Genomic DNA, 72,089 nt, shown 5'->3' with positions numbered 1-72,089 from the left:
ATCAGTTGCCCTAAACTGCTGGTGTTTAAACTTATTCTGAATGGGTATCAATGCCATGGTGGTTAAATCATTGGCAGCTGGTTTTACTAGCATCCCTCCCATCTGTGTTGGGAAAGGAGTTGAAATAGCCATGGTGACAGGCAGAGAGTTTTACAGGAATAGATCCAGCCTCAAGTGTTTGCATCATTTTTAGTATAATGAGAGTGCTGCTACTGCAATTGCTAACAGCAGTAAAAACCAACTGCAACATAAATTTTTGAAAGACATTAAGATAAACAGCAATCAGAAGTTAGGCAAAGCAAAGAAATTCAACTAATAATCATAGATGAATGGAAGAAATAAAGAAAATGGAAAAGTGCACATCCTAAGCCACAGTCTCCTGGAGCAGAGAATGGTTTTTGAGACACAGCTGTCAGTCATTTTTTGTCAAGTACTGTCATGTCATGTCCAGAGTAAGCTCATTGAGGAGACTGTCCTTGTATTTCCCGTGGAATAAAGTCCCCAGGGTATAGGTGCTACAGGGGTGCTACACTGCACTGAACTTCCTGCAGAGTTTAACCACAGAATTAACCTCTCTTAGTCCAGCTTGAAGGCAACAGTCTCAAGATCCAGGCTGGCCAATGTGGGAAGGCAGAGTATGAGTAGCCAGGTGTCTCTAACCATCACCATTGCTCTGGCATGGTGGCAAAGGACCAGGAAAGGTGGGATCAAAGTGCACTGTCGTATCTCAGTTGGTGGTACAGCAGGTCTGGATGCACTGGGGGTAGCAGGTCTGATGGAAGTGGGTTCCCTGTGGGGCCGGTGCTGGAGCTGCCTGAGAGCCTTCCTGGCCGCAGGGACATCAGTGGCCACAGATGACAAATCATGAGCAGGGGGAGACAATGTGCAGAGAAGTGAGTTGACCAGGGGACATGTGTGCACCAGATATCGATACCAATGGATGGAGAAGCTGATGTAAAAGTTGAGTGCCTGGTTGTGAGGAAGCACCCATGACTGATGGATTATTGTGCTCTCCTCCGACTGATGTTGAAGTCCTTTCCCTAAATAAAACTTTGTTATAAACAGAGAAGTACTGTTTAGCAAGAACACTGCAGTGAAAATGAACATCTTGATACCTCAGCACAGCCCCATCATGTCCATGAACACCTTGCAGGAGGATTTTGTGGGAAAAATTCAAGGAAAGGTGAGTAAAGACAAATGAGGTTACATAAGGTCAAGTCAAGAAGTTCAAGTTAAAAATAAAAATCCCCATGCTCAAACAGATATTGCCTTAAAGTAGCTTGTTTTGTTTCATGAAGATTTTCCACTCCTTTCCTGAACTTCTTAGGATTTAGTTTGCAAGCTGACCTTAGTTTCTCTAGGGCAAAATTTCACTATGATAGGGCAGCAGAAAGATGAAAGGAAAGCTTCACATTTGCAACACCCTTTTCATTCAGTGGCAGAGTTACACATAGGGTTTGATTTGGTCATCAAGATGTAGGTTTCTAAAGCTATTTAAGAAGCCCTGAGGTATTCTGCCTGACTGACATTTCAGAAGGGCTTGAGTTTCCACCAGGCCCTGTGTCATCCTTGTCAGGTTTGTATAAAGAGTGAGGCTCCAAGGGTACATTCCCTACCACAGACACAAATCCTGCAACTGAATCCTTCATTGTTTTTCCTGAAGAAAGCCACGAATTTCACCAAGGCAAAACTTCCAAAAAACTTTGTCCCAGCTGTTCCAGATCCAAAAACTGAGCCTGTTTCCATGCTCTGTTAAACACAGTTCCAGGTAGGTCTTCACACATCTCCAAGCAGGGTTATATTTTATTTACACATCACTGTCATAATTTGTATATGTTTTTCTTGGTAACACCAGGGAGCCTCAGCTTATGAATGCCTTTGTCATTTATTAAACTCCTGATGCTTCTGGGAGTAAGTCTATAAGAATTTAATACAGAAGCTTGCTTGAGTCTAAGTTGATGTACAGGTTTACTCTTTGAATAGGCTCACCATTCAAAATGTGTATTGGTAGGGGCATTATAGTGCTGGGGACACTGCTGCCAGCTCCTCCTCTGGCTCCTCCTGACACACATAATATTTACATCCCCACAATTTGCCAGTACTTGCTCATCATGGAGGACTTTTCAGTGAAGTATAGGCTCTGAAATCAAATGTGCATTACAGTGTTAGACAGAGTAAGGCCTATATTCCTCTAAAATCTGGGTTAAAATTCTGTTAGTGCTCTTTCTCACTCAGTAGCTACAGTACCATATGTGTATAAACACCTGCTCAAGCTGGTGCTTATGTTTGGACAAATTTTCTTGCTGGTGAAGCACCCTGTGATTTTCTCAGACCTGGAATATTTTGTGGGGTGTATTGATTTAATAAAAGCACAGGTTTTCCATGTCCCAAGTAAATGTGAGACCCTCACCAAATCTCTTTTTTCTTTCTGTCTCTGCTATTAAGCTGGTCATTGGTTCCCATGAGGGAATTGACTCAAAAGCTTGGCATCACACAGGCAGGGTCTGATGGCCCCAACTGTCACGTATTTTTTTATTATGGTGAGAGCATTTTCTCATGAGTAGAAGATGATTTGGAAACTATTTATTTTTTATGACCTCTGTGTGCTAGTACTTTGATGGAAAAGTCCTGGCCCTATGAGTAGGGATGTTTAATGGGCATATTTTTCTCTTTCTTACTCTCCGTTGGTATGTCAGTGTTTCTTCTTCTGTTCCATGTTATCTTCTGATAGAAACACACAACTCAATGTTCATAAAAAATGACTTTTTCTCCCTATCCAGGATCAGTGACTTTCCATGTATTCCAGTGCACTTGGATGAACTCACCAGTAAAGGCTTGGTGTTTGCGGGAAACTGCAGCAAGCATCCTTGGTAAAAAGGAGGACATTGCATGCTTGCAAACAAGGTCTATTCATGAATGTACAGCTTGTGATATGTGCATGAAATGAACCAGAGGAAAGTCTACAGAATGCTGTGAGGACAGGAGCCACAAGGCTTCACACAGCAGTAGCAGTAGATAGTGCAGGAGAAATTAAGTTGGTTAAGACTTGTTTTGTGTAATAACTCTGAAGATTCCGGTTCTGCTCTGTGGCACGTTTCACACAAAATTAATGCAGTAGGGCTGGAGAAGGTGTCAAAGATGCCTGAAGAACAACGGAAAAGGTGGGACCAGTAGCCAATCTAAAATGGTAATCAAATTGTCCTTTCTTGGTGTCCTCAAGGCACCTTTGCTCATCAGCAGGTCAATGTGTGTATATTCTTGAGAGGGGAAGACATTTCTTACTTCACCTTAGAGTTTTTTCAGCTTTGGTTTGGCAGCTTTCATCACCCTCTATTTTAACCTAAATGAATGCATTTAATCATCCCAAGGCAAATTGAAGAGACAGAAACTTTGGTGAGGTTTGCAGATGCAATATAAATGCTAGCAACATGTCAGTCTCTCTAATGCAATAAGAACACTTATAATGTCCAGGACATAGCCCTGCTTGCATCAAAATCCTGTCAGCTAAACAAATAAAGTGAAACTGTGGAAGGGAGGGTTGGAGAAATTAACTGCTGTGGGCTATAGTTAATGAGTGGTTTGACAAGAAGAAAATCATGATCACAAAAGTGTACAAATAGAATGGAAACAGAATTAACATGACAAAAAAGGGCTTGTTCACATACATTAGAGGCTTATTTAATCCAGAAGTTTACTGACTTTTTGTGGGATCTACCCACAACCAGCTACTGAAGATTTTCCAAACAGGATCAGTGAGATCAATCAAAACACTGAAACTTTGAAGTGTGGCTAGGCTGCTGGCTAAAAGTATGCAAAATATGTCTAAGACTTCATTAAAAAGTGTCTGCATGACATTTTCCATAAGATATGTAACAGGCAGCACTGCCTCATTAAGAAAAAAAAGCTGTAAACGGTCACTGTTTTGCCACATTAATGGCCAACCACAGGGACATTTTGCTCATGCCTGTTGTTGCACTCCTAAGCAAGAAAGTCTCTTGCATGGGAGCCAGGTTTGCTTAACGCAGTACTGTGGCTATGTCTAAGAGAAAGCCACTGATACTTTTGCTAATTCAGACCCTGCTATCCACCCAGGTGGCCATCATGGTATTTAATCATCTGGACTAAGCATTAGAAAACCATGCAACAGGCCAAGGGGATTGTCGCTGGGTGATGGGAGGAGGACTACATGGCTCAAGGGACCTTTTTTTATTTTCTGTCTCCTATGACAGTCTTTTCTGGAAGCAAAAGCTCAAAAATTAGATTATTCTAAAGGAATTGAAATCAGACATTTTGGAAAAAAATCCTTTGTTCTAATCTTTATCAGTAACATTCAAGTTAAATCTCCCCTACCTTTTATTTTAAAGCATCAGAGGAGTTGTCTTGTGATTTTCAATCACAGAGTATTCACAGACTGCACTTGCACTTACATCCAGGGCACATAAAACAGAATTGCTGGAGGTGATCACGACCAGCAAAAGCCATGATGTCAAGAAAATACAAATGATACACAACTTCATGGTGTCTCCCAGTGCACATAGTTAGAAAGTAAAAATATTTCTCTGTTTTCATGAGTGCTTGTTGAGCTCTGGCGGAAGAATCGGAGTTTTTTATCTATTTCCAGTTCTTTTAAATAAAACCAAAATATCCACAGATCAGTTTGTCAAAGCTGACTCACAATTTAGGTGACATGTTATACTGACCCCCTTCTTCCAGCTAATTACCATGAATCTCTTTAGGTTTTTTTTTATTTCTGTACAGGAAAAAACTCTCCCATTATCTGTTTCATAGTCACCTTACCTCTAGACTCCTGAAATACACTCATACAGATATATCAGGGAGATAAGATCCAACTAGTTCTTCAAACTGAAGGCAGAGTAACCACCTCATGCAGCAGGAGCTGCTAGATTTGTTTTATCTGAACATGAGTTTCAGTTATGATTTCATGTTATTAAATACAAATAAAAAATAGTATGGTATCTAGTGTATATAGGATATTCCCAAAGAAGTTAACTGTGCCTTGAATTTACTGACCTTAAAGTATTTTCTTGTTTCTCCTCTGTCATCTTCTCTGCCCTTTATCCCTCTCATTGTTCCACCTACCACTATCTCCCAAGGACATAAGCCTGATATCTTGCTGTAAGCAATCAACATGCAAAGTTGATTTTTGGTTAATGAACTGTGATTGGTGTTGTAAATTATGGGGTGATTTTCTTCTGTACCTTGGTCAGATTAACCTACATTGTTAGAAGGAAAGTCTGAAGAAGAATGGAAGTTTTAATTTTACTGGTGAGGAAATGAGAAAAGAATTAGATGAACAGAAATGAATTTCAAGAAATCTTGCTTCTCTAGGACTAAAACATCACAACCTGAAACATCATTCTTAAAAAATAGGCCCTTGGAAGACAAAGTGACTGAGTGCATGCAAAGCAAAATTTTCATTTAAATTCATTCATGCCATCTGAGCCTCCATGAGTAGATATGGATATCTGGATTGTTTAATTTCCTCTGTGGCAGGACTTCAGAGAAGAAGATGTGATTCTCTATGAACTTGATCTATCAAGTAAACTGATTTCTTTCAAGACAGAATCAGAGTCCTAATCCACTTGCTCTATCTCACAGAATACACACAAGGGTTAACACAAAGATGATTTTGAACAGACATTTTGTAACTGTTGATAGGGTTTCTTAAAATATTACATGAGAAAGAGAAAGACTGCAGCAAGTAGCCAGCACCAGAGTGGAGTTTAGTGGTACGAAGATGAAAGAAGCAGGTTTTGAGGGGTGTAAGGGAGCATGCTTTGGTTGTTTCAGAGGCAAAAGAAAGACTTAGTTCTTCTCTGGTTCATATATACATATATATAGTTGGAAAATAAGATAAAGCATAGATAAAGTATGGAATATATATATATGGCATATGCCTAACTCCACAGTTCATTATTTGCTTTTGGCTGATGTGGAAAATGAGGTCCACTGTTAAAAGAAAGACAAACTCTATCACCAGCATGTGCAAAAAAGCCTTGTTTTTGTTTTCAGTGATATTATCACCAAGGGTTCATACTGGATTATTAAAGGAACACTTCCAAAGAAGTAAGTCATGTTTGATATTTTTATTTATTTATTTTGCTGTAGTTTCTCTACCATACTTTACAGTATTGTATCACATTAAGTTCACAAGCAATATGCTCAGAGAAAGAGCATATCAAAGAAAGGAGGAGAAAAAAAATTGTCTTGAAGAAACCAAGGTTCAGCTTCTTGCAGAGCCTGATTTACTAGTTTACATAATGGTTTTAAAAGTCAGCCTATTATACTGTAAATTATAACATTCTGTACTTTCTTTATCTTTAGGAAAAATTAATCAGAGATAGGCACATTAGAAGAAGCCATAGTGTAGTTATGTGACCACATTTTAAAATAATTATGAATAGAGGTTTAGGAGCTGTGACATATAGCTGAAATTTAGTTTGAATCATGATGAACATCACTATGGTGAGCAGTCTATTATACTAAGTTCATCATACTATATATAGACTATACTAAGTCTATCATACTAAGTTGCACAGTTTGACTCATCATGGGTGACAGTGCAGAAACAGGAGTATACTGATATCTGTGACACTTTGAATATACCCAAAATATAAATTTCAAGTTAAACCTGGGATGAAATCTACAATGCTGGGTGCAGACAAACTTTTGTTTGGTTGTATATGCTGACTTTCCTTTCCTGTGGTCTGAAAGAAAGTTGGAAGCACAAACCTAGCAGTGAGAGGTTGCAACACAAGAGGTATTATACATGACATTTGCCTCAGCAAATCTCAGCCACATTGGAAAGATGGGACTTCCAGCATTGCAGTCCTCAATATGCTGCATTTTATCCCCTTGGAGCTCCATGTTCATTTTACTGGTAGTGGTGGTGGTGGCAACATGGTTCAGAGGCTATCATAAACATGACAAAGTATCTGAGACGGTTCAGCTGGCTGGATCATTTAAATGGCTGAACTTTCTGATGTCTCCTTTATCTTTCTTTAGGAAAGAGATATCAGGTGGGCCATTAAAAATCTCACATGTATATCTGTTTTCACCACTGAAGCAGGAAAATAGATGCATTTATATTTTTAATTTGGTTGTGAGGAAACTACAGTATAAGAAATCAGTAACACCAGTTTCAGAGGAGTGAAAACTTCTGTTGACATCTTTTTGAGAGGAGAGAGATGCAGTATTCTCTGTGGAGGTGAGACTAGATTTGTTTCACAGGCCCCTGAAACTCTTAATGAAAAGAAATGTCATTGTAAACAATTATTAATATATAATTAAATGTCAGATTACATCCATCTTGCTCATCATTTTCCCTTCATTTCAAGCTTTAATTTGGATGGCTCAGAAAACAAGGAGCAGAGCTGTTTTCTATGCAGAACATAGAGATATCACACAGCTCTTTTGATCTAGTACTGCCAATGCTAGTCAGAAAGCAAAACCCAATATATCTTTTTCCTGAAGTTTTATTTACAAAGCTGGGCACCTGTTCCACCCAGGAGAGGAAAGAAAAAAGAGAGAGGGAGAGAGCATGAAAGAAATCAGGACATTTAAATCAACCAGAAAATAACATCTTGAAGTAGCTGCCGATTTGCAGCAAACAGAGCTATCCCACTAGCAAAATGAGCATGCTGAAAATGTTGATTTCTGGCACTGCATTCTCATCTGAGCTATACCCAAGTAAATCACCAACACAGCTGGGACAAGAAGGTGACCCCAGCATTAAATTAATATCCTAGGAAGTCTTCAGTAGGGTTCATACTGGTTATCCAGACTGAGAATGAGCATTCAAGACTGTAGACAGGTCCCTGAGTGCAGTTCATGCAGGGGGTTGCTCACCCAGGACAAACAGGTGTTTGCAAAATTCCCCCACTGATCACTGAAGAGTTATACTCACAGCTCAAAAAACAGAGTGTTTTGTGCAATGCTGCAATAACATTTGTCTCCTATTCCCCTAGGAAAAAAGGTTTACAGACCAAAGACCAAAGGGATTTTTATTCAGAAAGATAATCTGCTTCTGTGCTCCAGTAAAAGCTCGGGGCATGCCCTGCTCCATGAGCTGGTGGAGGAAGGACAGCAGAGAAAAGCAAAAGGCAGAAATACCATCTTTCAGATGCCACCATGGGGCCATAGTGCCTGTCACAGCCACTGTAATCTCTTCCCACCTGCACTGCCAGGCACGTGAAAAGAGATCCATTCAGCAGGATATTTACTATTCACACTCTCATCTCTGTAATTAGATATCAAAGCACACACTTTCATGAGCAGGTAAAGCAATGAAGTATCATTTCCAAAGGATCTTCCCCATATAGTCTCTTGGGACATTAATAGGACCCTTCATCTTTATCTAACAGTCACAAACCTCATGGGAACTTAATATCATTGATACATCAGCCTAGCTAGCAAGCTTGGTTGAAATTAGCCAAGGAGTTAAAAAGTTATTTGGAGGGGAATAAAATGGAGAACTGAACAGGAGAGGACTAAAGAGAAATAGGCAAGTTCTTGCTGATAAGAATTAAATAAACCTTTGTTCTTGAGGCAAAGAGATTAAAATCATTAAGGTTTGAAAGCCATTAGCTACTGTTCCATCACCACTGGTACCTGGATCATGTTGTCCACATGAAGCTGAAGAGGGGATGAAATACTTGGACATAACTTCCTTCAGATCAGTTGAGGTGCATTAGTGCAGTGCTGGTCACTGTCTCCTCATTCAAACTGTAAGTAGAGGACATCATCACTGCTGCATGGGAGTTCAGTCTTCGTTTCCTCCTTCTCCCTGTTTTTTAAATCCTTCCTCTCAATCTCCTTGTCTCATTTATGCACTGGGGTTGGTACAAGGTAAAACTTACTGCCCCTGCCGCTCTAATGCAACAAGCCTGGGTAACAGCCACTGGGAAGACAAGCATCTCAGATTTCAAAGCAGAAGGTGGAGAAACTTATTGACATGCATACTTGCAACTGAGATGAACTACTTGATTGAACTGTGCAAACTAGGGAAAAGGTAATAGTAATATACATGACCGCTTTTAGATTTTCTTTTTTTTTTTTTATCCACAGGTCCCAAGGCACTTTGCACTTCATAATGATTCCTATTTGTAGTGAAGATACAGAAAGAGAAAGTCAAATTAATTCTTAAAGACAATCTACCCAGAAAGAAGTAGGACTAGGCAGAGACCTTAGCACCCATCTCTTTGCCCATAAATCAGTGTCCTAGGTTACAATAAAGAACTGACAACTTTTCTCCCTTTTCTGTAAGGTTATTGCATTGTATGGGGCAGTGATTGAAGCCTCAATATCACTTTCATACAGAAAAGGCTCATCAGAAATGTAAACTTTTATTTTGCCTTGTGCTTTCTTTTTATGTATATATTTTAATATGCAGTCACCCTATATTTTAATATGATTTTATTAAAAAAAAACCCACAACACCAAGGATGAAAAAGTCACATGTCAATTCTAAATGTCATCTGCTTCAAAAGAAGCACTATGCTAGTAGTTATACTGATACCCATAAGATCATGAATGGATTAACATTAATTTAAAATATATCTGGGTGTGGTTTTCTCTGCTTTAACTGAGTGGAACCAAGCCTCATTCATTAGAGTACTTCAGAGGAAAACTAAAATAAGCTTTTTTATTCCTGAGCTAGACTGTAGGAAGGCATGCGCTTGGTTCTTGCTACAGCACCTGAGATGCTCAGCACTCAAGTGGCAAATAAGCAAAGCACTAATGTTTAAGAGTCCACATTGTCCTGCGGACATCAGTAGGGCCTCTCACACGACTAAGTGAAGTGTATGTTTCAGTGTTGCTGTATTAAGATCAAAGCGCCTTGAACAACCATTTGGCAGAAGCTGTAAAATGACAGCAGAACTTGTGTTTTGCTTGGGATTGTTTTTTTTTTTTTAATTAGTGAGTAAAATTTTGAGTAGTTCATATATGAACTAGTGATCAGCTGGTCAAAAATCTACTGCAGACCATCAGTGAAAAATCACTTACATTTCTTTTTGCACAAATTCACATTTATACTGTGGTATGCAGTTCAGGTTTGAATGTGTATATAAAGGTTGATGGGTGTCTTGGATTATACGTTAAAGCAGGAAAAAAGAATATTATTATAAACACATACAGACATATATACCTTTTCCCCTAAATATTAGATATATATACCTTTCTATCTACTTCATATAATATATGCATATAAAATACACTTTATAAGTCTGTGGCTTTGCGTGCAGGGTATAAACACATATTATACTTAAATGATTTATTATAGAAATATCAATGTTTCTAGATTACACTGCATAGTAGATGAGCTGTCAGCAAAAAAACGATACACAGCTTTTCAACAAAAGAAGAGAATGAGTCTGCCAGAGTGTTGCATTAGGGGCTTTTGTGTGCATGCATGTGTGTGCATGCACGCCCGCGCATGTGTGTGTGTCTTTTTTTTTTTTTTAGCGTCCATCCCTGTCAATCTTTGCACTGCCAGTGTGGAAAATCATATCCATGGCAACCAACTGCAGCATTCCTACCCACATCAATGACGCCTCCAATCTAAACTGTCAAATATTCTATGCACATCATGTAAAATAGGTCTCTTTTCCTTATACCTCTGTACATCTAGTTTCTGTGGATACATGTTTATGCAAATGAGAATTGTCCTTTTTCTCTCAGGTTGATTGAACACTGAATTTGTTTTGCGCCTTGGCAATGCAAAGCCATGCTGTCTTGCCACCTGGTGTACCATGTAATTGCAAAAGCAATATTATAATGATAACTCTCCTTAAATTAGTCTGATAATACCAACTACCTGGCTTGTGAGGAAGACTTGGAGTGTGCTTTAAAAGAAGAACATTAATATGGGTCTGAGATATGTGAATAATGTTTAATTGGCTCTCTAAAATTTGCTAATTTTCAGGACTGGAAAGCTAGTATTTGATTTGTTCTTTACAGTTAGTGAAAAGGAGAAAACGTCTTTCATAAATCCTGAATGACAAATTAGTCACCATTTTTTGTAGAAAGACCTCAAATTCCAACGATTGCTCTTTTCCTACTCAGCAGGAAAAAAAAACTCAAACCAGCCCATCAAACACTCTAGGCTTCTGCCCCACATTTTAATGCACAGTCAAATCTTCTTTCCTTGGTCTTCTTTGAATGGTGATTCCCATAATGCCCTACAAATAACCTACAATAACCCTACAAATCCCACAGGTGTTGAGGTGCCTCAAACAAAACCTGCATGTGGTGATGCTGAGACCCTCTGTCATGTCCCTACCTGTGGTGCTTAGTTGGGAGCAGAAGATACTTCCAGTCTCAGCCATCAGAACCCACAGGAGGCTCCAGAGAGGTGCAAGGCTTTGACTTTTGCGTTTCATACAAAGAAAGGTCTGGATGTCAGGACCTTCACAGTGTTACCCGGTAAATAAAGTGCTGGACAAAAGATAAAGCATTAAAAAAGGATGTTCTTTTGAAGCAAAGCCCTTTTGGTGTCATTTTTGTTTGATTTGCAAGAATAATTTGGTGCCTAAGATTTTCTTGTAAGCTGTGGGGTGTGGGAATGGTGAAGTCGTTGCATAAGTCTGTGACTCAGCAGTGCAATCATCAAAAGCAAAATTGTTCTTGTTGGGAAAAACAACCTCAAAATGTAACTAACAGTGAATATCCAAAAGAAAGGGGATTCCTTTTGACACAAATGCTCTCATTTGAACCTTAGTGCATAAGTGCACTTACTTTTCACAAAGTTTTAACTAATCAAAGACAAAAAAGTTACTTGAAAAAAGTGTGCTCACAAAGTAAAATGTGTGTCTTCCTGTGAATATTGATCCTCTGTCAACTAATATCACTTTATCACACCTTAACTAGTAAAGTGTAATACACACAGTGCTGTACATACAGCATATTACACCTGTGAATCCAGTACAAATTGCACTGGTGAGACTGAGCACTGGTGCTGTATCTTCCTCTGTGGAATTAAGAAGTTAATGAAAATACCATTCCACTGACAGCATTGTGGTTGGGATGGTTGTCTCCAGAGGCATTTTCCAGGAAGGCAATTTTAGCATCAATTTCTAAAACACCAGCTTGCCTTTTCTGAAGGGAGTATGTGGAACCTGTGAAAGGTCACCGCAGACATTAAAAATCAGGATTTCCCCCTGGCCCAGGGGAAGTCCGAGATGTGAGATACGATGGCCTCACTGCAGCTGTCATCTTCTTTCTAAAGTTTCCAGCCCATCTGTGGCTGAATGCAGAGGTGATGGGAACCCATACTCTGTGGCTGCTCTAGGAAAACTCCTCAGCCAGACACTGAGAAAGACAGGAACTTGATGGGGAGAGAAACAACATTTGAATGATGAAAGACCTTCCTTCTCTACATCAAAGTATTGGGGATCATCTCCTACTATGATTATCCAGAGTTTCACACAGGAAGTCAGAATGAGTACATCCATGTAGCATTTTGAAAGCATGTAGTCCTAAGGCCACCTATTAGACCAAGCTCACTGTCTACACAGATAGCAAGCTTCTTTCATATTTAATTCTGTTTTTTTCCCCACAGCTACTGACTTTTTAAGATTTTAGACAACTATGTCCAAAACAAAGTTTTGAAAGAAAATTCAGACACTCTATGGTGGATATTCCAGACTAGGATCACTTTTAACGTGTGGATGCATTGCAATGCCATTTAACTCTATTAAACACAAACAAGGGGCTGAACCAATAACATGAATATTAGGTGCAGTTTTGCAACTCTAATATTTCCATAACTTTGTTTTTGGGAGGAAGAGGATTTATTAACAATTTGTTATGAAAACAATTTAGTCTAGTCTGACACTTTCAAATAGATTTAAAAATATGAAGTACAGAGCAGGATCCTTGTCCCAAGAAGAATAAAGACTAAAGGCATGTAAGTGTAAATACCCTACATGCAAACTCATGAAGTGGGTTGCAGCCATTGAAGTGGAATGCTTTATAAAGCAGATACATTTTTTGGGTCTTTTTAGAGAGTTAGTGGGAGGGGTATCAATCTGCCAATTTTTCCAGGTGTATGAAGGAAACAGATTGATTTTATCTCTGGTTACCAGCATTAACAAGCATTTTTGTCTTTTTTGCTATTAATGGTGCTACAGCATCTTTTTACAGAGTTATTCATTCTGACATGCAAGGCAGCAAGCAGTACAGATTCAAAGTGCAAATCAAAAGTATATACATAAGAATAAAACTGCAGCTGCTCTTGCTGTTATGCACCTGGCAATCCTCACAACCTTTCCCAAGCTATAGTTCTTGTCACCAGAGCCACACTTTCATACATTACTGTGCCTTACTACTTAAGTCTCTTTGATTACCACTTCTGTTCAAATGAGAAGTGTGTTTGGCTCAGTAAAAATAGCCTGCAGTAGCGTGAATGGAAAGGAAGTCTTTTTGCTTATAAATATATAAATGTTTCTGGATACAGATTTGAAAATGCAGGCCAAATTAACAGGGTCTTATAATCCTCTAGAAAAGTGGACACAAGTTTTAATCACTGCAACTTGGGAGAGGATACCAGACTAGTGTTCTTTGCTGAAATAGATTTTTAAAAATATGTCTAAGGATAAAAGCAAAAGAAGCTACATGGTATTTTTATTGCTGTGACAGTCAGGAGTGAGGAGGGTATATTAATGAGATATGATTACTGCTCATAATAGAATCTCTGGTCTCAGTCCCTTGTCACGAGCTGGAGTGTTCCTATGAAAACAAATGATGTTATACTGCTGTGAAAGTTATGAGACCAAATGTGTTCACACATTTAGTAAGGCAAATGTCATCATGCATACAGTGCAAAATAATATTTTGTACGTGAGTATTCACTATAAGACCCAGATGTTAATATTAAAAAGAAAATGCTCAGAACTACTTTTTTCACCTTCAGCACCAGTGCTCTCAGAAGACAACAGGAAGATGTTTTCCAACCACAACCATCCACAAAAACATCATTCAAATTATTATTTGTGCATGAGAAAACACTTTGCTTATTGCTTGGTCTGGGAGTCTGTGTATATTGAAGTGTGCAAAATGTGGTCAGAGCTCTGACAAACAATGTCCTCATTCATGGAACAGTCTATTTTCAGATGCTGTTGCAGCACTGAAGCTTTCCCAACAGCGTCTGTGACAGCAAAGAATGTTCTGGCATACAGCTAAAGATACTATCAGTCCGGATTTAAAGAAGAGAGAAGCAAAGTGTCACCACAGTGCAGAGGTTCACACTAATTTATTTCCCTTCAAATGAAATAAGAGAGTAATTATATTTTTTTAATGACAATATATAATTTGTCCCCAGGGAAGGGAAGACAAAAATGACATTTAAATATATCTAAATCCATGGTCTAGAACTACACCTGTTACAAATCAAGGTATCAGTAAGTGCCAAGTTTCTTGTTTTGAATGAACATACATATGCATTAATATCCCAACCTGTAGCTATGCTCTGCTAACATCATTACCACCACCACCATCATCATCATCATAGCTTTTGACTGATTTTTGTCCTACTGTAGATCTCAGCACATTCTTAATAAGAGTGTTTACTGAAAGTGTGTTCAAATTCAAATGATGCATCAGGCAGAGCCAAGGCAATTTTCTATAATGTCCTAAGGTCTTTGTGGTCTCAGGGAACTGCCTGTGATACATCCAGCGTATTTGAGCAAGGTGTCAAATGCATTTTCTTTTGTAGTTTGAATGGAGTGCGTGCATTGGCTGAGTCAATGTCAAAGAGATTATGTCTTCCAACTCATGAACACATAGATTCCTCACTAATACGATAGGTTGTACGCTGAGGATGCAAAAAGATAAATTCCCTGATTACCTCTTGCTGATCTTTACATTGTCTGTTCCAAATCTGAAATTGCAAAGTTGCTTACAACTGCAGTAAAATTATCCTCCTTTACATAAAGCACTGTTATATTGTCATAAATTCTAGATGATACCACTCATTTTCTTCATGTTAGTGGAAATTTATCAACACATAAACAAATTGTATTCATATTTGATCTATACAGTCACTTAGGCCTGGAAACATTTTTTTCTTTTAGGTTGTTATATGGTCTGGATTACAACAGACAGCCTGAGACTGAGGAACTAGGGACACCAAGTCAAGAGGCAAAACCCTAGCATAATCAATATGTAAACAAACACAAAATGAGATCAGCCTATGGCATATTATTAGTTTTAGTAAATTCATACCAGCCTGGCTTGATTATTGGTGAATTATCATTATTCCATCAACCTCACCCTTCAGCATTGTCAAAACCTTGGTTGACAATATTGTTTAAGCTCATATCCAGTAGAAATATTCATCAGTTAGCCACATGCTTTTATCCCAGGATGTACATGTCTAGGTACAATATCCACAGAATTGCAGCACAGGCAACAACAAGTCTTCAGCAGTCCATTTCTCATTTAAACAAATCAAACAAACACTTGAGAGTATTTCTTAATGACCAATGTCAGCAGTTTCTCTCTCATGATTGCAGAGATACTAGCTCTTTTCACCATAACGGTCATCCATCTGAAGCATCACTGATATCTTACTTAATTTTGTGTTCCCAGTCCTAAATACTTTCAATTTTTTATCCACTAACACGAAATCCTGAGCATGTTCACAAATCAAACCCGTATTTTCTTCTTTCTCATGTTTAGTAAACTAAATTCAGTTCACCCTTACTCTCATCAAACCTATTTTATAATTTCTTTTTTTCTTACACCTGCAATGTTCCTTCTAAAATTAAGAGTATAGATAGTCCAAAAGTTTATGATTTATTGGCTCAAAACTACATATTTTTCTAACTGTTCTTCCACGTGTTATTTAATAAGTTTAATTTGCAAAGTTTCCAGATCTTCATGACTTTCAAATTATTTATACCTGTTTTACCCATTTTTCTAAGTTAGGACATATTTATAAATGCAGTTCATCTACTCAGCCATTTTACAGTGCATCACCGATTTCCCTATTCTACCTCATTCATTGATAGATCTATTTATCTAGTGTTTGTATTGATATATTTGAAACCTCTTTGTAATTCTCCTAATGTTGCATTATTCTGACAACTGACATTATTAATGGAATATGGGCTTTATGTGCACACTCACTAACTCTATATTAAACCTTTAAACATAAAATCTGCCCAGCCTTATCAATGAAAATTGCCACTGCTCTGCCACAGGCTCCTGAGCTTTCAACACAAAATCAACATTTTTATTTGCCATCCAGGCAAATGAAACATCGAAGCTCAGCTCACACTGGTTTCCACATCCTCAGGCCGTATCGTTAATGCAAATTTGCCTCACGTTGAGTTGGAGATGGAAAACCTACTGACTGATGGATGTGAAGGTGTAGATCTAGTTTATAACATCTTAATTTTTGGAGACAGTGCAGGAGAAGAGGACAATCTGTTTTGACTTTCAGATCCTATGTTAGCTTATGAAGCTTAGAAAATGGTTGTTCCACTTGCATGAAAAACAAGTAAAGTAGGAGTTAGTGAAACACAATGAATAAATTTCTTCTTAAAGCACTTTTTCTACACTGTTTGCAGACAATTGTTTCTACATGCTGTAAGTTCATTTTGCTTGTCTTTTTCTGTTTTGTTGACCTTACGTTCACTTTTTGTACTTTATTAAGACTGGTTCTGATTCCCTACCATTTTGTTAATCTGCTTCAGCACGCTTAACCTAACTGACCCAAACACCAAAACCCATGACAGCTTTTCCAAAGAAATATATTCAGTGCACCAACATGTTCTGAAGATTTGCATGGTGTCACCTAATGACACATGTTAAAACCCAGATTTTGCAGTGAGTTGGGATCTTTGAGCCATTTCTGATCCCCCTTATACCATTATAATTCCAATGACATTAACTTTACCCCAGTATAAAAGAAAGAGTGAATCTTGTCCTAACCTTCTACAAACCCGGTCTAGCAATATAGCCAATTTCTGAAACACAGATTTTTTGGTCATACACAATACTGTTCTCCTGAATCAGGGCCCAAATATTATACACTCCATTTAAATCATAAAGAACAACTACATACACTCTTAAAAATGTATAATGGTAGTGGATTTTCTTAATGTTTGCATTGAAACCTTAAAATCCTAATATCCTACCTGATACTACATACCAGTCAGAAATAAAGTTTTAATTTGTTTTAAAGTCTGAGCTGCAAACCCAACAGCTTTGGTAATTGAAAATGTCATTAACAAGGCTCCTTTTCAGGCCAAAAATGGATCTGTGGAGCAGTCTTATGTTGTTCTAGTTCTCAGGAGGCTTTTTCCCCCATAACAGTTTAAAATTAATATAAATTCTAGGAGCATGAGAAGCACTGGAACAGGTCTATTACCCTCTTACTTGAAACCCAACCCAGCTGAATGTGAAATCTCACAGATTATCAAGTATTTTATGACATGCCACAAATCAGAATTCAAACACCAGAAAAAATGGGATGCTAATTAGTGATAGAGAAAATATACTTTCTCCTACTGGCTTAACAGCTCCCCACTTCAGCATGCACCAGAACTAGTCAATTTTGAAGATGACCTTGATAATAATTTAACACCTTAACAATATAGAAGGGTTCAGTAAGATGAGACCTAGGGATTCAGAAGAAGAGACAAGTTGGTGGCTCCAAGTACTGCTTCACTCCTGTTTGAGGGATACTTCAGCTGGTACTGAGCTGCTGTGAATGCTGCACTGCCAAGGGAATCGTGCCAGACTCATCCTTTTCATTCTGCAGAATTTTGCTGGAAAATGGTGAAAAGTGAACAAGATTGCACAATACAGCTGTGTCACCAAGTCTTTGCAATTGCTTATAAAAACAAACAAAAAATAAGGTTGGTTTTACATCACAACTGTTGCATGGTTTTGTCATCCAAATAATTTCTATTCAGGAACTGGTTTTGCCAGAAATGTATTGATAAAGATGTAACAGAAACTTTTATTCCTCAGGAAAAAAAAAACCAAAACAAAACCAAAAAAACAGATGCAGAATAATTTAGAATGCTCAAATATAGAAGCAACTCCACCCAACATCCCAGAAAAGATTGAAAAATATTTCTGGCCCCAATGTGGATTGAGATTAAAAAAAAAAAAAAAAAAAAAAAGAAAAGAAAAGAGAAAGCAACTTCAAACCAAAATAATTTCTTTTTCACACAACAAATATTTCCTTCATGGAGTACCATCAGGTGACAGAGGAACTTCTGAGAGAGAACGGACAAAGTGAAACCATATAGTGTTTAATATTTAAACAGGACAAACATTTCAAAGTATATCTGCCTTTCTACACACTCACAGAAACAGAATTCTGGGATTATTTGGCTGAGAAAGGAAGCTTCCAGTCCTGCTGGTATTAGATAGTTTATGTGTTTCAGGGTGCGATTTGACTGTGGGTACAAGTAATGGCAATGAATTTTTGACAGCAGGAAGCTAAGAATTAAAAATGAATATATAAATTAAAATGTGCATCTCTCTGTCTTTAGCTTTCAGGAGTGGGAACAGACAACCCACATCACTTTCATGAGAGGTGATCAGAGCTGCATTGTCTCCCAAGATTTCCTCTGTGGCTCATCACATGAGATGAAAAAGGACCCATAATCCAGAAGGGTTTACATAAGAAACACATATAATTCACAGTGTTTCTCTGCCAACATTCTAACAAGAAAAATAAGGAGGCAAAACAACTTTTTTAAAAGGGAGATTGTCCCATGATCATTGTAAAGCTTACTTGACTTGTATTGTGACTGACTGATGTGTTTTGCCTTTGTTTTCTTGTGAACAATATCCTTTACTTGCAAACTAACTGTCCATAGCAAAGGAATTAACATATTTTTCTCCCTTCTTTTTTCACACACTGATATGAATGTTTGCATTCCAACAACGACCTAAAAAAAGAGAGGCTCATATATACAGGCTAGTATTGATAATAGCAGTAAAGATGTTACATTGCAAAGAACAGAGTTCAGTCAATTTGTACAGATGCAAGAAAACTGAAAAAAATGTTCCAGGAGAGCAGCTGCACTAAGACAATAATTGCACTACTGATAAACATTTAAGAAGAGTTTGGATCTGAAAAACTTTAAAACCTGAGAAAGGTTGAAGAAGATTCTGGATATTATTTATGTAAATTGTTTGAAGAATTTACTGCAGCTGTCATGAACTTCTGCATGTATTTGTTTTTCAGAAACACTCATTCAATCACATTTTACTTGCATGAGTATCTGCAAAAAGTGAATTTCACACCCATGTGCACAAATATTTGAAGAAAAGGAATGGCAGATCCATAGCTGTGTATTCATGCAAGAAAAGCCTGTGTGCTAATCTAATCAGGCTACTTACACAATGCCATGAGACAAGCCTGCCCAATCACAAAGAACCTAAACATTAAACCATGAGTATAAAGAGAGATCCATTTTTGAGTAGTTCAAGGGGAGATGGCAATAAACTTTGCCAAAATAGTTTAGTGAGGATGTCACACCAGATCAAATTTTTTTTTAAAAAAAGAGGTTATTCTACAAGCAGAAAAAGGAGCTAATTTAATTAAATGAAATATTAATTGTGAATTATTCACATTATGTTTGGTTTATAATTGATACTAAATAATTCAGTTCTGCAACCATGGAGAAATCCATGAAATACTTACTTTATATTTTTAAGTATGTTAAGACATATCTTAGTTTTATAACTGTTTCAGGACCCTGAGAGGTGTAAATTATCTTTGTTTTCCAGAAAATTTATCACAGGATTGCATCAGGGAGATTCTTCTCCTGCAATTGGGAGGCTCCCTCCAGAGACTGGGATGAGTTAATTTCCCTTGGCCAGTCTGTCTCAGCAGATTCAGAAAGGAATGATACCCCGCCTTCTGATCCTCCTCTTGTTATCCTCTGCTTTTCCTTTTTTATATTACATTATGCAAATTCTGGATTTTTTTTTAATGTATTTTCTTTCAGCATTTGGGTCTTCCATATATTTTTGTGTCCTCCCACAAGTGATGCTGTATTTCTCATTACTTACCCTAGTCTTTGGTAGCAAGTGTTTGCATTGGGATAAATAATAAAAGCTGTACGGGAAAATGATTTTGCATAGAGTAAAAAAGAAAGCACAGGACATGTTCCGTAAAACACTCATGGCCACGATGAGATTCCCAAAAGGTGAATGGAAATGAGCTTTTGTGTCATACAGACACTACTCTTCTTTCATCCACATTCTTATCTCTGAGCAGAACTGCTAAGGATGGTTCGTGTCTTTCTGAGCTTCTCCGAATTTCTCTTGTCTTTAATGTCATTTCAAGACAATCATTTATGGAATGAAACCTGTGCAAACTCAGGGTGAGCGCAGCCCAGTGGATACAGTACAGATACGTTTGGACCTGTGATTCTGTACAAAAACTATGCAGTTTTGGGTTTAAATCCAAGCATTGGTATTTTCTACTTTTCCTCATACACTGGCAAAACCCACTGTGAACCTGAATAGGAGGCATCCAATTAATATCTGCAGGCAATTATTTTGATTTTCAGTGTTGGCCTCTTTTGGGCTCTCTCTTCAACAATAAAGCACAGCAAATATCCAAAGAGTGTCAAAGGGATAGCTGTACCTCTTTGCTGACTTCCTCATGCACTTCCTGTGTGCTTTTGAGATGAAAGAGTAGGGACCCATTTTATATGAAGATAACATAATATATTTGGGGCATAATGTGATGAGGGAGGAATTAGCAAAGGAAAATACACAGCAGTAAAACCTTTCCCTCTGAGATGCCACTTTAATGCTTTGGCAGCTGAAACTACCATCTCTTTTCCCTATATAAATACAACCTTTAAAATTGGCCAAGCTTATAACAGAGGAAAAAATCATTGGATTCTTAATGCAAATGATGGGGAACCAAATATTGTATTTCTCTGTCTGCTACAAAATAGTCCATTTTTTTTGAGAGATCATTTCAATAGTCTGTAGTTTTCCTTGAAGACAGGACAAGTAATACCTTCCTGATGTAAGTACTATCAGGTTCTTTTCTTCAGTGTTCATGACATGTTCAGATAAGACAGTGATAAACCACACACAAAGACTCTTTTTATCAGGTCAAGTTCTCATTGACTTCGATTGAAGTTTGCTGAGATAAAGATGGAAAATGAATAAAAAATATGACCTATTATACATAACAATTCATTTAAATCTTTTATTTAGTTTTTTTTAATGTAGATTGCTCACATCTCTGTGGTATGATCTCAGGAATGTGGGCTGGATCTCCCCTTCCCTTCCCTTCCCTTCCCTTCCCTTCCCTTCCCTTCCCTTCCCTTCCCTTCCCTTCCCTTCCCTTCCCTTCCCTTCCCTTCCCTTCCCTTCCCTTCCCTTCCCTTCCCTTCCCTTCCCTTCCCTTCCCTTCCCTTCCCTTCCCTTCCCTTCCCTTCCCTTCCCTTCCCTTCCCTTCCCTTCCCTTCCCTTCCCTTCCCTTCCCTTCCCTTCCCTTCCCTTCCCTTCCCTTCCCTTCCCTTCCCTTCCCTTCCCTTCCCTTCCCTTCCCTTCCCTTCCCTTCCCTTCCCTTCCCTTCCCTTCCCTTCCCTTCCCTTCCCTTCCCTTCCCTTCCCTTCCCTTCCCTTCCCTTCCCTTCCCTTCCCTTCCCTTCCCTTCCCTCCTCCTTTTCTCCTCCTCCTTTTCTCCTCCTCCTTTTTTCCATGCACAATGCCCAGATTAATGGAGCCCTGAGTTATCCAGGGGTTATTGTAAAGCACCGAAGTAATGAATAATCATTTAAGAGAGAAAAAAAAAAAAAAAAAGAAAAGGAAAAAAAAGACCAGGAATATCTGAAGGATGATGCTTGAAGTGGTCTGTCTAAATCATAGATTTGGTTTTTGAATTGAAGGACATTAATTTCCTACTGAAGCTCACAGCTAATTGCTGCTGTGCCACCGTTTTGTAAATCATAGAATCATAGAATCATAGAATTGTTTATCAGATCAGGATTTCAGGTAAAAATACAGTTTTGGGGAAAGACTGTGCGCAGCTAAAAGATGGTTTCCCCATAAAGGAATGGGGAATTCTTTTGTAAAATGGGTGCCTCTAAATATACTAGATCAAGAGTAAAACACCTGTCCCCTGAGCTTGACTAGGTTGAACAAGAGGTAAGTGCCTATTCCAGGGGCTCTCTCCCACCATCAGACTTGCTTATTCATAAGATAATTATCCTCCAAAGTGCATGAAAAGCTCTTTTGTCTTTGTCACAGAACTGAAAACACCATATTTCAAGGTCCTTATTCCAAGCAGAGCAACTATTTCTGATGATGGCATGTGCAAAGTGAATACATCCCCTTCCCTAGGTGCAAGCTTTAACCTCTCAGCAGTGTCCCATGAACAGCGTGGGTGAGATGCAGACATCTGGAGTAACACCACCATAGCTGCTGGTGGTTTGCTAGAGGGAGAACCCTTCAGTAGCAAGATATGGGCCCCTCACTATAAGAAAGACACTGAGGTGCTGGAGCGTGTCCAAAGATGAGCAATGAAGCTGGTGAAGGGTCTGGAGCACAAGTCATGTGAGGAGCAGCTGAGGGAACCGGGATTATTTAGCCTGGAGAAGAGGAGGCTGAGGGGAGACCTTATCGCTCTTTATAACTACCTGAAAGGAGGTTGCAGCAAGGTGGGGGTCTCAAGTTGCTTCAGGGGAGGCTTAGATTGGATATTAGGAAAAAATTCTTCACAGAAAGGGTTGTCAAGCACTGGAAGAGGCTGCCCAGGGAAGTGGTTGAGTCCCCATCCCTGGAGGTATTTAAAAGACATGTAGACATGGTGCTTAGGGACATGGTTTAGTGGTGGACTTGGCAGTGTTATGCTAATGGTTAGACTCAATGATCTTAAGGGTCTTTTCCAACCCAAATGATTCTAGGATTCTATGATTCTATGCCAACCAAAAGCTTTCTTTAATAGCAGATGTTGCTCTGCTTTAACATTTGCCTGAAGAACAATGAGGTGTTTCTATTTATCGGCAGTATGGTAAGTCATTGCTGTACTTACGTAACAGCATTCACTGCATGGTTTGAGACAATTTTAATAATTTTCATTAAAAAAACCCTTACAGACTGAAGATATTTAAGTCAGAACAGAGAAAAATTATGGGTACCAGAGGGCTACAGCTCAGGAGAAATTTCACTGTTGATTTCACTATTGCTCTGTCAAGATATTAATGATAATGACTGTGTAGTAATTATTGGATTTTTTATATAATCAGAAACTGTCTCAACAGTCATTTCACATATAAACACTTCCAGGAATGTATTGCTCTCAAGATAAGGTATATTCCTATGTATGTCACAAGAAAGGTCACATCGCAGGATCTCTCCCTACTCTTTTCATCAGACATTTTCTCCCTTTTGGTTTCTCCTCCTCTACATAGTTTCTCTTCTCCAAAATAAAATCACCTCTCATCCTTACCTCTCTTTTGGTTACCCCATCTCTCTGCTCCCCTTTATCATCACATTTCTCAGTCAGGCTATTTAATCTCCAAAGAATACAAAAGGGTAAGGCTGAGCCTTAAGAGTTCTCTCTTCAAAGACTCCTGGCACAAAACCTGTACTCATTTGAAAAAAAACAAATAAAAGGCTCCACAGAAACTCTGCCATTTTTTTAACTAAGTGGCACAAACCAATTAGAGAAATGCCTAAATCACATTTCAGAATGACAGAAATATTCAAAATGTTTTACGTTTTCAGGATTTTCTAACAGCATTTGCCAGTCCTTTGAAATGTAGATGGATATTAAGGGAAACATTTTGAAAAAGAGGTGCCCAACTTGAATGCAAAATTAGATACAATGCACAGTTGGTTTTAAAAAAGATGTTGTAGCCACTCATGCAAACAGGGCACATAGGTATGAACATGTAGGGACAGAGCCCCATCCCCAGCTTATGCAAAGGGGCAGCATCTCGCTGAAAACCAGTCCTGCTGCCAGGGAAGGTGATGGGAGAAATAAGCTTAAATTTGGCTGTCAGCAACAGTGGAAACATCAGTATAACACTACAGGATTCCCAGAGCTGCTGTACCTTACGCAAGTTGAACACTTCCGATACACCATAAACCTATAGAAATGTGATTAATAAGCAAAACTGAGTGCATTTTGCTCTTATCCTTCTGATTCTTTCACACTTGTTAGGAGACACCTTGAATGTGAGCACTGAACTTGCTCTGGGGACCCATATCAAGTGCTGCTGGCCTCACCTCCAGCTGCCAGGGACAGGACTTACCCCTCATTTCAGAACTCCCTTATGGATCTCAGGTCACTATATGTAGTGTCAAAGGCAGTCATTTGACCTCTAGTAACATGATCCTCCAGATTTTGAGGGACCCCAGAGGAACCCCTCTGAAGGCTGCTATTGCTGCAAAGTGGGGGGAGAAGGAGATATGTTGCCCAGTGGTCCACCCTTGATATGGCCCTGATTTGACAGATGCAAGCACCAAACCCCAAGGACAAACACCTCGTAGTATAAACATAACTTCCAAAATGTCAGCCAGCAATTTGTTGAGTATTCAGAGATCATTTAGATAATTTTGAGGTTGCTTTGTATTATCAGGTTTTTTTCTTTCTTTTTTTTAATCACAGAGTGTTTATAAATGGTTATTCCCATCCTGTTCTCTCTACTGCTGCTTCAATTTCCATGAGGTACACAAAACGGTATAATATCATGAACTAAAAATAGCACCAATAGGATATGAAAATGTTAGCAGACTATACTCACAACTCCCTATTGATTTTTCCCTCCAATAATATGAGATTAATATGATAAAGGACATTAATACAATACAATGGAGATCTCACAGTTAAAATACCAGACTATTACATTGTAATAATAGCTAACACTGCTGTATCTCATTAGTATGGCATCTGTATAATATGATGCAATAGTATGGCATAGTACATTAAGAATACAAGCTAAATAAAAGTTAGGTTTGGGGGTTTTTTATGTTAAAGAAAACAATATAGTCCTGCAATTACTGACCAGGAAAGGAAAATACTAAGGATTAAAATACAATAAAATACATTTACATTGAAGCACACTATGATGGAGAGGCATTAACTGAAGTAATTTTCTGCAGTTCAGTTTTATTATTTCTAAAGATGATTTGTAGCTGCTGAGACTATTATTATAATTTTTATGATTGGGGCCTATGCAATGTTTCATTGTAAACAGAGCATACTTTTCACATTGATGAACCAGAGTTCATTACAAGAAGGTTTCTCTCTATTATGAAAATCCATATTGACTTAGCTACAGAGCTGGCACCAAAGTGAAGCCAAACACAACCTAAGTGGGACTTCCCACCCACAAATACGACATGCAAGTCAGTATTTTATGATGCTGGAAGATAAGCATTGTAGTGCCTAGTTTCCAGCTATGTGGCTAATGTTATGTCAACAGTTTTCACAGATAGGCACAGAAAACTGAGAAACTTAACTTTCAAAACCTAAATATCAACATCTATTACTAGTTCTACCTTTTTTTTTAAATTTTTTTACTCAGTAGGCCTGTTTAGGAAATTACTCTCACTTATGTGTCACAAGGAGTACTGACAAGGTCAGTATTTTCACAGCAAGAGAAGAGAATTTAAAAGCTGGTCACCATGAACAAGTTTCACTGGTTTTTCATGTAAATATTTACAAGTCAAACTCAATGTGATTATATGCTTATGCTGAAAAGATGCAGTACAGATACTTCCTAATGCTAGACAATTGCCAAAGCCCAGGCACAAAAGATCAGTGGCAGTGTACTATCAATAATATCAACAATTACATTAAAAGAAAAAAAAATTCCCAGAAATTATATTACCAGACACTTTTTCACAGTACAATTATTTGTAGTCATCCAATACTTCCATTAGTCTCACTTTCTGATCAAATAAAAACACTATTGTCAACAAAACTGTCCACAGGCTGCGGCAGTCAAAGAAATATATCTCAATATTAGAGATTTGGCCTGGGATTGTATTTACTGCTCTGCTTCTGTATATGTTTGTAATGTGCTGATGCAAACATTGCTTGCTCTGGAGAAATAATCAATGTGGTGCTGGACTCTGTTCTGTAAAATGTTATCACAGAATTCTCAGCTAAAGAGTAAACATTTTAATACACAATAAGGAAAAGCTCTCAACTACTTTTAACTTGCAAGAACATCTTGTCAAAAGTTAACTGTTAGGTGCTTTTAAAGTGCCTACTGTGCAGGTGTTTGGGGTTTGCTTGTTTAATTTCAATAAATGTCTTAACTGACTGTAAAATAATAATATAAAACTATAAAGTTATTGACTGTAATAAGGGGGCTTGTGACAAGAATATCAGCATTTTAAAAAGTTCTGAGTTGCTACATCATACTACCCTTTGAAGAGGAAAAGACAGCCTCCTTGTAACTTTCATTCTCAGTTTGGTCATTAGTTTCATAAACAAGATGTGCAAATTAAGCACTTTTAGGTATAATTACAGGGTAAACATAACTTGGGCTGGGGAGGTGGAAATATTCCAACAACTGAGAGCAGCCGCTCGCTCACTCCCCCTACCCCGATGGGATGGGGGAGAGAATCGGAGGAGTAAGAGTGAGAAACACTCCTGGGTTGAGATAAGAACAGTTTAATAATTGAAATAAAATAAAGTAAAATAATAATAATAACAATATAATAATAATAGTAATAATAATATACAAAGCAAGTGATGCACAATGCAATTGCTCACCACCCGCCGACCAATACCCAGACAGTTCCCAAGAGCGATCGCTGCTCCACGGCTAACACACACGCCCCGCCCCCCCCCCCCCCCCCCCCCGTTTCTATACTGAGCATGACGTCACATGGTATGGAATAGCCCTTTGGGCAGTTTGCATCAACTATTCTGGCTGTGCCCCCTCCCAGTTTCTTGTGCGCCTGGCAGAGCATGGGAAGCTGAAAAGTCCTTGACTGGCATAAGCAGTACTTAGCAACAACTAAACCATCAGTGTGTTATCAACATTATTCTCATCCTAAATCCAAAACACAGCACTATGCCTGCTACTAGGAAGAAAATTAACTCTATCCCAGCCGAAACCAGGACAAACTGTATCTAAATTGTTTGGATTCAAAACAGCGTCTCGTTAATTCTGCTCAAGGAGAATGAAGCAGGATAGTGTATACAAAGTGCAGCTGTATGCATGTGAAATGATTCAAAACTCGCTATTCTGGATGTGATCATATGAGTTTAACATGTCATGAGCCAAAATTCATCCAGATGTTCAAGACCATGAGCGGTGATACACAAGTCTTCTAAAGAGGACCCAAAGGGAAAAGAATGACAGCTAATTGCACTGAATCAGTACTTTTTTCTGCATAGCTATTACTATATGTAACCCATATTTTTATGTATACGTTACAACAATTATAACAACACCACAACAACAATCAGAAGCTACAGCAATCAGTTTGGCTCTTTCCTGAAGAAAGCTAAGAAAAGATTAAGGAAGGCAAAATGCCCCCTGATTTACATTTGGGTTAAGGTATCTGTTATTCCCCTCCCATATAGGGGAAAAAGGGTTTTGCAGTTGCTGATGCTATTACCAGCCTGCCCCACAATGCCTGCTCTCCATCTTTAGCATCCAAAGATGGAGGTCACCTTTCTGATGGATTTCAGGAGATCTCAGCAGTGCACAGGCTTTGGGTCTTGCTTGGGTGCTACAACTATTTTCCCCAGAAAACACAATTATTTCTGATCATATGGAATATTGTGTCATTTCAGAAATCAAATTAGCTGTTACCAGTTTTAGCAAAAGTGCATCTATCCCACTCTCCTTCCACCCTCCTGTAATGTGGAATTAATGATACAAAATAATAAGAGGGGAAGTTAAATGCCAAAAAATTATCTTGGCTGTGCTATGGCTGGGCTAGCAGTGTGTCTGATCCTGTCCAACAGTTAGTGCACAGAGTAGAGCAACAGTAATTAGAGGGGCAGTGTTTCTTAGCACAGAGATGGCTTATTTAACACTGAAAGGAGAAGGGTCAAGACTGAGTGAAATCAAAAGGGCAGAGGGGAAAATTAATGAGTCACTCCTTTTTGCAACCCCTCCTAACTAAAGATCAATGAAAAAGAATGAAGGTAACACAAAATAAATTGAAAAGAAATCCTCCTCATGCAGGGCATTGGAAACTGCAAAATTCTCAATGTCTTATGGTTGGATTGGGAGCACTTAGCACAAGAAATAATTCAGCAGGACTTTTTCAAAGGACTGAATCATTTTATAGGCTTTTAACATTTGCTGTCATGCAGGTAAAGTGAGCAAGAGGAGGAAAATCAGACACAGTGTCTTAGGGCAGTAAGCTGATTGCCTGCAGGCATCAGTCCTGTACTCCCATGCTTTACCCCTGTAACATCACTAAGTTGAGCAGATGCATTGTGGTAGGTGAAGTACATCAGTTCGTTAAGACCTCAGGAATTACCATCCACCACCAGAGCAAGTCACCCTAATTAACTGATTAACGGACAGAGGAACAATGAGCTTTGCCTCTTCAGTGTTACTTAACCCAAGAAGTGGCTCTGTGATAGGAGCTCCTTCCAAAGATGCTTCACAAAAAGCCTCCAGTCCTGGTACCCAACATCTCCTATCCCCAGCCTCAAACTTATACATCAGATATTTAAATACAAAAGACAGAGTGCACCTCTTGAAGGCAGCTCTGACCAGCAAAATCAGAGGGTTGGAGCTGTCCGTGGAATAATTACAGAAACCACCTTAACAGATCATTTCATTGACTTCAGGATGATTGGGGTAAAATTAGTCAAACCTGATGAGGGAGTCACTAGAGATGTGTGTTTATCCTTCTGGCATTATAGTGTCCGTGTGTGAAATACCTCTGCTCTCAGAGCATGCCTACTGTCAGAGCCTATTGACAACACTCTTAATCACCAGGTTCTCTGTATTTCCATGCATATCTCTCTCTCTGGTATTTTAAATATATCTTGCTTCTGTTTTTAACTCATCCACAAAGCTGTCAATTTTCTGAAATTCTTCTCTCACTCTCTCCTTTTCCATGCATGTCTACATTTCTGATGATATCTAGATGACTCAAATGAAAGGCTTAGCATTCTGTTTTAAAAGTGAGAATATTCAGTATTGCCAGCCCTTTTGGGTACATTTGAAGCAGTTTAAAAAGTTGGTCTATTTGTGTGCAGTGCTGTAATGAGGTCTTATGGACAGCAAAAAACCCACCATGCATAACTGAGGAGCCACTGACAACCTTAGCTGAAACCTCATTTTAGTCTGGGGTCCTGGACTTTTTATTCCTTTATTAAATTCAGTTTAGTTTCTTTTCACTGTTTTTGACCTGATTTTTTAAAACATTGCTACTATCACTCTCCCAATCTTTGTCTTTTACGTGCTTCCAAAAAAACATCCATGGTATTTAGAGGAAGCTGATTTATAGTTAAATTATAGCAGATTAGATGTATAATAAATGAATTCTAGCAGATTGACACCTTTTGTTTGCCTTTGCTGAAAAGATGTTGCAGGTTTATCCCCAGCCTGCAGGAAACCTAAATATCTCTAAAATACAGAAGGACAACCAATACGGTAATATCTATATGGTTCAGTGAATCTTTTTCCCTCACTGGGTCTGATCACAGTGGGACTCTTCTGGGTTTTTATTTTTTTTCTTTTGCTTTCTTTTTATCCAAGAGGGGAAATCTATTGGTCAGCATCCCCTTCAGAGGGCATTAGCCAAACCTGCAGGTGTCAATTCACTCCCCATCCTTGCCAGTGTCCCTGCTGGTCTCTGTTTCTAGCCATCCGTCAAACCAATGCTGCTGTAAGCAGAGCCTCTGCAACCTGCAAGAAAATTCATTTTTTATCATTTACTTCCCAGGAAATCAGTTTGGGTGGTCCACATCATACGAAATCACCCCTCTTTTCAATCTCAGCACCCCAAAATTCAGGCCAATGTGTTTTTCCCTATTTATTTCTCTGCTCTCTGGAGACCTCCACGTGGGAAAAAAAATCACCTTAATTTTTAAAAATTTACATCTTATCCTGCCTCTTGGATTAGTCTGTTTGCTTGGGACATGTGGCTGGTGTAGGAATCACTGTAATATTTCAGAAGATATGTTATAATTTCATGTGGAGAACATAGGCTGACCATAGATTAAATGACGATGAATCAGAGATTGTCTTCCCAAGCAATTTAATTGAGTAATTTAGGGCTGGATTCTAAAGGTGCTGGCATTGGTTTCAAGTACTTGCCACTGTTTGGGATTTGGTTCATAAAGAGAGAATAAATGAACCATAGAAAGCAGAGTTATTTTTTAGAGCTATCTCCCAAGCATCATTTGTCCTTCACAGAATTGAACAACTAAATAACAGTGTCAAGAGAAGGATAGCTTTTTGTTCACTAAACTAGGAGAAACTTTCCAGATTATTGGCAAACACCAGTGAATATATTTTCTCCTCAGATTTAACAATCCCTTTCTAAAAATTGTGAGAAAAGCTACAGAATTATTTTGAAGCTAATGTTCCTAGGCACACCTGTGAAAGCACCTCTTAATTGTTTAATACAAATGTGTCAAAAAGCTTGACATCAAATTGTATTTTCATTAACTTACCCTCAGAACAGGTGCACATACATGATTCTTCCTTCTCTCCCTAAGATTTTGAATTTTGCTCTTGGAAGTTGATTTCTTTGCCCTAACAATCTTGCTTTCCCTGAAAACTTATTCCTGAGTTTCTTCTCTTCCCAGATGTCTATGCTGAAGACTGAAATACTCTAGCTTTTCTTAGAGCGTTCATCCCTTGTACACAGAATTTTTACCTGAATTCAACTGCAGCAAATAAATGGCAAATAATAATTAAATAATTAAAATTGACATTTAGATTCTTCATTCTTTAGCCTTCAGGATGAATGCTGCAAGGTGAGCAATGGTGCCATGGGGAGGAGTCAATACTATTTATTAGTGTTGTTTTTTGGCTTTTGTTTGTTTCTTGTGGATAAACTTGGGACAGGAACATTGAAGTTACTTCCCTTGCTGAAAAATCAGAATGAGATCATGTGAAAAAGTTAATAGTCTGAAGTACACAGAATAAGCTGAATTCTAAACCAAAACCTTGCAATAATGGTAAAGCTAGAATATTTCTAGTATGTATTTTTATGGGTTTTTTTGTTTGTTTTCTTTTCATTTGTGATATTATGAATAAAGAGATTGGGTAAAGCTGTATTGTACTTCCCTTTACTGTATAAAATGTGGACTCCAACAACATTAAGCAAAGAGGAGTCAGTGCTATTGACATATTTCAGTTAAAAAGGAAACCATATAAACAAACAGATAAACAAAATCCTATAGTGGCAAGAAGAATTGTTAACTATGTAATGTCACTGCTTATATACTGACAGTGCAAGCACCATCAAGTTCTGTACATGTGCAATGATGCAAGGATATAAACATTTACACATAATTTTTGACTGTAATGCAATACAATTATACTATGAATCCAAGAAATAACAACATTTGGAAAACAGCAAATGATGTCATAAAATCATAGGATCATAGAATCGTTTAGGTTGGAAAATACCTTTAAGATCATCCAGTCCAACCATTAACCTACACTACCAAGTCCACCACTAAAACAATTAAGGGTAAAGTAGCAATTTCACTTGGGTCACAACAACCCCATGCAACGCTACAGGCTTGGGGAAGAGTGGCTGGGAAGCTGCCTGGCAGAAAAGGACCTGGGGGTGCTGGTTGACAGCCAGCTGAACATGAGCCAGCAGTGTGCCCAGGTGGCCAAGAAGGCCAACAGCATCCTGGCTTGTATCAGGAATAGTGTGGCCAGCAGGAGCAGGGAGGTGATTGCTCCCCTGTACTCGGCACTGGTGAGGCCGCACCTGGAATACTGTGTCCAGTTTTGGGCCCCTCACTACAAGAAAGACATTGAGGTGCTGGAGCGTGTCCAGGGAAGGGCAACAAAGCTGGTGAAGGGTCTGGAGCACAGGCCTTATGAGGGGTGGCTGAGGGACCTGGGGTTGTTTAGCGTGGAGAAGAGGAGGCTGAGGGGAGACCTTATCGCTCTGTACAACTACCTGAAAGGAGGTTGTAGTGAGGTGCGTGTTGGTCTCTTCTCCCAGGTAGCTAGTGATAGGACGACAGGAAATAGGCTCAAGCTGCGCCAGGGGAGGTTTAGGTTGGAAATTAGGAAAAATTTCTTCATGGAAAGGGTGGTCAAGCATTGGACCAGGCTGCCCAGAGAGGTGGTGGAGTCCCCATCCGTGGAAGTGTTCAAAAAATGGGTAGACGTGGCACTCTGGGACATGGTTTAGTCTAGTCTACCCTTGATTAGTTTAGTGTGGACTTGGTAGTGTAGGTTAATGGTTGGACTGGATGATCTTAAAGGTCTTTTCCAACCTAAATGATTCTATGATTCTATGTTTCCTGGCTTGGTGGCTGGATTATTTATAATGAAAGTGAAAACTAGGAATCATCAAGATTGGAAAGGACCTCTAAGACCATCAGTCCAATCATCAACACACACCACCATGCCCACTAAACCATGTCCCAAAGTGCCACGTCTACCCGTTTTTTGAACACTTCCACGGATGGGGACTCCACCACCTCTCTGGGCAGCCTGGTCCAATGCTTGACTACTCTTTCCACTATGAAATTTTTCCTAATATCCAACCTAAACCTCCCCTGGTGCAGCTTGAGCCCATTTCCTCTCATTGTATCAGTTGCTACTTGGGAGAAGAGACCAACACCCACCTCACTACAACCTCCTTTCAGGTAGTTGTACAGAGCGATAGGGTCTCCCCTCAGCCTCCTCTTCTCCACGCTAAACAACCCCAGGTCCCTCAGCCGCTCCTCATAAGACCTGTGCTCCAGACCCTTCACCAGCTTCGTTGTCCTTCTCTGAACACGCTCCAGCACCTCAATGTCCTTCTTGTAGTTGAGGGGCCCAAAACTGGACACAGTATTCCAGGTGCGGCCTCACCAGCACCGAGTACAGGGGGACAATCACCTCCCTGCTCCTGCTGGCCACACTATTCCTGATACAAGCCAGGATGCTGTTGGCCTTCTTGGCCACCTGGGCACACTGCTGGCTCATGTTCAGCTGGCTGTCAACCAGCACCCCCAGGTCCTTTTCTGCCAGGCAGCTTTCCAGCCACTCTTCCCCAAGCCTGTAGCGTTGCATGGGGTTGTTGTGACCCAAGTGCAGGACCAAAGGCACTTGGCCCTGTTCAACCTCATGCAGTTGGCCTTGGCCCATTGGTCCAGCCTGTCCAGGTCCTTCTGCCCAGCCATCCTACCCTCCAGCAGACTGACACTCCCACCCAGCTTGGTGTCATCTGCAAACTTAATGAGGGCACACTCAATCCCCTCATCCAGATCATCGATAAAGATATTAAACAAGTCTGGCCCCAAAACAGAGCCCTGGGGAGCACCACTTGTGACCGGCCACCAACTGGACTTAACTCCATTCACCACTACTATCTGGGCTTGGCTACCCAACCAGTTTTTAACCCAGCAAAGAGTGTGCCTATCCAAGCCATGAGCTGCCAGCTTCCCAAGGAGAATGCTGTGGGACATGGTGTCAAAGGCTTTACTGAAGTCCAGGTAGATGACATCCACAGCCTTTCCTTCATGCACCAGGCAGGTCACCAGGTCATAAAAGGAGATCAGGTTGGTCAAGCAGGACCTGCCTTTCATGAACCCATGTCATAAGTATATAAGGCTAATTATTTTTGCCTTAGGAATCAGATTTTCTCAGGATGCTTTAAGTGAATAAGTGCAATACTGTATGTGCCACACTTGGACTTTTTATAGTATGAGCAGATTTCTATTATTGCTGTCAATAGAAATCCAAGTGCTCAAGAAGGAGAAAGTCCTAAGTCCTTGGACAGTCCACACCACCTGCTGTTGACTCTCTTTCACACAGCCTTGGACCATATTTAAAATTTATTTGGTGAGCTGTCCAATATGGAAATATCTGGACTTTGTGCAGTTATATCACAACAGGGCCAAATCCTTCTTTCAGCAAAATTAATTCTGCAAGATCTTCTGGGTCTGGTATCAGGCCTTATATAGCAATAAAGTCATTACTTATTACTGAGGAGTTATCGCTCATTACTGAAGACATTACCAGCTTGCAGTGAATAAATTGCAGACCCTGACAAAACCAGAAAATGATTCATGCAATGCTAAGCTAAAATAATTATAACACTTAGCAATGATGCAGTTCTTCACACCCCAAAAGTGATGAATGAAGATGAATGAATTACTCCTTCCAACACCCTGCGAGGGGACACCTGTTTCTATTTAGGTGAGAAAGCCACTGAAGGGTCATCAGAGTGGAGGAAAACTTGAAGATCCTCCTACAGAAATCCTCCTTGTGGGGACATCCTGAGCTGGAAGGATATTTCTCCTGCAGAGTGGCAAGGACAGTGCTCGAGGATGTGTGAGAACCTACTCTTCCACCCCAGCCCTGTCTCCATACCAGCGCCCACTGGAACCTGGGACTGTTATAAGATGTATTATCTTTTCTTAATAATTCCCAAAGGGCCAGAGAGCAGCAGGCAGCCTATGGTGAGATTTGCTTTCAATCCAGCCCTCCTTCTCTATCTCTTTTTCCCAGGAAAATGGACTCAATAGGACAACTGGGTCCCTGTTCCATGACATAAAGGCACAACTACGAGTACAATGAAGACCCAACAGAGGTGTTTAGTGACAAAAACTAAACAAAAAGCAGCTCTCCCCATCACAATCACTGGGGGAGGAGAGCACTGGCACTGAAATGACTTCTCCAAGACTTTTCAGGCAAAATGTAGCCAAGCCAAGAATGAAAAACTGTGCTTGCTAAATTGCAATTCTTCTGCTGCATTGGCTTAGACTCACCTTGGCAGATCTCTGTTTGACTACTTGGTAAAACAGAAAGCTGACTCTAATGGTGTTTTAAAATGCTCTTTGAAAATTACTCTTGAAAGACACCTCCTCCAGTATTTTTCCCACTCCTCAACCCCCAAACCAGAAAAAACCAAGAGCCATGAGATAAAAGCCCAAACCAAAACAGAATATGTGACCTGAAAATATCCGTAGAGGCTTTTTAAAGTTTGAACTTTTCTCTCTTTTTCTACTGTAGAAAACATGCTTATTCCACAACTGTAAAAATTGGTTGTACAGAACCCAGGGCTATTAGCCTTTTGTTCCTGTAGCATCATGCCAACACATATTTGAAATTTTTTTTTACTATGCTCTGCTTTGCTCTTGAGAATAATAGTAAGTCAATTGGCTGATATTTAAAGAAACAGAAATTCTATGTGTCTGATACACCTTACAGTTCTGGATATGCTAACAACTCATTTGTTATGTAAAAATGCTTCCTTTTATTATAGCTATTTTTCTATTGTTAATAATATGTCAGCACTTTCATTCTAAATCCTGATTATCAGTGGTTTGTAGCAAAACATCTTCAAAAATACCAAGATTTTTTATGTTGACATAAAAGAAGACAAGAGAAAAGAATTTTTGGAAGATTAAATGGATACAAATACCTTAAGGCAGGCAGTCTACTGTTGATTAATGGTTGACCAAAAACCTCTTTGGTAGGTGTCAGTATAGTGTTGCTTTTTTTGGAATGCATAAAAGTGAAATACACTTGAGCTGCATATGCTGAAGTCTGTAGTTTATACCAAGGGCTATAGTGACACCTCCAAAGTAACTATCTGTGGGATTTTTTGTGTCACTAGGAAAACTGTAAAACCATTCAAAGCTTGGTTTTCTTCTTCCTTTCCTCAAGGTAAGTCAGCAATAAGACCACTAATGTCAATGGTGTTACACTGGTGTAAAATTTGGGTGAGAGACAGGCAAATCAACATCTTAATTTATTGCTTCATGTCAAGCTATTATTTTTCTTTTCAGGGCTCAGTCCTACGGTTCCCCAGCACAGCAACTGAAATCAGTGGTACTGTGTCTGGCTAAAGGTTACTCGCAACAAAAAATGAAAAAGAGGTTGTTTCTTTTTCTTTTTTAAAATGTATACAGAAAGCCTGCAAGCATGTTTGCTCCCTTTTTCTCACAACTTTTTCCAATACCAGAAATACAGGCTTTGTTGCATGCTGTGGTCAGCCTGGAGAAGCAGGAGTGTACCATCACAAGGACCGCAGGAGCAAGGAAGGTGGAAGCAAGAACATTTACATTCAGATTCACTTCTCAGTTTTATGCCTGTTCAGTTAAAAATCTACAAAACAGCTGGATTAAAAACCAGGCATTGCTGGCCCACCTCACTGGACAATTAAGGATGAATGAAGTTCAAAGTTCACTCTTCAATCATAGTTATTAAAGATACGCTTCCAGTAATTACTTATTTCACCTAGGGGACAAAAAAAAGAATACCAGCAAGACCTATGAGGCTGGGCACTCTTTTATTTCTGATCTCTCTTGCACAAAACAGACAAGTCTCACTCTCACCCACTATGGTGGTTTCATTTCAAAGGTGAAAACTGCTGTGTTTTTATGAGGACTGGCAATGGGTATTTTGGAGATGCTCAGGAGTGCATTGAAGCAAGTCACTTGGCCAAACCCAGGTGTGTGCAGGAGGGACATGCTTGTCATGGTTATCTCCAAGCACCCCATATGGAGGGTTGGGATTCTGACTTTCATAGCACCCTTGCTTGGAGAAAACATTGAAGCATTTCCCACCACATACTTCCTCCCATCCTTTTATGGATGATTTAGCTGTGCTTGTTGCCACCCCCCCCCCCCCCCCTTTTTTTTTTCACAAGATGCCTCAGGTAGCATTTCCCTTACCTTCTGCTGTGCCAGCAAGGACATCATCTGCTATTCAGAAACAACTGACAAAGGCCCAGTCCTAAAGTCCTCCCTACATGTAAAATCACCACACTGCCTCTAGAAATTTCACCCAAGTAGCAATGACAACAGTCACAGGTGAAAAACAGTGTTGTCACGGTATTAATGAGTTATTGCATTTTTGCTGCAAAAAAAGTCAGACACCAAGGGACAGCTTAGTACAGAATAAGGTTGCACATCCTATAACCACAGAGTAATAATACATTTACTGATACAGATATCATTCACACCATTTCTTTGACAAGTCTTCTAGTTCTAGGGTAAGCATATTCTTTTAAAACTACCAGCCCTACAATCCCTATAGTGTGTTAAAGATTGTTTGGTGTTTATTATAGCTGTAAACATTTAATGACTGATGATTAAATGCACAGTGAACTTATGAAAACCTGAAAGGTTTAATTAAAGGTATTTGGCAGGAGATGTAAATTCAAAATTAGTTTTAATAATTCTGCATAAAATGTAACATTTCTTGAATAGGTGCATCTAATCATGCAAGAAATTTTTTCTTTGCTCCTATTTTTACATCTTAAGTTTTAATCCACTTTCCTGGTTCCCCTTCAAAACACCAGGCACTGATTTAAGGGGAAAAGGTAGAACAAATGTTGGCAAACAGGTCAAATAATAAAATATGTTTTTGGCAGGCCCGTTGTAAGGAACCCTAAAAATATTCCTTTAATGCCATTTAAGAAATAGCAGAAATATTTGTTTGAAGAAATAACATTACCACAAATGACAAAACTAACAACTAAACCAAACAAGGCATTTTTGCTTTTTTCCTCGTTCCCCCAGGTTTTGGCTTGCACTAGATTCACAGGAATGGTTGGTACCAGCAGTGAAAACACATTCTTTATTCAGTATCTTCTCATTAGAGATTACTGCATGGTAGAAAACACATCACCTTCCCATCATTTGTATCACTTTACTCCAGGTTCCCTGGAGTCAATGTAATATGTAATTTTAGTAATGCAGCATTGTTAAATTCCAGCCATTTCAGGTTTAGAGGCTCTACCTATAGTCTGAAGCCACAGACAACTCAGTACTACTCATTATCATTTGTGAAATGCATGCATTGCTGTATTTGATACAGTTTAATGGATAGATGCTCTGATTATTCATACCATTTAATATTACTTTTACCATAACTCTTATTAAATATCATGCTTCTGTTTTATTAATTTTCTTCTCCCATTAGGCTATCTTTGGTGCTCACATATGTTACATTTTGCCTGGGACACTGACTACCTCAAAGGCCAGCACGCCTACAATCTTCTGGATCAGAACCCTTTGGAGAGAGCAAGTTTTAGATGTGGTTATTTTATTGCCTAATGGCTCATTTCGAGACACTAACAAAAGCTGAGTACTAAGATAAGAATAAGGGGAACAATGCTAATTTTGTCCAGTAATTTAAATACATAAACTAGCTTTGACTCCCTATACCCTGTTTCCCAAGTGCTGAGTCTTCAATTAACCCTTTTCCTAATCACCTCTCCTTAGTTTATGAAAAGGTATCCCTCCCTCCAGCCCTCCTCCTCAAGTGACATTTTAGATAGCAGAAAAATCAAACCAGCATTATAAATAACTTATTTAGTATGCAATTATTTGTTATCCAGATCACACACCTGTTAAAATGGAGACAAGTGGAGAGATCTCCAGCATGCGAATGGGAGGGTGCACATTGCATACCAACTCCATAGTTTCTTATTTACATGTTGTTCATGTTTATGCAAGATAAAGACAAATACAGCTGCTGCTGCCTTCCCCAGGAATCTCAGGCACCAGTCAAGACTACAAACAGCAGTCGCAATCAGGCTTGTAACGTATTTTTCATGGAAAGCAAGAAGTATTAATAGCCAGTGAGGGGGTGGGGGAAGATCTGTGCAATTTTCTTTGAAAAGATAACCAGCATTTTCAAAAAACAAATACTGTATGTTCAGTTCAGCTTCTTTAGTGGCTTTCATGTTATAGGAATATTTGATGGTGATGAAAATGTTGCAGAGCCAATCAAACCACACTGCTATACAGCCCACCACACCAGGAGCCCAGTGTTTAAAATAACCCTTATGCATAATTCATTAAGAGTTGATGTTTATGCAAATTACAGAAGTATGCACCCACCTGGCCATCATGGGTTAATAACAACAACAACAACAAAACCAATAACAATAATAATAAAAAAACCCCACATGTGCAGCCCCTCCCCAAGCAAACTAGTAAGCTTTGAGCCATCCCTAGAATCTGTATAATCATTGATAATTCTCCTTCATTAAATGCATCAAAGAATTGCAATTCTTACCTGGTTAGCTTTGCAGGGCCCTCAGATTTTCTGGATGAAATAACTGCCTGTGTGTGCAACCAATAAAACTGAACTGAAAAGCTGATTAAGGGCACTTACTTAATGCAAAGTCACTCACTGAATATTCATATGATGTCTGTGTTTATGCAAATTAAAGCAAAAGAAAGCCCAAGGGGATTGGCTGCCATAGCCTGCAAACACTGTGTACAGCAGAAAAACAGAGAATAGTGACAAATAAATCTTGAAAATCATAGCTGGCAAGGAGAACAAGGAGTATAGTAAAATAGTAAAAGTCTTAGATGAATTGCAGTTTTTAAGACCTTTATCTAATCATATCATTTTTAGGTCTATCAGGTATTTTTCTACAATGTACTAATCTGTCATTATCGTCATCCTACAAGACAGTATCACTAATGTTTGTGGGCTTTATTTATTCTGTAACTGTGTAAGTAGAGTCCTGAAGCATATCAAGTAGGTGAAAAAAATTATACAACAAAAATTATGGTGTAATACATTAGGAACAAAACCCATAGGCTTGTGTTACACTTTATTAAGTCTTTCATTTGAGGCTGTTTTCTCAGGCCAAAGGATAGAAAAAAGTAGAGTGTGCCAGCTAAAAATGAAATTTAGCTGCTTGCTATCTTAATTTTGTTGTGTAGCTGCTTCATTCCAGCTGAAGACTCATGTGTGATACAGCTAATATTATTGTTGCACTGGGCTTTTTCTCAGCCTAAAGTAATTTTGAAAAGGCCATGCTTTTTTACAATTAAAAACCAAAGTACATGTGAAATGTATATAAAATGCTATTTCTCAAATCAGGTTCAAATATATCAATTCAAGTTCTTAATATGGTAATCACCAAAACTGATAATGCTTTTTCACAATGAGATATTTCAAAATCAGAATGATATAGTATATCAGCATTGCCATTTCCCTGATAAGCCAGAATATATATAAATACAAATCCTATTCCTATGCAGTATATTATATTTTAGCCTTTTCCATTTATTTCCATCAACGAATTACACTTTCAAGAGAGGTTTCCATTTGTAGATAACCATTTATTAATAGTGCCATTGTTATTCAAGTTTTAAGAAGGATCAGATGAAACCATCTCATACAAGAGATGTATGGCAATGTAAAGAGGAGGGGCAGCAAAACTGTTACTATGGTCTTCTGGAGGGCAGACTTTGGCCTGTTCAGGACACTGGTTGGGAAAGTCCCTTGGGAGGCAGTCCTGAAAGGCAAAGGGCTCCAGGAAGGCTGGGTGTTCTTCAAGAAGGAAGTCTTAAGGGTGCAGGAGCGGGCTGTCCCCGTGTGTCGTAAGACCAACCAGCGGGGAAAACGACAGGCCTGGCTGAATAGGGAGCTTTTGCGGGGACTGAGGGAAAAAAGGAGAGTCTACCGCCTTTGGAAGAAGGGGCAGGCAACTCAGGTGGAATACAGGGATCTTGTTAGGTCCTGCAGGGAGGAAATTAGAAAAGCAAAAGCCCGGCAAGAACTGAATGTGGCCACTGTTGTAAGAGATAATAAAAAATGTTTTTATAAGTACATCAAAAATAAAAGGAGAGCCAAGGACGATCTCCATCTTTTGCTGGATATGGGGGGGAACATTATCACCGAGGACAAGGAAAAGGCTGAGGTACTTAATGCCTTCTTTGTCTCTGTCTTTAATAGCCAGACTAGTTTTTCCCAGGGTTTTCAGCCCCCTGACCTGCAAGACAGGGACAGGGAGCAGAATGGAGCCCCCATAATCCAGGAGGAAGCAGTTCATGACCTGCTACACCACCTGGATGCTCACAAGTCTACGGGTCCGGATGGGATCCACCTGAGAGTACTGAGGGGGTGGTGGAGGAGCTTGCCAAGCCACTTTCCATCATCTATCAATGATCCTGGTTAACAGGGGAGGTCCCTGATGACTGGAGGCTTGCCAATGTGATGCCCATCTACAAGAAGGGCCGGAAGGAGGATCTGGGGAACTACAGGCCTGTCACCCTGACCTCAGTGATGGGAAAGATTGAGGAGCAGTTCACATTGAGTGCACTTAACAGGCATGTGCAGGTCAACCAGGGGATCAGGCCCAGCCAACTTGGGTTCATGAAAGGCAGGTCCTGCTTGACCAACCTGATCTCCTTCTATGACCTGGTGACCCGCCTGGTGGATGAAGGAAAGGCTGTGGACGTCATTTACCTGGACTTTAACAAAGCCTTTGACACAGTCTCCCATAATATTCTTCTTGGGAAGCTGGCAGCTCATGGCTTGGACGGGCGTAGTCTTCACTGGGTAAAAAACTGGTTGGGTGGCCGAGCCCAGAGAGTAGTGGTGAATGGACTTAAGTCCAGTTGGTGGCCGGTCAGAAGCGGTGTTCCCCAGGGCTCTGTTTTGGGGCCAGTCTTGTTTAATATCTTTATCAACAATCTGGATGAGGGGATTGAGTGCACTCTCTGTCAGTTTGCAGATGACACCAAACTGGGTGGGAGTATCGATCTGCTGGAGGGTAGGATGGCCCTGCAGAGGGACCTGGACAGGCTGGACCAATGGGCCAAGGCCAACTGCATGAGGTTGAACAAGGCCAAGTGCCGGGTCCTGCACTTGGGTCACAACAACCCCATGCAACGCTACAGGCTTGGGGAAGAGTGGCTGGAAAGCTGCCTGGCAGAAAAGGACCTGGGGGTGCTGGTTGACAGCCAGCTGAACATGAGCCAGCAGTGTGCCCAGGTGGCCAAGAAGGCCAACAGCATCCTGGCTTGTATGAGGAATAGTGTGGCCAGCAGGAGCAGGGAGGTGATTGTTCCCCTGTACTCGGCACTGGTGAGGCCACACCTGGAATACTGTGTCCAGTTTTGGGCCCCTCAACTACAAGAAGGACATTGAGGTGCTGAAGCATTTCCAGGGAAGGGCAACAAGGCTGGTGAAGGGTCTGGAGCACAGGTCTTATGAGGAGCGGCTGAGGGACCTGGGGTTGTTTAGCCTGGAGAAGAGGAGGCTGAGAGGAGACGTTATCGCTCTGTACAACTACCTGAAAGGAGGTTGTAGTGAGGTGGGTGTTGGTCTCTTCTCCCAAGTAGTTAGCGATAGGACAAGAGGAAATGGGCTCAAGCTGTGCCAGGGGAGGTTTAGATTGGATATTAGGAAAAATTTCATAGTGGAAAGAGTAGTCAAGCATTGGACCAGGCTGCCCAGAGAGGTGGTGGAGTCCCCATCCGTGGAAGTGTTCAAAAAATGGGTAGATGTGGCACTCTGGGACATGGTTTAGTCTAGTCTACCCTTGATTGGTTTAGTGTGGACTTGGTAGTGTAGGTTGATGGTTGGACTGGATGATCTTAAAGGTCTTTTCCAACCTAAACGATTCTATCATTCTATGATTCTAAGATATTTGAATTATGGATCAATAGGTATGTCTGGCCCTTAAGTTTTGTCTGATTTCCACTGATACCTATTGGCTGCTGTTAGCAGATAACTCTTCAGCTGAAAAAACCCCAACAACCACTAAAACAAAACCCAACAGGAGCTGCTGCTCCACGGGCACATATGAACAGGGATTGCTGTTTTGTAGGAAGCTGATGGGCTTCCCTTCCTGGTAAGATGAGCTGAGATCCAATGCACCTTGTCAGAAAGTGGAGTGACGGTCCCGCTGCAGGATATCGAGGCCTACCTTTGGCTTCATCACTGTGGAGACTCCACTGCTGGTTTTGTTTGTGAAGACCATCTCATTCCCACTTGTTTCCACTAGTCCTACAGGGGATTGGGGAATTTGCCATACCAGCTTATGACTTATGAGTTGATGCCATTGCTTGTTGTGAGACTCAGGACCATGCTGCAAGGCCACCAGTTGCAAGGTGCCAGCAGGTATGTCACGTTGGTACCTGAACAAGGGCAAAGAGAGTCTTTGGCCCTGAGATGCCAAAACCCCAATGGATGGCAGAAGGTACAATGCTGATGGCTCCAGCAGGCAGGGATAGGCTGCTCAGAGTGGACAAAGGAACCAGGGTGGCCTGCTTGGATGGAAATGAATTCCTGCCTGTCTGAGGACCTCTAAAGGCAAGAAAGCTAACCATTGTGGTGAGAGAAAAAGAGAGGTGCCACACAGCTTGAGATAAAAGCTGTGTCCTGAAATACGAACTTTCCAAAAGGTGAAAAAATTCTAGAGGACTAGAAATGTGCTTATATATATTTAATAATTTGTCCTGATTTTTGTGAAGGATAATTTTGTTTAGAGATAGTTGGAAAGCCTATGTATCTTATGGTATTGTCTTTACCACAGATAGCCAAGTAGTTAAATGGAAAATGAAGAGTGCTCACGTATTTAAGAAAGGCTGGGGCCTCAACTTAAAGGAAGAAAAAGAAAGATATCTGGTGACAAGGGCAGTTGTTTGCAAGGGCAGAAGGCAGGGATGGAGATCAGGAGGCCAAAAGAAGAGGCAGTCTTACGTTCATTCTTGTACAGAGGAGACTCATGCCTGGAATCATGAGCAGTTTAGTAATTAATATCCAGCAGAAGATCCATCAACTGTTGAATATAGTTATTTGTATTTAAAAAAAAAGGGGGGAAACAAACACACGCTGATCTCCTCTGCATTGCCTACAGAAAAAAATTTGTGCAACACAAGGACTTTTCTAGGCAGGCATACACTACTGAGAGTTGGGGAATTTCAAATTTTTCCATGAAGCTTTTTGGAAAGTTCGTGAAGATCTGATAGGGCTCAAGTGCCTCCAAGTTTTTTCCATTTCTTCTTAAGAGAAATAAGTCTAAAAAACCTCTTGTCTTCAGAGAAGAACTGTTTTCCCAGGCTGGACACAGTTCCAGCTGCAACATCATAAATATTCAGCCACTGGCTGAGCTGGATGTGCATGTGAATGTTGATGCAATGATTTGGCACTCCAGAATCTCATTCATAAGATACATGGGCATGCAAACAAGCAGGCGTATTTAGGAGGCAGAAATGAGAGCAGAATAGGAAGAAATTATGGGGGCCTTAATCAACTTCATTTCACAAGGACCACAGTTAACATCACTCCTGGCTGCCAGCAGGAAGTTTCCGACTGGATTCAGTGGGGTGGAATCAGTTGAGTGAAGAAGGTTGAGCTGCTGTTGGCTTTTTCAGCTGTCTTTAGTCTTATTTTCATGTACTTACATGCATTTATTTCTAACACCCGGCACAATGTGATTCAGAATGTGCTAGGGAGCTAGCTGCTTTTTTTTCCTTCTTTTTTTCCAAAAAAGGGAATTTAAATTTAAATGCAAGTGGAAGCTGACAAAGTCCTACTTTTTCAACTCTAGCTTTAGCAAAGATGTATGTGTATGACCTGATTCTGTGAAGTGATATTTCTGCGCTGTAGTCCTGTCAATCCCTCACCTTTCAAGCACACTAAACCAATAAAGTAAATCACATTAAAGAATAAAGAAACAGAGAAAATCTGATCCATAAATTGACTTCTTTGTTCTGCCAATTGACTAAATGACACTTAAGTCATCTCTAAGTGCCTGGAGAAAAATAAAAGGCATTTCTATTGTGAAGATGATGAACAATTAGGCAATTGTAAAGCATGGAATGGCAAAGTGAAAAAATGCATAGTAATAATGTTTTCTGTTTTCTTCTCCCCTGTTTATTTATTTTTTTCCAAAGCAGATACCATAAGTGGAGCAGCAAGGGAACTTTCCTTTCTAACCTCTGGATTAGTGACAATGCTGGAGATTTAGCTACTTTCCAGAAGCCCACATATGGAAATGACTATCCCACCACTGTTTCACTACCATTTAGATAAAAAGGGGACAGCTGTGCTGGTTGCCCTTTCCTACAGAGACCACGTGCATCTGTTTAACCTCAGGCATTCCCACTGTTTTCAAAGCTGAATGACAGAAAGACATGGAGAAGAAAACACTTCATATGGTCACTCAAATGGTGTGTATCTCCTGGATCTCCAAAACAATAAAAATGGTAACTTGCACCACAAAACCCTTCTGATGCATGACCCAAACCTTTTCAGGCTTACCATGCTCCCAAGGATTTAACCTCACATTTTGGAAAAGATGGTGCTGACTATGTCTCCATGACAACAGGTTTTCTGCTCCTTGTCAAAGCAGCATGTCTGTATGGGATTCAACTCCCTGCACAGGCTCATCTCTTGCCATTTTTCAGTAATATTTCCTGCAAACCTCTTTTCACATTTTCCTATTTCCTTCTCTCTTTAGCCTCCTGCCTCTCAGCTGCTGTCCAAATAACCAAGTTTTTACTCCTAGTTAGTAACTTCCCTGCTCTTCCCATCAACAACGAAGCCCATTTGAAATCCTCCCTCTCCTGGGATCATCATACCATCACTAGCTATTCATGAGACAAGGCCAGTATACACCCATGCTAATATTACTGCCCAGACACACTGCATCAGGAGGGTTTGATCCCATGTGACTTAAACATAGATTAAGCATCACAGGAAATTAGACCAAGGAACAAACAGGAAACATAACTTTGTGTCACATGCTATTGAAGAGTCAATAGAAAAGACTGAGAGGTGGCCACTCAAAAATTACACAAAATATTCTGAGTCTGTTTTAAATAAAGCCATTATAGTGTGAACTGTCACAGAAACTCCTGGAAGATTCTTCCATACTAAAAGAACAAGAAGTGAACTTTTCTTGCTTGTGGAAAATACTGACTTCTGAGATTAAAAAAAGCATTACCTCCAAACACAAGTGAAGATTAAAGACTGCGTAAGGCTGTGGGGGTGTGTGTGAGGGTGGAAACATGGAAACATCTTTTAGGGTGTTTGTGGTATTAGCTTGGATGAGACAAAAATAAGTTTGCAGGGCAAACCTGCTATGATGAGGATAAGGGGAAATTTGTGCTGCAGCCAAAGATTTTTTTTTTTAATGAAAACTGGTACAAGATGGCAGAGAAATGAAAGAGCAAACATTTATTTTTATGAACTAATGGGATTTTAAAATTAAGCACAGCAGGTAGAAAGATCCTGCGCAATTTCACAAAAACATTGCACGTCTGTACATGAATGTCTGCTCTCTTTTCAAAACACTCTGCTGTCACCTAGGGTATGGGAAATCAAAGCATGGGATAGCGATGAACGTACACCTCTTTCCACAGGCAAGCGATGCAGTAAGGACTTTTGGAACCAGGACTAGAACCAAAATCCAGAGTAGAAAGAGAAAACACTGGAGGATCTACTTTTGAAAATCGCCTCTGGATTCCAATTTCTTGATATGCTATGGCTCCAGAAGGTCTGCTAACAGCTGCTTTGAAAAGTATCTGGTCTAAGAGGAATTTTTTTGTGATCACTACACTTGCAGGCAGCCCTTTGAGTCGACACACAATCTAATATGAGTATAAAAATCTCACTTTCAAGCAACACAAAAGGCAAGGTGCCACTGGTAAATCTGTTCAGGGAAAAAAAAAAAAACCAACAAAAAAGAGAGAAAAATACATTATCTGATTCTAGTACTGAAACATTGTTCTGTAACAAAGTTCTGCAAGGTCTGGAAACTGGCTGCCTGGGTTGGAGCTGAGGTCCCCTTTGGAAGATATAATTTTGCATAGGAACTGAAAAATAAAAGTAATTGCCAGATTCTGTCGATGAAATGTGTCAAGGCTGGCAGTGAGTCTTAATAATCTGATATACATTTTATACCACTCCTTTAGTGAATGTGATATATATGATATTCAGTTGTAGCAATAAAAAATTGAAGAATTTCAGTGTTTGCCTTATATTTCTTTTCTCCTTCGAATAGCAAGTATTCTGTATCTCCAGGCTGTTAAGGATGAATGACCTAGTCAGGGAGGGTCTGGGCAACTGGTGAAGAGTTTCCAAGGATTTGTATTGTCCCTTTAGATAAGGTAAAATTCAGAACAAAAGACTGCTCTTATTGGGGTACTCATTCCCAGAACACAAAAGAATGTTTGTCTCCCCTATTTTACTTTATGATAGAATTAATAATGACTAAAGACTCTTCAAGGTGTTTCAGCCTGAACTCATTAATTGTCTGCACAACTCTTAGCAGAAATGAAAATCTCACCAGGTCAAAAAGTCTTTCTGTCCACCGCTCTTCTGTCTCTGAAAACTTCAGCTTCTGAACTCAAAATCAAGCACAAAGAATAAACATGAACACAGGCCATATGCCACTGGGACAAAAGATTCAGGTGTCTTTTTTCCTCCTGCCTTTCAGTCTTCCAAATAACTTTTTTTCACAAATTAGCTGAGGGAAGGCAGGATATGTAATATAGACAAGTTCCAACTGGAAACATGAACTTTCAAGATACATAAGCACTGTCATCTGTACAAACTACCAAAACTGATGTACTTCCTAATAGAGTAGCAGTTGTACTTCCTAATAGAGTAGAGCATGTGGGCTTATTTGCTTTTCTTTTCCTGAGAAGAGACAACAGTTCCCATCCAAGACCTATAACACAGTTTGCTAACACAGTCAATAAGCCTTTTTTGTAACCTGAGAAAAACCCATCTGAGAATGCTGGGTCTCCATTTTCTTTGGAAATATAGTCCAATACTGTCCCTCTCTTATGTACCATACACACAGTATGGAAGTTTTGATGTTTTGATGAACAGTCAACATATGACAACAAAAACAGGACATTTGATATCACAACCTATACCAAAGTATTCTCAGCATTTCAGATACTCCTCTTGTTTTGTTTCTCAAATAAAATGTTTTCACAGCTGAAGCAACATGACAAAAAAAATATGTGTTTATCTTGTAACAGAACAAAATTATATATCTGTTCAGAATAATTTTTCAGAAAGGGATGTTCCCTGAAGGATGGGGCCATTCAGAAAAGCATTCAAAACCAGCACACTTATTATATTCTTCTTTTTTTTTTTTTGTTTCTAAAGAAACAAAAGGTTGTTCCTAAAGACAATTCTTATGATGAGGATATGTTTCCCATTTTGCCAAGGGAGGTGACCTGAGAACAGTTGTATCTCTCTCTCTTGACAGACAGATTAATGACAGGAAGAAAAAGGTTTAGAACTGGTGACTTGACAGCAGATGAACATCACAACCAACAAGTCCCAGACACTGTATACACCATGAACAGGCTACAGAGGAGTCCACTAAGATGCTGGTGTCAAAGAGCGTCCCTGGATACCCTGGCTGATGTAAGCAGACAGCTTTTGGTCCCTCAAGGAAAACTTTGGGGAGGGCAGCACACTGGCCAGAAGAAGCATGCCCAACTGCTGTTTCACTAATGGTGTGGTTAATGTGTTACACCTTGCTATTTTAATATGAATACACTTCTAAAGATATGGGTCATAATGCAACATATTCGAAGTCTAGCAATTATACTTTTAAGAAAATCTTACAAAACAGAAATTGACTAATGCTTACCAATTAACGTGCCTTTGATGACAGTACAATTGAGGAAAACCATAAAAACAATTTTTGTCTGTCTCAAAAGGCTGAGCAAAAAATAACATTTTGAGAGACCTAAGGCAGTGTTTGTAGGCAGAGGTGTTCTTTGCTCTCTGCAGTGTGCAGTAAGAGCCGTTTGGCTGTATATTGTTTAAATAGACTATCCTTGACCAGTGTTTGAAACTCTTGTTGCTAATAGAAACCACAGACCTATTGGATGGCTGTGAAGGTTTCAAACTCTGGTGCTCAGTCATTACAGCTATCAGTATTATAGACTAAGTTCAACGAACATGTTGCTTTCATTATTTCAGTGAAAAGAACAGATAAGTGCAACTTTCATGACCATAAAATGAAAAAAATAAGGTGAACAAAAAGGTCAGAGCCTTGTCAAGATTTTTGTAGTCTGTGAATGCTAACAGATTTCAACGTTGTCTGTAGGTGTGTTGGGTGCTTTGCACCCATCAAAAATGAAGCTAAACATAATAACTATGTGTCGGAGTTCAGTGGGTAAAAATAACAGCATTATTAGTAGAAGGAGTGAATTCATTATAATATCTAACTTGGGAACTATTTGAACACTGGGAGTATGTAAAGTGCATTTGAACATTATTGAACATTATTTGAACATTATCTCCTATATATCCTCTGTAGGAAAGATTAAGAAAGAAAAGAGGATGCAGGAGACAATACAAAACAAGCAAAAGAGCCTTCAAGAGAAAAGGAAGACCATAGGCTACATTTTTTCAAATTTGGTCTTTCTCCTATAAGTGATTCTGTTCCCTGTGTCTGTGCAGGACCCAGAGGTCTGCACGGGCAGAAGAGACTTCATATTCACACTCCAGAGAGACATATAAGTACCCTAATGATCATTTATATTTAAATTCCTGAAACTTCATGGTTTCATTAAAAATCTGTGTAATCATTTTTGTAATTCTGAGGCTGCACTAGAAAATAAAATTGCTAATACAAGTGAGAGCTAACTATTCTGACTTTCATAACAAAAGCTAGAAAGTCTCTGTAGGGGCACAGAACCTAGTACTTCAGAATAACTCAAATACCCATACCAAAATAAATTACATTGAGGTGCAAAACTCAAAAATCAGATAGAATCCTACTTGAGTTTATAACTGAAAGGGTACCAACAACTTTCAAATTGCCCCAAACTTAAGTGAAAATACATTTTGTGAATTGTAGGACTGGTCTACTAATGCAGCAACAAACACTAGAGCAGGACAGGTGGTCCTCTCTAGCCTTTGCATAAACCTGACACTCAAGGTAATCATTAAGGTATGATTACAAAAAGATTCAGAGGCAAAGCATGAAGAGCTTCTGGCCCTTATAATCAGACTTCACTGCTGTAAAAATCTGGGAAAAAATATCTTTAAGCTTTTCAGTGGGAAAAGGGAAAAGGGTGTTTTTTCCCTTTGGTTGGGAAAGGGGTGTTTTTATTAGTTTTCTTATATTGTATTCTGCAAAACTCCATTTTCACTGAAAGGAACTGAACTGCTGATTGAAAATTAGCAGTCATTTGTAAGAAATAGTTTCCAAACAATACCGCATTTGTCAAAACTTCACTGAGAGATTACTGGAACACATTGCTCCTATAAGGCCATGCATTTCATTTTCATCTTTATATATGTGATGTTTACATTATAGTACAAATCACAATATAGCACTTATAAATATAAAAGTTGAAGTAGAAATAAACATCTGGAACAAAACACTTCAATAAAAGGTTATTTTTATATTAAGTAAAAGTTTTGTATTGTCTATTAGTATTTTATATTTTTGAAAGGCTATTGATATTTTTGGGGGGTGTTAAAAACAGTTTTCAGGGAGTTTGGCACTCCAACTTTTCTTATCAGTGATGAGAGAAAAATGTCAGAAATCTCTGCAGAACTAGGGATCATTCACAGGGGAAAAGGAAGTCTGGTAAAAGTCTAAATGATACAGAGCTGATGTGCCAGAGTACCATGATAAAGAGGAACACGGAGGAATTTCTCTGCTCTCCTGTTCAGAGGGTCTTTCATTCATTTTTCTAGGGACAGAGGGTAAGATGAGAGCAGATTTTTTTAATTATCAGAGCTTCTGGAAGCTTATCTGATTAAATAAACTATAAAGGTGAGAGGAGAAACAGCCTGGAATCCTCACTTCTGGCCAAATCTTGCAGTTTTTGGAGGAGCAGCTATAACTCTTATAAGTTTATCAGAAGTCTCCTGGTATTTGGAGATTTCCTTGAAGAGCTAGTGGCTGTTATCAAGAGATTGTGCGTGAATTTCCACATCAATCTTTTTCTAATGAAAAGCCAAGTTTCCATCCCTCCTGACTCCAGAGAGAAGCTTGCAGAAATGAAATGACTGCAAACATACAGCCTCTGCAGAAAGACTTCAAAACCAGAAGACAAATAAAATAACACCAGATGACTATATGTATTTTCCAGCTGCTCCTGTGATTTCAGGACTCAGGTGCTGGATGGCCTGGGGTCAGCAGTTTTGCTGTTGCAGGCTAGGTCTGAACCCCACACTTCAGCCCTGCCTCCATATGACTAATCCCATTTGTGCTTTTATCTGATCTATGCATTTTCCCTCTGATTTCCAGCATTTAAAGTTGTGCTGCAGTGAGGGTGAAACTCAAAGGTAGAATTATGCTCGCTGTGACACTTTCACCATGCTATTACCCACACAATTAGCAAAATAACTCACATCAGGGGTAGCTTGAGTGGACGCTGTAGAGCTCGTGAGATGAGAAAAGTGGCTTCATTAAAATAATTCAAGAAAGAGGAAAAACAGAGACCTTCATTTTACATCCCTGCATTAAACTATGAGAAACTCAAAAGGTTCAAAGGAGAAGTTGCATGGCCAAAGGGGATCACAAGCAGCAAGAGACACCGAAGCTCTGTCAGGAGTTTCTGCTAATTCTGCCAAAGCTACAAAATGGTTGTGGAGTTAATTTTCCTCCTTTTGCTGACTACACAGGGGAACAGAGTGCCTCAAGAGGAGCAACAGCAATAGAAGCACATCAGAAACAGATTACTTTTGATTCTGTAGGATTTGGGTCTATGATTCAGCCTATCTGAGGGAGGTAAAGAACCATTTCTGTACAGCTGGATATTCAGGTTTATTTTATTGGGTCCACACAATCTCCCTGTCTATTCAGCGGTAACTGCAGGTGCTCATCACCCTGTGTGATCCAGTTAAAATTAATGACCCTTCTCCTGGGAGTAGACATCCTCACAGGAGCCAACACTAAGATATTACCTGATAAGGAGGAAGAGATTTTTACACTTGTGTTTTGGGTTCTTTATGAAGAAGGGTTTCCCTCCTAAGACCACTGAATCTTATCACTCATCCCACCAAAAAATAAGTTTTTTAAAAATGTGGTGCAATATTTGTAATGTTCCTATGAGCAAATGGTATATTTGCCATATATATATAAGAATATACTCCCAATATCAAAAAAAACACACTTATCTCTGCCTAAGCTGACCCCACCCTGAAGGTGATGTGGGCACAGATCGCCATGGTGCTGGCAAGCCTTAAGATCAGAGTGGAGGCTGGAAGGATGGGCAGATGAGACCTCCTAGCATGACCAGCATGGGAATAAACTGAAATAAATTCATTACCTTGAGCTGCTGAAGTGAAGTCACAGCAGGGAGGACTTCATGGAGCCCAGGACATGCCAGGTGTCTGGGGCAATCTTCTCAGCAAAGTTCCACAGTGGATAGCCCAGCAAAACCAGGGGCACCCAGCTGAGGACATTTCGGTTCCATCAGCAAGCCTGAAATGTCTAAACGATTATTCATTTTACACTGCTTGTGTTATCAGTTGCACTGTGGTAACAGTGATGGCCACAGTGACAGAGGTAGGCTTTGTGCTGAGCAAAGAACAACCAAAAAAAAACCCCAAAGCCCTCTGCTTGAAAATAGTGTACTGAAGGTCAGTGCAAGTCAGGGATACCACCTTGGCAGGGAAAGACAATACTTGCTTGTGCATGGTCATGCTTTCCATAGATACCTCCATAGTCATCTCAGGTGGCAATAACTTGGGTATTGGGTCCATCATCTCCTCTTTTCCCAGAAGGAACAGGGCTTGTAGCCAGCAAGAAGCTGCTGAGATGAATTGCCACTGCTGGAAACAAACCTCTGGGGTTTGTTGTGTCAGCTGGCAAACCTGCTTCTCCTCACCCTTTATCTTTCCACACATTTTAATAACTTCACCACCTGCCACAATTTCTGACCTTGCACTAGCTCCTTGCTTTTACTTGAACAGGATCTTTTGCTCCATTACCTTCATATGCCATCCTTCACAAAGTCCTCCCTTGGCATTTGCACACTTTCTTTTTCCAGAATCACTATGAAATAATTTGTGTTGTGCAACCCTTTGGCCTGCAAGCCATTCTTACCTTCTTGTATAACATGATGCATAACAAGGGTGTTGTGCCTGCTTCAAACACTATTGCAATAGCTAAGCAATGTGTAGTCAAGCTCTTTTTAGATACTCCAAGTGGTGGGTCTTTTCTGCTCCTCATCTTCTACATTATAAAACTACACAGCACTAGCACTGATTTGGTTACTTTCTTGTAGCTTCAGCAATTTGCTCAATTTTTTTTGCATGAACCAAACAAAAACCCAAACAATATAATGCAGCTCATGTGCTATAAGCAAGCTGTGAATTTAGAATGGCCAAAAGCAGAATTTAAATTGGATGGCTAAATATCTGAGCTCAAACTCTGCTGTTTCTGTGTATCTTCACTAGTGAATCTTGAGTGTTTAAATGTTATGAGAAGATGAAAGAATACAGAACTGAACTAAATCAAGGTTGATTTTCAAAGTCAAAGAAATATTTGTGAAACTTTTCTAGTATTTGTTCATTTCTATTAGCTGGCTAGTGATCAGGGACTTGAACCATGAAAATGTTCTTTTGTCCCTTGGTTCTGATTCAGACCAGAGAACAAGCCACCTCTACATTTTATATTACTTCTGTGTTGTGGCCAGGGTGAGTAGAAACTCAATAACCTGTTTCAAACACCTTGACTCTTTGGAAGGTTTTCAAGCCCTTCACAGCAGAACTAGTTTCCTCCTTGCATTTCACATTGGTCACACTATTCAGCAACCTCAGATTTATGGAGACAGTAAAATGTTGCTGCAAAACTCATCTTCTACTCTACTTTTTCTCATTCTTTTCTACAGCCTCCTGCTTTAGCGCCCCTTTCAAACATTAGTTTTGCTTCCCACTTTCAAAGCCCTGCACAGACTTGGGAACTTGGATCTCACTCTCAGTCCATGAAGCCACTTCCCTTTGTATCACTCAAACAAATTATTTTGCATTTTCCCCCATACCAGTCGTTACACTTACAATGAGCTCCCAGCAGGATTTATGTTCCCCCTTTCAGCAATGTGGTGGGTAGGAGTAAGGGGAGCACTTGTACTTGGTGCCATTTAAAACAGCTGGGGATCCCCAGGTTGTAAGTCATTCTCATTTTGTTATGAAATTAAAACAATGGGTTCCATAACTTGTTCAGCCTTTTAAGAAAAGAGGTGCAACAGAGTCTTTTGAAGCCATCTGTGGCTTCCAGATCACACTGGAGGAGACCAAGGCTGTGAGGAAATCCTCCTGGCTTACCAAAACAGACTGGGGCAAGTTCATGCTGTACTTGTTGGTTGGGGTTCTCTTCCAGTGCATCTACTGCAGATAGTAGCCTTGGCTGAAAAATGGAGACAGACCCACTCCCATAGCTACATATATTTTATCTCTTTGGTTCAGGGATGTTAGGGTAAGAGCCAAAGGACCCATTGGGACTGATGGGCTCACATATATTCTTTATTACTCTTTAGGATTAGACACCTCATACTACAGACAGTTAACACTCATGCACACAGTTTAGCTTTGATGTCTATTGACCTCAGTGGCAGTTTACCAGCTAACTTGTTCCAACACTTCTGAAAACCCCTCAGAACCTATGTCTGCAGCCTGTAGGCACATAAACACATTTGACAATCTGACTCTGAGTTTAACCACCTCAGTGGAAGCATTTAACACCTGCACCTTATATTTTACCACTTTTTACAAACTGAAGAGCTGAATAATTACTGCCAAACAGTTATTTATTATTTTTTAACAACACAGCTCTTGCATCAGAGGGCAGTATTAATCCTTCTGTCTCTTCTTCTGATGTATTTTACCATCTACAATTGAAAAGTCCTATAAAGAGCCAGACTTTGCTGGGGGAAAAGAAAAAAATAAAAGTGGTGTTGAAGTAGAAGTGTTAAAAGAGGGGCAAATAAAATTGCAAGGATAATTACCTTGAACTATTTTAACCCATTTTAAAAGGTAATAAATACGGTTATTCACATGTATCCCCCAAGGACAGTATTCTTCTGTAATGATGAAAGGTAGAATAGAATATAAACCAGTGCTTCTAATGTTATTATGATAATCCTATGTACTTCAGCTGTCGCTTGCACTTAACTGTTTGTGGCATGAAACATTTTTGGTAATCAAGTTCTTTGATAGCGTTTTCTTTCAAGTTTTTTTTTTTCTTTTTTTTTTTTTTTTTTTTTTAGTTTAAGGCACAACTAACCACTTTTATAAATAAACTCTATCAATGTACATCCATGTAGTAATTTTTCTTCCAAAATCTTTTCCATGCAGAAGTTCTGCCTCCAGTGCATATCTATTACCAACCTCAGCAAGTTGTCATATCATTGCAGGTTTTCTTTCTCAGAATCCATCTGCTCTTTAGATGTCCTCTATTAGAAAAAAAAGCCCTTGCAGGCAAAACCGCAATTCACCTTGGTCCACTTTGCAGATGCTTGACATATGACAGCACTGTTCTCAGGCAACTAATCTGCAAATAGTCTAATTGAGCACTTTTATGGGGCTACTTCTAAAGAGCTGACAGTACTCTGGTACTGTCAGCTGTTAAAGTGATGGATAAGAGACAGTATTTTAAAGCTCCATCCAATATACTCATCACAAAGGAGCCATGCACATGACCATGCCTGTGTTGACACTGCTGTGCCAGAGCCGATGCCAAGCCAACACTGTGAGCCCCGGGGGTCTTCAGCTCTGTCTCCCACTATGATCCCTTGCCATGGGAGAGGAAGGGAAAGGCTGCCTCTGCTCTGCTCCTGCCCATCCCCAGCGTCGTCCCAAGGAGAAGAGCAGTGCTCTCACCTGCGGCACACAGGGAGGAGATGGAGGCTGCCAGCTGTGCCATGGTTTGGAGGCTCAGAGCCAGCAGAACCAGGGGACAACACACACCGGCACTGCAGCTGACAGCACTGACCTGCTCCGAGCCTGAGCCATGACAAATCAGCATTATTCACATTTTAAAGTCAACCCTAATATTTTATTCTGGGCTAGATGACTGTGGTCCTGGGGATAATTAAATTAGTTGCAGAGATTGTGATCCCAGTGTGTAATTTCAAGTGTCTCCTTGTGCAAATTACCTGTGGGCCATGATTTCAGTTACTGCTGTGGATGCTTTGGGTACAGTAATGTTACTTGTGCATAGTGATTCTGTAGTTATGTTCATCTAATTTTTGGTTCGCCTACTCTGTGACTGAGCTGACAGGATTTTATCATGCATCAGCACTGAAGCATGACACCATTAATCTCACAGATGTGCCAGCATCACTCAGCCCATTTTGCTAGCAAGTACTCTAAAAAAATATTTCCACAAAGTATTTAACCCACTCATTACCTGCAAAACTGATTGGGCAGTTGGGACCACAGGGCTGTATTTTGCTATGGCACAGCACAGACCAGGCCCTCCAATGCCACTTGTTGCACCACCAGAGGAACTAAAAACAGACAACTGTGGAGTTTTTTCCAAGGAATCTGAGGAATGCCATATATTGAATTCTTCCAAAAAAATGCTTTGAAGTGTTTCAGCCTCTGAGTTTTGGGTTTATGTTTCGGGGTATGTCCCTGATGGAGTAGATAATATGCATTGAAGTAATATGAGGGAACATGGGTGGATATATTCAAATGTTTTTTGTGACATTTGGCACGTTTCAATGAAAAGCAAGGAAAAATGGACAAACAAGTGACTTTAAAGTGTAGCTGAGCAAGTGCAAGACAAACATAACAGCATGAAAAGCAGCAAGTAGCAGCACAAAACATTGCCTGTTTGTGGGGATGAAATGGCACAGAAAGCAAGGAGAAAACAAATGAGATGCATATTAAATTATTGCTATAATTATACTGTTAATAATGACGCACAGAGACACTCATCTAATATCTGTCTAAATTTATCCTGTGGGCAAAAGTAGTCTTTCTCCTACTACACAAATGTAGACTAATTAGTGATACAAATGCTTGATTTTCATTTCTTACACACACAAATATAAATCAAGAGTGATTTTGTATAAATAAACAGTTATGCTAATGCCAACTGGTAAAAGAACAGAAATAAGATCTAGAAAATCTTTTTTTTTTTAATATTTCTCTATTATTTTTATCCATTTATCTGTTTATTACAAATAAACAGGAAGAAACGTGCATTGGAGGTCTTGATTTTTTTGCTCAAAACAAGAACAGAAGCCAAGTTTGCACATGCAAAAGGTGTACAGCAGTGAAAGAGGTCTGAGGATGGACATGAGTGATATGACAACTGCAAAGATTTCATAAATAGACTTGTTTGTTTCTGTTGTTTGTACCAGGGGTAGAGTTGCTGCATGGAAGAGCTGGGAATTCAGGATTGTCTATCATCTACTGGATAGTCTGAGGAAGATGAGCTGTTGAAAGATGAATATTTTTTCTGTACAGAAATGGTGACAAATCCAAATGCAGAAGAGCTCCTCACTTTTTTTAATATTCTCACATTTGACACTTTTTCCACTGTGGTCACCATAGCACTAACGTCACATAGCTATTCTTACAGTAACTTGTGTCATATCTAGTGATATTATCAAGAGTTTTATTTTACACTGACTAGTTTTTCTTAACTATAAAAATAGTTAAAATCTTCTTGCAGAGATTTTTATTATTGGGGTAGCTGAGTTGAATTGAATAATATAACTAAGCAGAAATTTCTTACAATATATTATAGTACTATAAAGAAAAATTTATACCAAAAAAACAGCACAGAGTTTATATTATTCTTACATATTTTATTTATGTGCAGTCCATTTCTTTTATGGTATATTATAGAAACTGTAAAAATGAAAATTCAATTAACATTCTCAGTAACTTGCCATAACTGAGTTTCAGCCAGTTCTTGCCATAAACCCAGCTGCAGTCATTTTAGATCCAAAAGTCATCTGTTATACTCAAGGCTTCCACATATGATAAATTTCCTGTACTGGTAGCTAAAGGAAAAGAAAATGCAAAAAAGAGATCTGAAGAAGAAGGTGTTATAAATTGGAAAATATAACATGGCAGGTACTGACGTGTGTGAACACAGACTGGTCAGAGGGCAGAGAGCAGTCTTTTTTTATGGCAATCCTGTGGTAAGGGCCATGTAGACTTTTAGTTCTTTTGAGGAAAGAAATAGCACAATCTATAATCCCTCATTGCTTGAAAAGTGCAGCATACTCACACCTTTATGTCTAACAAGATGAGAGGTGCCACTCACTGAGTTTCACCCACATGATCCAAAATATCCAGCAATATTGATGTCATGGTAGTGTGAAATACAGGTGTGAGAAAAAACAGGTTTGTGTGGGACGAGAATCAAGAAAATTACCTGGAATATACAGGGCCCATCGGATCTGCAAAGGGAGATGTGGAGGTGGTGATTCTGCTCTGAGCAACTCTGATGGGAGCTTGAAGGGGATAGAATTTCACACAGAGATTTGTAAATTGTCAATAGCCTATATAGAGTCAATTGCCTATATAGAGTGCTTTTAAAAATGTGAAGTTCCCCAAAAGTACAGAAACAACACAAGCCACACAGAAGAACCCACGCTAAGTGTTTGCAGTACTATAGTACACAGTCTCCAAAATCCCACCCCAAGTCTTTTCCAAAACTTATCAGCACCCGAGTGAGTATATTTTGCAACATACCTTCAGGCTGCAAAACACAGACCTGGGTTGATGGGCCAGGGGATGGGGCAAGGTCTGAAGCCCAGGGGTCTGCACAGACCCTAATTGGTTCATGGATTAAGCTGAGCACCACTGTAAGTGTAATTGGCCCCACATCATAAGGAGGAGATGGTGGCTTAATGATGTTCTGGAACTCTATAAGCTGGATCTCAAAAATACTTAGAACTTACCAAATTTTGTCATGTTTCCTGGAAAAATATAGGCAGGTAGGAAAGAAAAAGGATGTTCAGATAATGTGACTTTGTAAAAATTAATGCAATCAGAACCCTGCAGATGTGGGACCAGAAATGGGCTTTTGTGCTGACGCTTCTTCCATTGCTGGTGGACTTACCATGAATACCTCCCCACTATTATGCTACTGCACATTATGAGGTGAAAAGTGAACCTCTGGCAGATACCCAGAAGCTTCAAGGTATTGGATCTCCCGACCCAGGAGAGACATCCACCTCCAGGAACTGACACTGAGGGCCTCCCTCAGCTCCTTCCCCTGAGGGAAAGGGAATCCGTGTCTGATGTGACCAGGTGGGCTACACCTGTCCTGCTTCTTAATACAAAATGAATGCAGAGGGACAACCCTGATTTCTTGCAGTCCTTCCAAAGTTCAGTAAATTGTCCATTTTGTCTTGTGATCAAGGAATAACAGAAAAATATTTTGCCATCCCCAAGGTACCACCTGTCCAAAGCCTGGGACAGTGTTCCCAGCAAGGGTGACCAACACATAGCTGATGCAAGGATGAGACCTCAGCTTGAAGGAGCAGGGGTAGAGGCAGCTCAGAGGTCTTCAAAACAGGACTGAGTTTCTTTTAAATTTTATTAAATATTCTACACATTTTTACCTGTAATCTTCAGTGTTTGAGGACCTGCTGTTGTTGTTAGAGCTGTTCTTGCCCTCCCTGGGGCTGTCACAGACGTTTACACTGAATTCATGTGAGTGAAGTCCTACTGCAAGATCTCAACTTTCAAACTTCAGATCATTGTTCTTTTTACACTTTTAATGAAAATTTGTCCTCCAAAATGTATTCTCCAATTCTTTAGTAACAGCTGGAATACATGTGGTTGTTACATATACAGAGCACTGGCAGAAAATGATCTTTAAGAAATGGAAAAACATGCTTCTTCCAACAACTTTTGACAAAAAAATATCTGTAAAATCACCATTCTTTTCTGCATCAGCTGATTTAACAGGTAACAACATTAAACCTAACATTATTAAGTTTCTCAAAGTGCTACTTGAAGAAGACTTCAATAGTCCAGCAACATCCTGCTGGCAATATTTTGGGAACTTATGCTAAAACTGTTTAGAGCACATCAAACTAAATCAGTTGATACTATTTCTAAGGACACCTATCAAGCAGACCAGGGAAGCTTCCTTACAAAAATCATTTTTGGCAATCAGAAAATCCCCTAGCAGAAGGTGGCACATTGATCAAATGCAGTCATTTAAGATTAGTTTGTAATCTTTGACATCTAAACTAGAACAGGGAGTCAAATGTCAACCACTGAATTCTTAAGTGTAATGTTTCCCCTAATCCATACCATCATCTCCTATCATTTTGCTGGGCACTCTGAACCGACCTCCAAGGCTTTAACTTAAGTGTCATAGATTTGCTAGGCTAGCCTTGGAGAATTTACAATGAGTGACCAGTATAGACTGCAAAATACTGGTAAAAAAAGTATTATTGAGAGCAGGCTCTTTCGCTTTCTCACTCTAATTCTGAAGGGATGCCACTGGATGCAGTGAGGCTACTTCAAATTTATATCACCATAAGAGGAATAAGAACAGAGCCCCAGATGCTTTGCAATAGTAGGTCCCAGTTTGAGAGACTGCAAATAGTCTTCCATCCTGGTTTTATATAGCTTCAGTGTGGCAGGAAATTTAATGCTGCACCATCCACCCAGCTGAATTCTTGGTGTGAAACTCTGAAGTTGATCTGATAATCTTGATAATTTGATTGGAGTATGGTTTTCCCTACTTTAGCTTTTTTACCAATAGTAGAAATCAGTGATGAAAGAGAGCTGATGACTGCAATTGTTTTTACTTATTAGTAGTCAGCAGTGTCTTCAACACTAAATGACAGAGAATTATTCTCTATTAGAAAGAATATATGGTTTAAACTGGGGCTGCAAGGTTCAGATATGTTATTACACTGGAAAGCCAGGAACATTTGAAAATAAATTCTTATCAAACATGTGGATTATTACAAAAAGCACTGTTTTTCAGCACATGGTTTTAAGATTCATGCAATGATACACAGAACTGCAGTTACCCAGTGTTGTTTTCAGATTGCCTTCTACTCAATATTTTCTACAAAGAATTAGATATGAACAAGAGGTTGCAGCACTGCAGGTTCCCAAGTTCTCCTATGCTTCAGCAATAACTTCTGGCTAAAATGAGACAATGCATCAGCATTTCTTGCCTGAAAAACAGGTGCTGACAGAGCACTTCTTGTGTCCCCTCCATCATTAAACCTGTCACTCTTTGAATCTGCTGCGAAACCAGATGATGTTTCACCAGTCTGTGTGAAAACTCACCCCTTTCCAGAACATGAGCTCAGGTGGTCCCTGTAGTGCAACACCAACTGCAGACCTACTCTCCAGGTGGACTGTCACCTAGACCTTCAGACACAGTTAGGCACTCAGGGCTCTTCAGCTGCAAACCTCCCAGCTCTTTAAAGTCTGCTTTTTCCAAAGCCCCAATATGGGGTTCCTTCAGTGATGGTTTTGTCTAGCCATTTTGAGGTGAGTAATTCTGAAAATGTTGCGTGGAGTGTACACCTCTGAACGTGTTGAACATCATCCATGCCTACGAATGTCAATGTAAAATGAGAGCTATTTCTTACTTTTTCTTTCCTTTCTTTCATTCTTTTCTTTAAATGAAACTAGATCTTTTCCATAGAAACTGTCATAATCACTTGTGCTCAATAGATATCATTATGTATAATTAGAATAAAGCTGGTTGACACTGACATCATGATGAATTCAATCCAAGATGCAGCTGTGCAGTATCTGAAGATGGTAGTAAAATGTGGCTAAAGGAAATAAATGCCACAGATGTAATTAAACAGCTCACACCCACTCATTCATCCTGTTAGAGTGGCCAACAAGCATCTATTCATGTTGATGAGAGAGAAAAATATCAGTTCCTTTAGCCCTATTTCACAATTCTATGCACTGCAATCTTTAAAAAATTTAAATAGAAGTACCTGGCTGTGCAAATTCCCCCATAAATGACAGTATGTTATGGAAATCTCCATAGTTGAAATTTTCCCCTAACCTGTTTTGCACCTGACCAGTGGCATGGTTTTAGCCCCATTACAATAGGGCTGACACATCAGCACAAAACAAACTGTGCCTGAAACTAAGACTATTAAATTCTACAGTTCAATCAAGAAATCAACAGTGGTAATACCAAAAGTGTGTAAGGAACAAAATAACAAAACCACATTAAATGCAATGGTACATTTGTTGTGGCATAGGTAACATTTTTTGGCTCCAAGAAGCTGCTTCACATCACTTTGTCAGGTTACAACTTACCAGCTCAGGTTGGAACACATTTGCAGCACAATACTGGCAAAGGTTTCTTAGGAACCGGAATTTTTCAATGGCAAAATTTGCACTATGGTTTTTCAACCTTGGGGGCATTTACAAAATAATTCAGCTAGAACAAAATTAGTAAAAATTCCCATTCTTCAAAACTTCTCCTTAGTATGGTAAAAGTGATCTGCAGCAGGCAGGTATTTTTCAACACACAGATTTCATGTCAATCACTCACCTGAAACAGGGGAAATATAACTAGCCTGTCTTCTGGTAATAAAGGAAAGAAAAATGTCATGTCAGAGCAGATTCTCAAAAGAAAGGAAAAGAAGGTTGGGACTTTCTGCTGTCCTAAATCATCCTCCTCTTACTACACCTCAGAGTGAAGTTGTTATTAATAATGTTCCCTAACTAGAAAGCCTTCCATAAAAAATTTTATGTGATTCGCCGTCTAGTGCAGACATCCTTCGTAATGCATCCCTTTCAAAGATGCATGTACAGATCTCTATTTTAAAAAAGAGCTCAGCACATCAAAATTGAGTCCAAACTTTCAAAAAGACTCAGTTCCAATTTAATCCCCTAAAGGAGTGCTAGATTTTCAGAAGAGCTCAGTACCCAACAGCTCAACTCTCATTGTCACATACCTGGCCCAGAGTTTCAAGAGATTTTAAAATTTGCTGATCTCTTTTGAAAATGCAGTTACTAGTTTTGGTCCCTCACTGGGACAAGTTCTTTTGACAGTTGATACCAACCTATTGGTGCCAAACTTTTTTCAAAATATGTCTTTTTGTGGCTGAGTGGATTATTCACTGAATAAAATAAAGAAAAAAAAAAGATTAAAAATCTTCTTGAAGAAAAAACCCCAAACCTTCCATTAACATTCCTGTTTTGAAGTATTTTCATTCAGAAGTGTTATGAGCTGAACTTAGCAACAGAAAGAGACAGACTTTGCTCAGGACATTTATTTGGGCTATGAGAATGCCAGGTCGCTGATTGAAATGATATCCTGCTTTCTGGTCAGGTTTGTTTATGGGCTTGCTGCAGCAGCTGGGAAGAAAATGTGCCATTTAATTTGATAGGTTTCACCTTCCCAATCCCAGACAGAATATCATGCAAGGCAATAGGGAATTGAGGGTTATAATAGCCATTTTAAGCCAACAATATTTTTGAAAGCCTTCTGTTGAAATAATCCTAAAAATTTCCAGAGGGCAGAATTACCTAGCCGATATTGAACTGGGGGTCTTTGTCTCACTTTGAAGTCCCATCTGTCATTGGCCTTTCAAATTACATTGAACAAGTAACTTCTGATGACTCCGTTTTCTACATACAAGAAAAATGTAGATTTACAGACCTGTGTGAGGGACACAATGGCTGGACATTGGTCTCAAAGCTTGCCTACATGAAGCTGGCAGGACCTTGCAGGAGACTGTGTGGGGCGTCGCCCGCAACAAGGATGGCGGCGAGGCCGTTGTAACAGCCTGCTTGGAGCAGACGATTGGCTGTGGGTGTGTTATTGACATCTGACCTCGTTTGTGTCTTAATCTCGCTCGAAGGGATCGAACCTGAAATGAGAGCCTGACCTCAGTGCCAGGGAAGATTATGGAGCGGTTCATCTTGAGTATGTTCAACAGGGGTTCAGGCCCAGCCAGCATGGGTTCATGAAAGGCAGGTCCTGCTTGACCAACCTGATCTCCTTTTATGACCTGGTGACCTGCCTGGTGCATGAAGGAAAGGCTGTGGATGTCATCTACCTGGACTTCAGTAAAGCCTTTGACACCATGTCCCACAGCATTCTCCTTGGGAAGCTGGCAGCTCATGGCTTGGATAGGCATACTCTTTGCTGGGTAAAAAACTGGCTAGGATGCCAAGCCCAGAGCGTAGTGGTGAATGGAGTTAAATCCAGCTGGTGACTGGTCACGAGCAGTGTTCCCCAGGGCTCTGTTTTGGGGCCAGTCTTGTTTAATATCTTTATCAACAATCTGGATGAGGGGATTGAGTGCACTCTCTGTCAGTTTGCAGATGACACCAAACTGGGTGGGAGTGTCGATCTGCTGGAGGGTAGGATGGCCCTGCAGAGGGACCTGGACAGGCTGGACCTATGGGCCAAGGCCAACTGTATGAGGTTGAACAAGGCCAAGTGCCTTTGGTCCTGCACTTGGGTCACAACAACCCCATGCAACGCTACAGGCTTGGGGAAGAGTGGCTGGGAAGCTGCCTGGCAGAAAAGGACCTGGGGGTGCTGGTTGACAGCCAGCTGAACATGAGCCAGCAGTGTGCCCAGGTGGCCAAGAAGGCCAACAGCATCCTGGCTTGTATGAGGAATAGTGTGGCCAGCAGGAGCAGGGAGGTGATTGTTCCCCTGTACTCGGCGCTGGTGAGGCCACACCTGGAATACTGTGTCCAGTTTTGGGCCCCTCAACTACAAGAAGGACATTGAGGTGCTGAAGCATTTCCAGGGAAGGGCAACAAGGCTGGTGAAGGGTCTGGAGCACAGGTCTTATGAGGAGCGGCTGAGGGACCTGGGGTTGTTTAGCCTGGAGAAGAGGAGGCTGAGAGGAGACGTTATCGCTCTGTACAACTACCTGAAAGGAGGTTGTAGTGAGGTGGGTGTTGGTCTCTTCTCCCAAGTAGCAACTGATACAATGAGAGGAAATGGGCTCAAGCTGCACCAGGGGAGGTTTAGGTTGGATATTAGGAAAAATTTCATAGTGGAAAGAGTAGTCAAGCATTGGACCAGGCTGCCCAGAGAGGTGGTGGAGTCCCCATCCCTGGAAGTGTTCAAAAACCAGGTAGATGTGGCACTTTGGGACATGGTTTAGTGGACATGGTGGTGTTGGTTTGCTGGTTGGACTGATGATCTTAGAGGTCCTTTCCAATCTTAATGATTCCTGGTTTCTACTTTCATTATAAATGATCCAGTCACCAAGCCAGGAAGCGTGGGGTTGCTACTCTGCCCTTAATTGGTTTAGTGGTGGACTTGGTAATGTTCAGTTAATGGCTGGATTGCATGAGAAGAGGAGGCTGAGGGGAGGCATTATTGCTCTCTACAACTATCTGAAAGGAGGTTGTAGCGAGGTGCGTGTTGGTTTCGTCTCCCAAGTAGTTAGCGATAGAACGAGTCGAAATGGACTCAAGCTGTGTCAAGGGAGATTTAGATTGAATAGTAGGAAAAATTTCTTCACAGAAAGGGTGGTCGAGTGTTGGAACAGGCTGCCCAGAGGGGTGGTGTTCCTAGTTTTTCCTTTCATTAAAAAATATTCCAGCCACCAAGGAGGAACTTGAAATTAATTATTACTCGACCTTCAATTGGTATTAGGTTAATGGCTGGACTGGATGATCTTAAAGGTCTTTTTGAACCTAAATGATTTTATGATTCTATGATTTAGATAGTATATAGTATATTGTATATAGATAGCATGTAGATAGTTATAGCTAAGATTTCATCTGCTGACCAGGTGAAGTTGCAGATGACACCAAGCTTTTGCAGATGACACCAAGCTAAGTGGTGCAGTTGACACACCAGGAGGACAAGATGTCATCCAGAGGGACCTGGACAAGCTGGAGAGGTGGGCCTGTGTGAACCTCATGAGGTTCAACAAGGCCAAATGCAAGGTCCTGCACCTGGGATGGGGCAACCCCCGGTATCAATACAGGCTGGGGGCTGAAGGGATTGAGAGCAGCCCTGCGGAGAAGGACGTGGGGGCACTGGTAGATGAGAAGCTGGACATGAGCCAGAAATGTGCACTTGCAGCCCAGAAAGCCAACCAAATCCTGGGCTGCATCAAAAGAAGCGTGGCCAGCAGGTCGAGGGAGGGGATTCTGCCCCTCTACTCTGCTCTGGTGAGACCCCACCTGGAGTGCTGCATCCAGCTCTGGGGCCCTCAGCACAAGAAGGACATGGACCTGTTGGAGCGGGTCCAGAGGAGGGCCACAAAAATGATCTGAGGCCTGGAGCACCTCTGCTATGAGACCAGGCTGAGAGAGTTGGGGTTGTTCAGCCTAGAGAAGAGAAGGCTGTGAGGAGACCTTCTTGGACCTTCCAATACTTAAAGGGGGCCTACAGGAAGGATGGGGGCAATCTTTTTAGCAAGGCCTGTTGTGACAGGACAAGGAATAATGGTTTTAAACTCAAGAAGAATAGATTTAGACTAGACATAAGGAAGAAATTTTTTACAATGAGGGTGGTGAAGCACTGCCACAGGTTTCCCAGAGAGGTGGCAGAGGCCCCATCCCTGGCAACATTGCAGGTCAGGTTGGATGGGGCTGTGAGCACCCTGATGTGGTTAAAGCTGTCCCTGCTCACTGCAGGGGGGTTGGGCTAGATGACCTCTAAAGGTCCCTTCCAACCCAAAGCATTCTGTGATTCTATGATTCTATGAATTAGCGTAACTACACTTTGAAATCTTATTTAATATCTAAGGGAAAATTTATAATTACTTTTATGGGCACATATTACAAGTATCAGTTTTCTTTTGGCTCAAATAGTGAAAACACAAATAAGGCATATTTTGGACTTAACTTATGTGGAATTTCGGAATTGCTCTCCTTGGCCAAACAAACTAGCCCTGTGTCCCGGTTTCGGCTGGGATAGGGTTAATTTTCTTCCTAGTAGCTGGCATAGTGCTGTGTTTTGGATTTAGGATGAGAAGAATGTTGATAACACACTGATGTTTTAGTTGTTGCTAAGTACTGCTTGTGCTAGTCAAGGACTTTTCAGCTTCCCATGCTCTGCCAGGCGCACAAGAAACTGGGAGGGGGCACAGCCAGGACAGTTGATCCAAACTGGCCAAAGGGCTATTACATACCATATGGTGTCATGCTCAGTATAGAAACTGGGGGGAGTTGGCCAGGGGGCAGTGATCGCTGCTCAGGAACTGTCTGGGTATCGGTCGGTGGGTGGTGAGCAATTGCATTGTGCATCACTTGCTTTGTATATTGTTATTATTGGTATTATTGTATTGTTATTATTACTACTACTATTGTACTGTATTTTGTTTCAATTATTAAACTGTTCTTATCTCAACCCAGGAGTGTTTCTCACTCTTACTCCTCCGATTCTCTCCCCCATCCCATCGGGGCAGAGGGAGTGAGTGAGCGGCTGCGTGGTGCTTAGTTACTAGCTGGAGCTAAACCACGACTTAGGGTTGTACTTAGGGAAGTAAAACCTGGTTTGGTAGCAGCACATCATGCTGAGTAAGGACTTAGAAGTGTCAGGGAGGGATGTTTGGGTAGCATATTATTGCTTATCCCTCCCAGCCGGTACTGCTGCATGATACTCTGGAAAGCTACATTTTAGGCAGCCAGTTAAGATGGGGGAAGGGAGGTGAACAAGCAGCGCTTGTACTTGAAAACAATTTTATTTTATATAATAAAACAGGATTCTTTGATTATCACATGATGGGGAGGAAAAAAGTATTTGTGTAAAGAAGTAGTATAATAGCAAATTGTAGAAGTTACAAGACTGAGCTGTACTAAATATGGAAAACGTTTTACAAAGCTGAAAAAAATTGAAGTCTACATGAGATAACTGCATGTGTACATTGCTATTTTAGTTACTTGCATTTTACAGATTTCTAAGTCTAACATGCATGCACATAGGCATAAACATAGACACACCCAGGCACACACAAACACAAACAAAACACACAAATGTACCATGCAGAACTCATAAAACCACTTCCACCATGCCAGACTGTCCTGATTCCTTGCCAGGCATCCATGAATTAATATATTACAAGTGTTCTTCCCTATATTGTAAAATGTATTACTGTCATGTTCATCAGCCTTCTATAGACTTCTGAACTCATGAAGTCTGTAAAAATAAATCTGATTATTGATTTCTGCTTTTTATACCTGTCCTCTAATAAACTTACTGCCCAGTTCAAAAGCAACAATATTCCAATTGCTAGAAACAGGAAAAGATTTGACTTTGTAATAAAGGTTTGATAATCTGTGTAATCAAATATATCTTGGAGTAAAACAAAGTCATTTAAAATGCGTACACACATACATACTCCTGAATGTGCTTCTGTTGGAAAAGGAAAAAAATGGAGTTGAAACAATTTTCTATTCAGTTATTCTTTTTAAGATCAAGGAATTAAAAGTAATTAGAGTTTCATTATTTTAGATAGGGAACAAGGAGAAAGGAACTTTTTTTCACCATGTTATATACCTAATTCAACAGAAAGACCAGTAAAACTCTATTTCTTTCAAATGTAACCTGATGTTGCTAAAGTGTTATCTATTTTGTGCTGTCAGCTTCCTTTAAAAGTCCATAATTTCAAACATAACAAAGTCTAAGTAGCTTGATTTTATATTATATCTAAAAATCAATGTTAATAGATGCATACATTTTAAACTTTGACAGATCTATTGTGATCACCAAATGTGACCTCCTCGGTATCACAAGTCACTCAAATTCAACCATTAATTTCTACATTGACCCATAATTTCTAGTAGAATGATAGCACATATTTTAGAAAGATAAACAGTCATGTTTTCATTCTTTCCAGTGATGGAGAACCCACCTCATCCCTAGAGAAGCTGTTTCATAGATTAATCAGTGATAAACATTTTTGCCTTACTTTTAATTTAACTTTTTCTTTACTTTCAGCTTCTGACCACTGTATTCTGCTATTCAGTTTGTAGTGCATACTTCTGTTTCTCTCAAATAATTTTGAATAATGACTTCTCCAACTCTTTTAATAATGCAGTAGACAAATTGGGGATCCTCCAAGTTTTACACTAACAATGCCTTTTTTCTTTCCCCCCACAGACTAGAGTCATGACACTGTCCCAGTCAAACACTGTCTGATATTCCTGAAATATGTTGCTGAAATAAAAAAAAAAAATTTCTGCTAGAATGCAAATTAAAATAATCTGATGGACCCCTTCATATCACTTCACATAACAATCTAAAGCCAAAGTCCTGTCCTCTATTAGAAAATTAGAACAGGTTAGGACATGAACTCTAGGAATTACATTTACTAAGAGGACGCTAAAATAATTTTGTCATTCACATGGACGTAGACTGTCAGTTGATATTGTGGCAGGTCTTGGGTAAATCCCGCAAGGAAAATCTTACTGAAGTCTGCTAACTGACACAAGATTTGCAGCTAACTGATACCATTTCCCCAGTAGATGTTCTATCCTGACCTAGTTTTCTGGAAGAGACAAACCTTGAAAGGGGCTAATTTGAAGCATTGATTAGAGAAGAAGCATCTTTAGCTGCTATTTCCCTGACTTATTAGGGTGTATTGTTGAATTTGAAATTTAAAAGGCACTCAATAATTTTTCAAAGAATATTGTTCATGGCTGTTGCGTGAAGAGAGGCTTTGGAAAGTACCCAATTTATCATTATAAGTCTGGTCGCATTCAGTGCACTGAACTATCACGATTACGGATTCACAAATAACATAGGCACCTTTCATCTAGTCGTGCTGCATGAACTATCACAGCCACACTTAAAGCGTCTGGTCGCATTCAATGACAACTATCATGACTAGACCAATAAATCAAAGCAATTTATTAAAGCAACAGACACACAGGTTCTTTGGATTACCGGTGATAAATTCACTGACTGCAAGGCACATGCAAATACCAAAGCTTTGGGCAATACAGATGCATCAAAAGACATAAAAGTGACTCTATAGAGGTTTTTAAGTTTCCCAGGGAGGGAAAGTGTTAGATTCTTACCCAAAGGTGTCCTGATGCGGGGGACGAGAGGCTCAGCCCGTCGACTGATCCCAGAGGTCAGAGTAGTACACAATGGTATCTTCCCTAACATCCCCTCTCTCTTAGGCTAATTTATACTATTTTTTACCTTTCAGGTGGAGCTTGAGGGACTCTAGTCATACATACTTTGTTACGATTGGTGTAAAGTTTTCTCGCTTTGTTTTAAAGGTATAGGCTCAGAAAAATTCAGAGCGCAGGCTCAGTGAGGAGTGGTCTCACCTTGGAGGTGGGTAGGTTTTGGAATGCGAGTGTGTTCTGGTATTATAATGACATTATAATGAGTAAAGGTTACTAAAGGACAGCATTTTTGTCAACATCATGATGGTTTGTTGCCTCCGGGTATCACTTATGCAGCTTATCAGTGCCATAGTGCCCCTCCGAGTTCCCTCATCACAGGGCTTGGCCGTGATGTCTCCACACCACTCCACCCCCTGGGCAGTTCCTCTTAAAATCAGCACACCAGGCTCCCCTGGGTTGCGACATCCAAGATTACAGGCTTGGGGAACTTCCTATGGAATCAATTCCAGCTGCATACTACCCGGATTGCTGCTTTAAATGCTGTGCCTTTCTTGAAATCGTAAATCTAAGTCTATTGTCCGAGTCACCTCCAGCAATTACTCCACAATGGCAAATAGGCTTAGTAGCCTTTTTATTGTTGCACCTTTTTCCTTTTGTTTCATAGATATGCCCTTTATAGGCCTCATCTCTGTGTTAAAATTACAGCCTGTAAAAAGTCATGTAAACAGAGAGGACTAAAGATTGTGGAGCATCCCCAAGGTATTTAAAAGGTGATTCAAAATGATAGAGATGTTTTCAGCAAAAAGAATCTTACCCTGGGCAGAAGCATTCCTGGATCCCAGAATCAGGGACTCCCATCCTGGAGGGGCTCCCAGCTGTGCCCTTTTCAACCCAGGAACTGGAGTGTACTTCATATGTTTGTATACATATGTATATATAACATAATACGACTATAAAGGCACTGTAAGCATGGACATGCAAACATTTTTGTATGGAGGGCAACATAAATTATATAAGAAAGACGGATTTCAATGCAAAATCCTCATCCAAGACATAATGAAACAAAACATTTATATCAATTCCAACACAAAGGCTCTATCGCTTTTTTTTTTTTTTCCTGACAGCAACAGTGTTACTGACTTAAGGGACATGTTATCCACTCCAAAAACAAAAACAGTTGAGTTGGCAGCATTCTTGCTCTAGTTTATGTCTTTGCAACTGTTCTTCCAACTCCTTGTTTTTTGTGGTGGGTTGATCCTGGCTGGATACCAGGTGCCCACCAAAGCCACTCTATCACTCCCATTCTCAACTGGACAGGGAAGAGAAAATAGAACAAAAAAGCTCATGGGTCAAGATAAGGACAGGGAGAGATCACTCAGCAATTACCGTCACAGGCAAACCAGACTCGACTTGGGGAAAAACAGTTTAATTTATTAACAGTCAAAACTGAGTAGGAGAGAGGACTGAGAGCATGTGTAGGGTCATGAGAAATAAAACCAAATCTTAAAACACCTTCCTCCCACCCCTCCCTTCTTCCCGGGCTCACCTTCACTCCCAATTTTCTCTACCTCCTCCCCCGTGAGCGGTGCAGGGGGACGGGGAATGGGGGTTGGGGTCAGTTCCTCACACGTTGTCTCTGCTGCTCCTTCCTCCTCAGGGGAGGACTCCTCACACTCTTCCCCTGCTCCAGCCTGGGGTCCCACCCACGGCAGACAGGCCTCCATGAACTTCTCCAGCGTGGCTCCTTCCCACGGGCTGCAGTTCTTCATGAACTTCTCCAGCGTGGGTCCCTCCCACGGGGTGCAGCCCTTCAGGAGCAGACTGCTCCAGCGTGGGTCCCCCACGGGGCCACAACTCCTGCCAGCAAACCTGCTCCAGCATGGATGGGCTCCTCTCTTTCCATGGGCCCACAGGCCCTGCCAGGAGCCTGCTCCAGCATGGGCTTCCCACAGGGTCGCAGCATCCTTCTGGCATGCCACCTGCTCTGGCGTGGGGTCCTCCCTGGGCCGCAGGTGGATCTCTGCTCCCCCGTGGGCCTCCATGGGTGCAGGGGCACAGCTGCCTTTCAAGTAGCTGTAGAGAGCAATAAGGTCTCCCCTCAGCCTCCTCTTCTCCAGGCTAAACAACCCCAGGTCCCTCAGCCGCTCCTCATAAGACCTGTGCTCCAGACCCTTCACCAGCTTCTTTGTCCTTCTCTGAACACCCTCCA

The sequence above is a fragment of the Pelecanus crispus genome, chromosome Z (genome assembly GCF_030463565.1).
Source record: "Pelecanus crispus isolate bPelCri1 chromosome Z, bPelCri1.pri, whole genome shotgun sequence".
NCBI lineage: Eukaryota > Metazoa > Chordata > Aves > Pelecaniformes > Pelecanidae > Pelecanus > Pelecanus crispus.
This window is presented reverse-complemented; position numbering follows the sequence as displayed.